The sequence below is a fragment of the Microtus oregoni genome, unplaced genomic scaffold, assembly GCF_018167655.1.
Source record: "Microtus oregoni isolate MIOR12 unplaced genomic scaffold, Mior012 000008F_ref0000371, whole genome shotgun sequence".
Lineage (NCBI taxonomy): Eukaryota > Metazoa > Chordata > Mammalia > Rodentia > Cricetidae > Microtus > Microtus oregoni.
This window is the reverse complement of record NW_024543067.1, coordinates 46,945,772-47,017,860: the sequence shown is the minus strand read 5'-3', so window position 1 is coordinate 47,017,860 and position 72,089 is coordinate 46,945,772. Positions and strand designations below refer to the sequence as shown.

At 43.4% G+C, this 72,089-nt stretch overlaps 1 pseudogene; it reads right to left on the bottom strand.

Annotated features, from left to right (window-relative positions):
- Positions 1 to 20,439: 20,439 nt before the first annotated feature.
- On the bottom strand, positions 20,440 to 44,325 carry LOC121451368 (annotated as a pseudogene).
- Positions 44,326 to 72,089: the final 27,764 nt, after the last annotated feature.

Below are 72,089 nucleotides of genomic sequence, written 5' to 3'. Positions count from 1 at the left end.
AGATCACTGGATTCAGAGTGCTACCCAGCATGCCACTGTAACAACACTAAACTGTGTTTTGCATTTTATTGCTGCTATATTTGTCTTCAGTGTTGTGGTGTTTTGAATAGGTGTGGCCCCCACAGACTCACATTTGAATGCTTGGCCTATAGGGAGGGGCACTATTAGGAGGTGCGGCCTTGTTGGAGGAAGTGTGTCACCATGAAGGTGGGCTTTGAGGTCTCATATATGCTCAAGCTACACCCAGTATAGGACAGTTCACTTCCTGCTGTCTGAGGATCAAGATGTAGAACTCTCAGCTCCTTCTCTATAACCATGTCTGCCTGTATGCCACCATGTTTCTTGTGATTCCAATAATGGACTAAACCTCTGAAACTATAACCCAGTTCCAATGAAATGCTTTCCTTTATAAGAATTGCTGTGATGGAGCTCAGCTACCACCCAGAGCCACAGCTGGGAATGGAGTTTGCCTGTCCTAACATCTACCCCATCTGGGACCTACTGGAGCTTGTGAAGGGACTGGTCCTGTAGAATGATACCTGCAGGATCTCCATGACTGGGAGTGGCCTTGGGATGTCCAAGAGGAGTCTCACTGAGGCTCCAGTGATGATGGAGTACCAGAAACTAGAGGCCTTGGACCAGACCAATGACTCCTTGCAATGAACACTTACTAGTAAAGCTGACTGGAAGGAAGGGTATATTATGTGACACACTGCAGCTCCCAGTGCAATCAGGATGAACGAAGAGGTGTGGAGAGCAGGAAAGGTGAAGGATCTCTTCATAGCAATAGAAACTCTAAGACAAGTGTGTCACAGCCTTCAGTCTTCAGCAGTAGCTGCAGTTCCCTTGGAAGTTCTTTCAGCAGGTCCTGCACGCTGGTGCTGTTGGAAGCCTCCCTGCTTCTATTTGTCTTCTACCTGTGATGGAGGAGTTACTTTCATTGGTTAATAAAGAAACTGCCTTGGCCCATTTGATAGGCCAGCCCTTAGGTGAGTGGAGTAGAAAGAACAGAATGCTGGGAGGAAGTGAAGCAATCGCCACGCCTCTCCTCTCTGGGGCAGATGCGAAGAAGCTCCGGCCCAAGATGGACGTAGGCTAGAATCCTTCCTGGTAAGCTACCATTTTGTGGTGCTACGCAGATTATTAGATATGGGTGAGTCAAGATGTGAGAATTAGCCAATAAGAGGCTGGAACTAATGGGCCAGGCAGTGTTATATGAATACAGTTTGTGTGTTGTTAGTTCAGAGCATAAGCTAGCCAGGAGGCCAGGAGCCAGGTGGCAGGAACTCAGCCCGCTGCTCCTCTCTACACACCTGCAGCATGCTCCTCACCTTTTATCAGGCTTGTGTTCTCTGTGGAGTGGTGGGACTGTTGGTTCCTTCTGCTCTCGTCTCAGTTTTGGGTCAACAATGCACCCAGGATTTGGACATGGGCTTTCCTTCTACCTTTCCTTCTGTCACAGCAGACTGACATGGAGACAGGAATCTGGGATGTTAAGTTTCCCACCTCTCTCTCTCTCACTCTCAGTGGGAGCTGACCTCTGCTCGTGACCAGTTTAGAACCTTCCAGGGCATACAGTATTTGCTCCCATTGCTCCTTCAGTGACAGGTAGCTTGGGTTATGGCCAGAGATGGAAGGGGACCTGTCTGCTTCTGTGACAGATGCTGCTGCTTGTTACTGGATACCAAGCTCATGGCAGATGCAGGGGGGGCACTTGCCCCCCTTTACTTCTCTTCCTTTCTCTGCAGCAGCTTCTCTTTGCTAGAATTTATGGGTGGGGAGGGCTTCTGGCCTCTTCCCAGAAGAACACGAGGCAAACTGCTCCAGCAGTATGGTGCTTAGGTTTCTTGCCTTCTTGCCTAGTCCTTCTTCCTTGTGATCATCCAGAGGAGGCTGTGGCAAAGCACTTGTGGCATTCCCTGGGATGAGAACTCTCAAGAATTCGTTTAAAACACGATTGAGTAATATTTTTCCTTTTTATAAATTATTTGTTCTTTTATCAAAAATAGTTTTTTTCATATATTATATTCTGAGTATGGTTTCCCTCCTTCTATTCTTTCCAGTTCCTCCCCACTTTCTTTCTCATAGGGATCTGTGCCCTTTCTGTCTCTTACTAGAAAACAAACAGTCTACTGAGGGATAAAATAAAATCTAATAAAATAAAGCAAAGCACACACACGGTAATAGGACAAAACAAACAAACAAGCAAAGGAGAAGAGCCCAAGAAAGCGCACAAGAAACAGATATATAGAGAGATCCATTTGTTCATGTACTTCTTGGAATCCCATAAAAACACAAAACCCAGGAGCCATAATATATGAACCTGTAGGATAAAAGAGAAAGTGAGAGAGAAAGGAGAGAGAAAATTTATTTTTAAAAAAGCCCTGACTTGGAATTGGCAAAGATGCCATTAAGTTTGTTTTTGTTGGCTGTCCACTGCTGGGCTTACAGCCTTCCCTTAATAATAGCTTGTTTCCCTGGTGAAACTCCTTTGAAAAAAAAAACAAAATTTTCATTTGTAAGTTTTTATCAACTGGAAGTAACTTCTGGGTTAGGGATGGGGGCTTGGGTCCACTTCTCCTTTCAGCTCTAGGCCTCACCCGGTGCAGACCTGTGCAGGCCCTGTGCACGCTGCCTCCTTTCTCTGCCACTTCGGTCCTGTTGTGCTTAGATGGCCTTGCTTCCTTGGTGGCCTCCAGTCCCCCTGTTTCTCACACTATAGTTGCCTCTTCCTCTGCAGGGTTCCCTGAGCCTCGAGGGAGAGATCTGACTGAGACATCCTGTTTAGGGCTGAGTGGCCCAAGTTCTCTCATTCTCTGGGTATCGTCTGGCTTTCGGCCTCCTTATTCGTTCTCATCCGCTGCAGAAGAAAATTGCTCTGATGATGAGTGAGGAAGGCACAGTCATTTAGTACAGCAGAGTTGACTTGAATACACGGATACTATCCACATACAAGTGAATATACCCAGTATTTGCTTTTTTAAGTCTGGGTTACCTCACTCAGGAGGATTTTCTCTAGTTCTATCCATTTACCTGTAAATTTCATGATTTCATTTTTTTTTTTAAAAAATAACAACTGAGAAAAAATACCTCATTGTGTAAATGTACCACATTTTATTTATTTATTCATTTGTTCAGGGGCATCTAGATTGTTTCCAATTATGGCTATTATGAATAGAGCAACAATGAACATGGCCCTACAACAAGGGCTCTTTAGGTAAATGCCCAAGAGTGGTGTAACTGGATCTTGGGGTAGATCAATTCTTCCTGAGGAACTACCACACTGATTATCACAGTGGTTGTACAAGTTTGCACTCCAACTAGCAATGGATGAGTGTTTCCCTTGCTCTACATCCTCACCAGCATGAGCCATCATTGGTGTTATTGATCTTTTGTTTTGTTTTATTATGGCAATTTTTGTGTATTGGATTGTCCTTTCAAATCCATTTCTCCTTTTTCTAAAGCAATCTTTTTTGTCTTTTTCATACTAATCCCAGTTTCCCCTCCCTCCTCTCTTCCCACTTCCCACATTCCCCCCATCAACTCCTCAGAGACAGTAAGGTCTCCCATGAGAAGTCAACAAAGTCTGGCACATCACACTGAGACAGGACCAAGGCCTTGCCCCCTGTATTCCTCCATCGGGAAATGGCTCCAAAAAGCCAGTTTATGCACTAGGGATAAATCTTGATCCCACTGCCTGTGCCCCACAAACTTCCCAAGCCTCACAAATTTGCAGGCAAATGGATGGAACTAGAAAAACCTGCCCTGAGTGAGGTAACCCAGATCCAGAAAGACAAACATGGTAGGTACTCACCTATAAGTGGATATTAGACATAAAGCAAAAGATAATCAGCCTACAGTCCATAATTCCAGAGAAGCTAGGTAGCAAGGAGTATCCTAAGAGAGACATACATGGATCCCCCCTGGGAAGGGGAAAGAGAAAAAAAAAATTCTGAGTAAATTGGGAAAATGGTAGGGGTGAGAGTGGAAGGGGAGAGAGAAGGAGAGCATGAGAAAACAGGATGGTCAAATTGGAGGAAGGACAGAGAGGGAGAACAAGGAGAGATTATCTTGATAGAGGGAACCATTATGGGATTAGCAAGAAACCTAACACTAGGGAAATCTCCAAGAATCCAAGAGGATGACCCCAGCTAAGACTCTAAGTGGTGGTGGAGAGGGTGCCTGAACTAACCTTTCTCTGTAATCAGATTGATGCCTACCTTAATTGTCATAGTAGAACCTTCATCCAGTAACTGGTGGAAGTAGATGCACAGATATACAGCTAAGCACTGGGCCAAGCTCCTGGAGCCAAGTAGAAGACAGGGAGAAGCAAAAATATGAGCATAGGAGTCAAGACTATGATGGGGAAACCCACAAAAATAGCTGACCTGAGCTAGTGGGAGTTCACTGACTCTGGACTGAGAGCTGCGGAACCTGCATAGGGCTGAGGTAGGCCTTCTGAATGTGGATGTGTTATTGATCTTAACTGTGGAGGCTGAAAACTGCAGGCCCATTTCCACCTTGTCTGACAGTCAGAGAGTTTGGAGACTGACAGGCAGAATCGCACCTCCTAACTCAGGAGGTGGTTGCCTGGCTCTTTTTTAAAAATTAAGATAGCTCAGTGCCATTCTGAAGGGTGGTCAGGATGTGCAAATGTACTTCTGCTTCTTCTATTGTCTAGGGAAGTGTAAGTGACTTAGAGCCCCTTGCTACCTAGAGGTCAGAATGCAAATGATTTGATGTCTCAGAGTGATAAAGCCATTGACTGTGTGAATTGTCCTTTTGTATCATGTTAATAAAGTCTTTTGTTACCTTCTCCCCACCCTCTTTACGCTGAATATAAAAGCTATGGAAAAATAAACAAACACAGGTGAATTTCAGGATTTCAGTCACTGGAATGCCTTCCTGATTCTTTCTATGTTTTCTGTCTTATTACTTTTATGCATCTTCATATTCTTTACTTATATTTCTTCAGTTAACATGCCCCTACCCTGGTAAAAAGTATTCTTATTGAGTCTGGTCCTCGACACTTAACCATTCTGATAGTTGTAAGATGAAATCTCAAAATATTTTAATTTCCTTTTCCTGATGGGTAAGGATGTTAAATATTTTTTATTTCTCAGCTATTTAAATTTCCTATTTTGAGAATTCTCTCTTTAGGTCTGTACCCCATTTCGAACTGGGTTATTTATTTTCTTTTTTTCACATTAAGATTTATTTTATTTCTTGAGTATGGATGGGTTTTTTTTTTTTTTTGCATGTATGTTAGTATACTTCATGTGTACTTGGTGAACTGGGAAGCCAGAAGATGATATTGTATCCCCTGGAACAGAATATTTTCTTGATATTTATCTTTTGGAATTCTTCATAGATTTTGAATATTATCCCTTCATTAGATGTGGAGTTGTTAAACAAACAAACAAACAAAACAAACTTTCCCCACTCTCTAGGCTGCCACTTTGTCAGAATGATGGTGTCCTTTGCTATCCCAAGCCTTTCAGTTTCATGAGGTCCCATTTATTAGTTGTTGATCTTGGTGTCTGTGCTGTGTTCAGAAAGCCCTTTCCTGTGTTAATGCATTCAATGCTACTCACCACTTTCTTCTCTGTCATCAGGTTCAGTGTGTCCGGTTTCACATTGAGGACTGTGATCTCTTCAGAGTTGAGTTTCATGCAGGGTGATAAATGTGGATTTATTTGCATTCTTCTGTATGCCAACATCGAGTTTGAGCATTTGCTGAATGTGCTATCTTTTTTCTGGTGTGTTTTTTTTATTTATTTATCAAAAATCAGGTGCCCATAGGTATGTAGACTTATGTATGGGTCTTTAACTCTATTCCATTGATCAAGGTGTCTGGTTTTGCACCAGTGTATGCCATTCTTATTACTATAGCTCTCAGTACAATTTGATTTAGGGAATGTTGATATCTTTCACAGTTTTTTATTTTTTAGAATTGCTTTTGGTTTTTTGTTTCCATATGAGGCCTTTTTCGGTATTGTGCTTTTCCTCTCTGTGAAGAATTGTTTTGGGATTTTCATCACATTGAAGGTGATTTCTAAATTGTTACAGCAGCCCAGATGTGGTGCTGGGGAAGTCACTGGTGCTCCAGCTCTTCTCTTTCTTTCTGCTGCAGTGACAACTGCGACAATGCGGAGGGGCCCTAGGGACTTGGTCTATTTTATTGTCTTACCTTCCAGATGTGCCCAAAAGAGTTGTGTTGGTTTTCCAGGTTTTTTTCTTGCTGGTAGAGTGTAAGGTGTGAGCTTTGGAGCTTTCTATATTGTGAACAGAAGCTGGATGCCCAGGACAGCTATTGCTGTCTGTGTGACCAGCACCATTTCCTACACAACATCCTGCATAGCTCTCTTAGGAAGTCATTTATCCTCCAAGGTTGACCAACATTACTCTTCTTTACATTTGAGATTTTAGCTTACAGAGCGTTTTCTCACATACTCTTTGTGACTCTCTTTCTTAGCATGCTTACTAAGAGCATTCAAATGGAAAGACCCTTGCTACTGTTCACCCTGGAGTATGCTGCTCAGAGCTGTCTGAAAAGAAATACCCCAGTGGTAAATAATCTCTATGCCTGTTCTCATGAGCTGCATTTGGGGGTCCAAATTGGAATCTTTGTTCTTTATGGTTTTGGTGTCTGAAAAGTCACATTATGTTGCCTGGGACACCACTTAGCCTCTGTGTTTTCCTCCCTCTGGCTCAGAAACCAATTAATAAATATAAGCTTTATATTGGCAACAGGTGGCTGCCTTAGTTTTATACATTATATTAGCATGCACTAACAAGAACATGACACATAAATTTTGTTTATGTAAATTTAACCCATATATCAAGATGAAAAGAAGATACAAAATCTAGGTAACTTAGTCAAGACCACTCAGGGTCCAAACTCAGACTGGATGGCTTCAGAGCCCGGGTGTGTAATGACTGGGCTTATGGTGTAAACCTTGTATTATTTGGTTAAATCTTTCAGAAGGGAGAGAAAGGTGAATCACCCAGCTAAATACTATAAACACTTTGTGCCACGTTACACTAGAAATATTAGCCCAAAGGAGGCTGTTGACATGAAGTACCTTTGATATTTTTGGCTATGTGTGTGAGCATGTAGAAGAAATGATAGCACACCATCCTCACTATCATTATTCGGCCTATTCAGTACTGGTTAGTGTACTTTATTTGAAACGTCTCTCATAAAGTTCTCTTGAAGGGAATGGCAACAGCAACAGAGGTCTCTTCTTAGACACTTTCTTAGTTTCAGAACTGGTGCGAATGGATAATAGCTGCTTGAACGTTCCTTTTCTGCCTCCCCCCATCCTCTTCAGAGAGACGCAAGACCATGCCACGTGTGCGGGCACTAGAGTTTTCTCAACTTTCAGAGTGCTGAGAAAAACAGATGGTTGTGAAACTCAACACTTATTTTTAAGAAGCAGATGTTTCTAGAGATAGAAAGGGCCCAAGAAAACAGCTGGGGTGTCTCAGTGTCTTCATGCTGGCCCATTTCCAAGAGCAGAAAGTCTCCTATCTATGGGTACTGCTGGTCTTTGGAGCCTCTTGGAAGGATTGTTTCTGAGTTTCTAAACTCTTCAAATCCCAGGGAATGGAGAAGTAGGAAAAGTATCAAAGGTCTAGGTGGACATAGTTCAGGATAAAAAGCTGGTAGCAAGGCAGAGTGGAGCCACTGGAGTAGAGATGACTGCCAACCATTCAATTCAATTGTCTAGCAACCTTCTTCTATACTCTACGATACAGATAAAGAAAAGAGAAGCATGTTGACTGATGCTTCTGTCCTGCCCGGTTCCCACAATCGTTAAGTCCCAAAGAAATCATACAGAGGTCTACATTAACTATAAACTGATTGGCCCATTATCTCAGGCTTCTTATTGACTCTTATAACTTATATTAGCCCATTATTCTAGTATATGTTAGTCACATGGCTCGGTATCTTTTTCAGTGGGGCAGTTACATCTTGCTTCTTCTGTGGCGGGCTCACAACTGCAGAAAGAGCTTCCTTCTTCCCAGAATTCTCCTGTTCTCATTGACCCACTTCTACTTCCTGTCTAGTTGTCCTGCCTATACTTCCTGCCTGGCTACTGACCGACCAATCAGCACTTATTTAAAATATAATTGACAGAATATAGACCATGGTCCCACATCAGAAACATAAAAATGGATGCAAGAGTAAAATGCCAGTTGGGAAACTGCCTCTATTTGATCCAGTAAAAGAAAAGAATCTTAAGAAAATATAGACTCTACTCCAAAGAGCAGAAGAGGAGAAGAGTGTTAGAAATTCAGAAAGACAATAAAAGGAAAAGTGAAAACTAAGGAGAAAAAGTCAAACCACTCATGGAAGTCATGGCTCCTTAAAACAGAAGGCGGGGTAGAAGACTCCCCTCAAAAGTCAGCCTGGTGGTCCTGGGGGAAGCCACTGGGAGTCTTCCCTGCATGAGACACCCACAGCCCCAGTAACCCTAAAAACAAGTTGTGGATTTTTGTGAATTGGTTCGGTGGAGGGATTGATCATCAGCGGACAGGAATCCAATTGTGTCACTCTTTATGGCTTAGAGAGAAGGGACAGGACATCTTGAAAGACAACCTATTATTTGAAGCTGAGGTACTCTGAGAAACTAGGGATGTTCAACAAACACATGGCAGAGACCCTGAATTTAATCTGCCACAGCCCTGGAGTAAGAGACAGCCTTGGGAAGCAGTTGTGCCCTGTCGCCCCACAGTGCAAATGGCAGAAGGGCCAGCTGAGAAACAGATGACTCACATAAGATCCCATGCTTTCTGTGTGCTTTGTGATTATTCTGTGCGAGACGCTGTTATTTTTCTTTCTTTCTCCTCCTCTTCCCTCTATTCTTTTTGATTTTGTGGATTTATTGGAAAGAGATAAAGAGCATGAAGTTGGGCAAGTAGGAAAGTAGAGAAGATCTTGGAGGAATTGGAGGAAGGGAAAGAATATGATCAATACGTATTGCATGAAAACCTATTTAAAAGAAGCCAATAAAAGAAGAGTAGGCTCAATAGGAAGATCCATAAATAAGTAAGAGATAAACAAACCAATAGATATGCAAATCATATCATAGAATCATAAGAAATATGAGAAAACAGGATGACATGACTCCTTCAAAAGATCATAACTTGTCCCAGGTGGCAAGGAAACAAACAAACAAACAAACAAACAAAAACACCCCCCCCCCAAAAAAAACCCCAAAACTGTGACCCTACTCAGCGCCATTAAGATTGAGCGAGAGAAGGAGACCCAAATGTCTCCCTGGACGGCCTGCCCTGGGCCTTGAAGAGAAAACACTGGCAGTTGGGCACGATTATGGTGAGCATACATATGGTGGGGTTCAGAAGAGAGAGAGGGAGAGAGAGAGAGAGAGAGAGAGAGAGAGAGAGAGAGAATGGTTCATGTCCTGTGCAGAGAGGCAGACCTAAAGAGGTAAAGGCAGAGAGGAGCCTGCTGAGGTAGGTGGCTTGCTTGCCACTGGGGCCATGGTGTTATTCCAGCTTGTTGGATTAGGGACCCACTCAACTCAGTGTGACCTCATCTTAACTAAGTCATCAATGATATATTTCCAAATAAAGTTATATTTAGAGATATTAAGGATTGAAGTGTATACATATAGATTTGGGGCATGCTATCTGCAATTATCATTTAGAAAAAAAGAATCTTAGAAACAATACAAAACATGGCATTGATTACTCATACTTGGAGTGGTTGGCATGGTTGGCAAAAATCTTCTTAGATTCCATAGAGAACTAGCCTAGAACATGACAATAGTTGGAAGGTGGTAGGAGTAAGGCATGCAGCTGGGGTAAGGTAATCAGTCAGTGGAACAAGCAGAGATACAGAGCCACGTGAAGGCTAGTGAGGAACACAGCCAGCTGGACTTGTGAGGACAGGCAGAGAACACATTGGAGGTCGTTTATGGCTGAAGGAAGGAGTTTACACTTCATACTCTTGGCAGGAAGAAGCCACTGAAGAATTATGACGCACACCACTGGGAGAAATAAGCAGTTCGAATTAGACCTGTAGTATGTAAATATTTGTTCAGCTATTGAGAACGACACTGGGGACCCGTGTGACTGGCACACCCACTTTAACGTCTTTTGCGGTGGTGAACTGGATAGCCACTCTGGTGCTCTTTGCACATATTTGGCCTCTTGGCCTTGGCTGTGGATAGTCTGTGATCAGATGTGAGCCAAGCGATCTGATTTATACGGGGATCAGACCAAATGAATGGAACACACAGTGTTCTCAGGACTGAAGGGATACACAACAGAGGCCTGGCAGACTGTGTTGGCTAGGAATAGGGAAGTCAGACAGGAGCAGGTGGCCCATGGAATAGAGACCTGATTAAAAAAAAAAAAAAGCTAATAGCAATCTCAAGAAGCTCGGGTTTCATGGCTTGACAGAGCACCCTATCCAGAGTGCTCATCCTCTTCCTAGTAGGAAGGTCACACGGGAACCAAAACTTCATGGAGAAGTAAAAACTTAGTCAGCCAGTCAATTACTCGGCCTGTGCGATGCCAACTCATTTCAAAGGAAACCCCTGTTTAAACTTAGTGGTTGGTTGCTGTGGCAGCAACTCAGCACAGTCCCAGTCACTCAGTGCAACAGCAACACCTGGCATCACACAACTCATGCGGGCAACCCCACCATCACCATAGACTATGTAGGATGATAATTAACTCGTCAGCACCCCCACCCCCAGCAATTTCTCTCTTCTTGGATGGCTTAGCTCAAGGTCTGAGCCACTGCAAAGAAAGGTTTCTAGTCCTGACTCCAGGATCCAGCAGTGACTTTTCTGGTGGGGGAGTTTGCTGAGATACCCATGTCCTCCACATGGGTAATTTTAGTTCTGCCAGCTTCAGATGAGAAAGGCTCCATTGTTATGGTTTGGAGATTGTTACTATGGAGAAGCTAAACTCAAAGCAAATGTAAATTGGCAACACCCTTCTAATACAGAAGTGTGTTCATATTGTGTGCACTTAGAGTGCTATTCACTGTAATTTGAAGGACACTGGTCCCCACCGGGACTGCTTCTCTAAGGTCTTCTATTCACTTCAGAACTGAAGAAGATACCCATTTCTTTTCTGGAATGCCCTGACCTGTCCCCAACATTGAAAAAACAAGTGTACAACTTGGCACTGGACATGTAGAAAGCACTTGGTAAATGGTAGATACAAATAATTATAATCTCTCTCTTATACGTCAAGTAACGAGCTGGGCATAGTGGTACACACCTTTAATCCCTGCACTTGGGAGAGAGAGGCAGGAGGATCTCTCTAAGTTCCAGGCCAGCCTAGTCTACAGAGTGAGTTCCAGGCCATCCAAGATTGTGAGAGATCCTATCTCACAAAAGACAACAAATAAACAAAAATTAAAAACAAACAAAACCAAGCATAACCAAAAAACAAAACAAAAAGCATGCAAGGACTGTCAATCTACCTTATGTTGACTTTTTCTGAGCACTCATGTATAAAGCACAGCACTGGCTGGAGTTGTCAGGAAAGGAAATGTATTGCCTGCTCTGATGAGGCCAGCAGTCAGGTATGGTCAGGATAAAACTGTTCTCCAAAAAGAGTATCTGTGCCTTCCCAACACGACAGGGATCAGTGACCTCTTCTGTTTTCCCTGTCAATTCTCAGCAATGCACTAGAAACTTTTAGTGCTGGGAGGGAGGTTTTTAGATAGTGATTGATTATTCCTCATTTCCCCCCATTAATGTATACAGTTAGAAAAATAAATATTCTACTTTTTGTTTTTGCTTTAGTGCCTTCCAATGCTTTAATGAGATAGAAAAGATGGGAGGCATAGTTCTCATGGTCAGAACTGTGTAACTTAGTTAAATAAAGAAGCTTGCATCTAAACTGGTCATCAAAGGTTGTGTGCTAGAGGCTTGGTTGCTACTGGGTGGGCTTTTGGGAGTGTTTGGATCATAAAGGCTCTGCCTTCATCAGTGGATTATTGGGAGGTGATAGACACACAGGAAGTCCCAGTTTAAGAGAGTAGATCTTTGGCAGCGTGACTTTGGGAACCATATCTTTTCCCTAACCACTCTCTGTTTCACCCTCTCTGCTTCTTGACTGCCACAGATGAGCAGCTTTGCTTTGCCACATCCTCCTTGCTGGTATGCGTAGAGTTGACATAGAACCACAGTGATGGGGCCACGTAGCCATGGACCAAAACAGCTGAAGCTATAAGCCGGTCAGTCAGTCTTCCATCCTTTTACATGCACATTTTAGTCACAGCTATAGGAAGCTGAATAGCAATACAGTTTTAGGGGAAAGCTCTCAACGCTTCCAGGAATTACTCAAAATGACCTACTTATCCAACACAATTGCTAGAAAAAGGCCAATGATTATTTAGGCAAAATTGAAGAAGCCATCTTAAAATTCATATGGAATTGTAAAGCATTCTGGAATAACTAAAATAATCTTGGAAAGGAATGAGTTGGAAGACTCACGCTTCTTTAGTCCAAAACTCACTACAAAGCTCCATTAATGAAAACAGTGTGCAACTGGCATAGGCACCACCTATAGGGAAACAGAAGAGAGAGCCCAGAGAGAAACTATTTGATGCAGTCAATGACTTTGAGCAAGGATGCCAAGACCACTCAATGGGAAAAGGACAGTCATGTCAACAAGTGTGTCTGGGAAGACTAGATACATATATAAAAAGAATGCAACTAGACCCTTACCTCACACTACATACAAAGTATAACTTAAAATGCATTGAAGACTTCCATGTGCCAGCTAAAACTATAAACTCTTAGAAGGACATAGGAGTCAAGAACTTCATGACTTCACACTTGGCACTGATGCTTGGGAGTATGATACCAAAAGCATAGGCAACAAGAAAACAAATAAATAGAATGTAATCAATATTTAAGGCATTTGTCCATGGGTATGGTGTTGTAGATAAAAGCTATAGCACTTGCAACCAACCAAACAAAATATTTGTCCATCCAAGGCTGTCATTAACACAGAAAATCCATGCCTTGCAGTGAGAGAGAATGCCAGCAAGTCATATATCTGAAAATGGAGGCAAACTCAGGACATATGAAGAATATAAATAGTATGTACATGGTCAACAAGTTCTCTCGTAACTCAACTTCCTGGAGCAGTTTTCATGAAGGTCGCCATTACTGTCTCAGTCAGTAAAGGTGGAGATACCTCTCTAAGCCAAAAGGTCTCAGGTGGGAGATAAACAAAACTTAAGATGGTGATGGGAGGCACACCGTGAGACTGGGACCACCACCCTGGTATTTCTAAAGTACAAAGAGGAGTTGCAAGGTCTGCAGAGAGGAAGACTATGCTCTTTTTAGAGAAAGTGTATGATGGCCCTTCTCTGCATGGTTGGCAATCAGTGGCAACTTCTCAGCATGGCTCCTCTTCATGAGTGGTCAGTTTTCTTGGATTAGGCTTGGTTAAGACAGTTTTCTTTCTTTTTCATTTTATTTTTTTAAAAAGAAACTATCTTTTTTATTTTACATATCAATCCCAGTTCCCACTCCCTCCCCTCCTCCCATTCCCTCCACCTTTTCCCCATTCCACTCCCAATCCACTCCTCAGAGAGGGTAAGGCACATTGCTTTGAGGAAAGACCAAGGCCCTCCCTACTATATCTAGGCTGAGCAAGGTATCCATCCAGAGAGTATGGGTTCCAAAAAGCCAGTACAAGCAGTAGGGATAAATCCTGGTGCCACTGCCAGTGGCCCGCAGTCTGCCCCAGCCATACAACTGTCACCCATATTCATAGGGTCTGGCTTGGTCCTATGATGGTTCCTTCCCTTTCTGGCCGGAGTTGATGAGCTCCCATTAGCTCAGGTAAGCTGTTTCAGTGGGTGTTCCATCATGATCTTGACCTCTTTGATCATATTCTCACTCCTCCCACTCTTCGACTGAACCCAGCTCTACTGTAGGTCTCTGCCTCTGTTTCTATCCATTGTTGGATAAAGGTTCTATGGTAAAACTTAAGATAGTCATCAATCTGACTACGGGGCAAGACCAGTTAGGGCACCCTCTCCACTATTTCTTAGAGTCTTACCTGGGGTGATTCCTGTGAATTCCTGGGAATTTCTTTAGTGCTAGGTTTCTTGCTAGGCCACTAATGGCTCCCTCAATCAAGATATCTCTTTCCTTGCTCTCTGTCTTTGTCTTTCTCCCATCTAGACTATCACATTCCCTCAAGTTCTCCTTCACCTTCCCCTTTTTTCCCCTCTGCCTCCCCTTCTCCCCCCAGCCCTATGCTCCCAATTTTTTCAGGAGATCTTGTCTATTTCCCCTTCCCAGGGGGAATCTATATATGTTTCTCTTAGGGTTCACCTTGTTAATTATCTTCTCTAGGGTTACAGACTGTAGGCTTATTATTTTTTGTTTTACAGTTAGTATCCACTTATGAGTGAATACATACCATGTTAGTCTTTCTGGGTCTGGGTTACCTCACTCAGGATAGTTTTTTTTTTCTATCCATTTGAATGAAAATTTCAAGATATCATTGTTTTTTACCACTGGGTAGTACTCCATTGTGGAAATTACCACATTTTCTTTATCCATTCTTCAGTTGAGGGGCATCTCAGTTGTTTCCAGGTTCTGACTATTACAAACAATGCTGCTATGAACATAGTTGAACAAATGTTCTTGTAGTATGATTGAGCATCCTTTGGGTATATGTCCAAGAGTGATATTGCTGAATCCTGAGGTAGGTTGATTCCCAGTTTTCTGAGAAACTGCCATACTGATTTCCAGAGTGATTCATTCCCATCAACAATGCAAGAGTGTTCCCCTTACTCTGCATCCTCTCCAACATAAGCTATCATTGGGGTTTTTGATCTTAGCCATCTGACTAGTGTAAAATGGAATCTCAGAGGTGTTTGGATTTGCATTTCCCTGATGACTAAGGATATTGAATATTTCCTTAAGTGTCTTTTGCCCATTTTATATTCTTCTGTTGAGAATTCTTTGTTTAGATCTGTACCTCATTTTCTTAATTGAATTATTTGGAATTTTGATGTCAAATTTCTTGAGTTCTTTATATATTTTGGAGATCAGTCCTCTGTCTGATGTAGGGTTGGTGAAGATCTTTTCCCATTCAGTAGGCTGCCTTTTTGTCTTATTGACTGTGTCCTTTGCTTACAGAGCTTCTCAGTTTCAGGAGATCCCACTTATATATTGTTGCTCTCAGTATCTGTGCTACTGGTGTTACATTTAGGAAGTGGTCTCCTGTGCCCATGCATTGAGGCTACTTCCCACTTTCTCTTCTATCAGGTTCAGTGGGGTCAGATTTATATTGAGATCTTTAATCCATTTGGACTTGAGTTTTGTGCTGGGATTAGATATGGATCTATTTGCACTCTTCTACAGGTTGACATCCAGTTATGCCAGCAGTATTTGTTGAAGATGCTTTCTTATTTCCATTGTATAATTTTAGATTCTTTGTCAAAAATCAGGTATTTATAGGTATGTGTATTAATATCCAGGTCTTCAATTCAATTCTATTAGTCAACCTGTCTGTTTTTATGTCAATACCAAGCTGTTTTCGTTACTGTAGCTCTAAAATAGAGCTTGAAGTCAGGGATTGTGATGCCTCTGGAAGTTCCTTTATTGTACAGGATTGTTTTGGCTATCCTGGGATTTTTGTTTTTCCATATGAAGTTGAGTATAGTTCTTTCAAGAAAACAGTTTTCCTAAAAATCCATAGGGTCAGAGAGTTCCTTGAGTGGGCACAGTTGACTAGTGCATTTCCCACTGTGATTTCTAGGTTTGTTTTGTTTGTTTGAGACAGGGCCTTGGTGGATAGCCCAAGATAATCTGGAACTCATGTACCCTAGCATGACCTAGAATTGAACGCTTTTTTTTTTCTCATCCTCCTGAGTGCTGAGATTATATGTGAGTGCTGCCATTCCTGGCTCTAGAGTCTATGCTGTCCTGACAAGGTTGAGTCTGCTTGACTGTGTGAGGAATGTGCAAAGGCCTGGTAGGAGCAATAGGCAAAGAAAGGACTTGGAGACCAAGACTGGGTGAACATGTGTGGTGGTGGTGGTGAACCTGTGGGAGGAGCTAGTAGCTGGGAGACAGCTGGGAAGGATGTTCCTTCCTGAGAAGGAACATCATGCTATGGAGAGGAGTGCTGCTGTGTTCTCAGAGTCATCTGGGATGAAAACCAGAGGAGAAATATGCAGGGCAAACCCTAGGATCCTACTGAGACCATGTTGAGGTCTTAGCACATAGAAGTTTGGAAACATTTGAATGGTGAATCTCTATGGTCCGACATGATTCTCACCTCTTTTTTGATTGGTGTCCTGCACAGTGGGGAGAGGAGAGTTGAAACAGTCCCACCATCCTCCATGTTCAGCTCTTCTGCATGGGCCTGGTGAGCCTCTCCCTTCTAAAACACGAGTGATATGTATGAGAGATAGGTGGGAGGATTTTTCTGTAAGAATTTCTCCAGTGGGCCTTGTGTGCAGATGAGAGAACTGTGGCTCTTTCTTGCTTTTCAACATGGTGACTCATGCCTTCAGTAACAGTTTCTCAGACCTCACTTTGCACTAGGCCCTGCGTGAGGTGAACTCAACAGTGAGCAAGACGACAGGCACCCGCGGTCACGTGGCTGCCTCTCCTTAGCGTATGTCATTCCGAGTTAAATGAGCACACAGATGCCAGAGTGTCTGCCTTATTACCTGGCATAGGCAGGATGCTGAAAACGGCATGATTGCTGCTTCTCATGGCTCCAGGTCCCCTGTTAGCGTCATCCTTCATCACACTGTCACTTCTCATGTGCACTATTTGCGCACACACCTTTCCCCCTCCTCTCTCCGTTCTGGCTATTATAAACCTAATCCAGATCACCCACAGCACAACCATGAGCTCACCAGGCGTGAAGCACGATTGACGTTGCTTAGCAACCATGAAAATAGCTAAGCCGGCCCCACAGGGGGCTGGACAGCCTCATCCTCGGGGCATGTGGGAACGGAAGAACTTTAGTTGAGATGAAGACACAAACAGACTGAACTGGTCCCCAAACATCACGTTTCTTGTTGCCTGACACTCTAGGGGATTGTTTTGTTTGTATCCCGCCTATCCGCTTTCTCAAGCGCCAACATGTACCTAGAATGGTCAGATATGATGGGATAAAAATAATTAGTCATAAAATCTATAATTCTTTTTTTTTTTTACTGCACAAAGATCCACATGAATGCACACTGATATGTGGACTGGATCCAGATGCAGAGGCAGTTTGGTTTGATGTCCTATTCTATGTTAAATCAGGGTTGGAGGCGGCATGTCAGAGCCCATTAGCCATTCTTGGTGATTAGATCAGTGAACGAGGACAGAGCTTGGTTCAGAGATGTTATGCAGCTAATACAATGAATGCCTGCCCTCATTCTTGGTCCTTCTGCATTGACACACTTTGTCATAAATGGGAAGGTTTAAATGGGGACATCAGTCAGACCAAACAGTTAGGAAGAATTAGGCATTAAAGAACTGCTTCTGGGAGTGGCTGTGGCTCTGGACTCCTGTGAAGGATGGAATCAAAGAAACAAGAAGAGCATTTGCAGGTAGGGAGCTCAGAAGGAGCATTTTCTGTTAGATCAGGGGCTGGGCAAAGTTGAGTGACTCAATGACTGGATGTGGATTGCCCAACTTCATTGATATAGGTGATCGGACGAGGCAGGATGTGCCTTCTCGCCTGAAGAACACATATCTCTATCCCAAAGTGATAACTTGTCATACCTCATCAGGTATGAAGTTGGTTGGGCACATATATTACAGAGTCACACTCTAATCTAGGATAAACTATGATAAAGAATAATGTTTCATCGATGGAATGTAAAAAATACCAAGGCTGATATCCAAACTGTTAAAACCCAGGCTCTGGAGCCACAGCGACTTCTCTTATGCAGTGCGAGAATTCCTGTGGGTTTCTCATTCTCTGGACTGCAAACAAGCTTGCCTGGAGTCACGTGTCACTGGCCCTCCTGCTCGTCGGTCTCTTGTCTTGACTGTTTAATTTTTGTTCCACCACTTTTTAAATTGGCTATCTTGCTTCCCCTTGCCTTGCTCGGCTCTCTTGGCATCAAAATATCTATTTTTATGACCCTGAAGTCAAGTTCTAGCTTATTGGAAGAGTATCATTCTCCAAGGTTACATACAACAAAAATAAAATAATACCACAACGTTTTTTTTCTTAAATGTTGACCCAATTCTTAGTAGCTTCATCCTAGTGGCGCTACTTCTTTGCGCATTATTTTAGTCTTGGGACTAGATTGAAGCTAGGCATTTGGTTTCAAGTTTCCGACACTTCCTCTGGTGGAACTGAGATGGGAATTAAGGTGAGTGGATTGTGAGATAAATGTATACTGAGATAGATAAGCATAAAAATGAAAGGGGAAGTAGAGATGCTGAGTCTAGACCCTGTGTGTGCCGTTCCCTCTCGTCTGACTCCCATCCTCACTCACTTATTGAAGTGGCTTTTACCAAAGCCCGTCGTACGTTCTTCTATCCATGGACACTGCACAGCCCGAGTCACTGTGTTTGTTCTGAGTAATTTCGTGTCAAGATGACACAAGCTGGAGTCATTTGGGAAGCTGGCACCTCAATTGAGAAAACACCCTCACCAGATTGGCCAGTGGGCAATCTTGTGGTACATTTTCTCGATTGATGAATGATATGGAGGGCTCAGCTCACTGGGGGTGGTCTTAATCCTGGGCAGGCAGTTCTAGCTGCGATAACAAAGCATGCTGAGTAAGCCAGGAGCCTAAGGCAGGAAACAGCACTCCTCCACGGCCTGTGCGCCAGTTCCGGCCTCCAGGTTCCAGCCCTGCATGAGTTCCTGCCCTGACTTCTCTGGGTGATGAACTGCTACCTGCAAGTGTGAGTGAAAAAGACCATTTCTCTCGCAAGTTATTTCTTGGTGATAATGTTTCAGCACAGCAATAGAAACCTTAACTAAGACATTATTATAATGCAAACATGTCTATCTAGACACAGCAGAGAACATCAAATTCTTCTAATCTTCTGCAGTCAATGCCCGGAGGGAAAAATAGACTGAAATCAAAAAGGAAATGGTCTCACCCATTAGCTCATCTTCAGGAAGACTAGAATCTCTAGAAGGCATTAAAATGAAAAGAAGTTAGATACAATTTAATTTTTGAAACAAGGCATCCCTATTCAAGTTGGTCAGGAACCCCAGGCTTCCTGCCATTGCCTGCTAAGTTGGGATCATAGACTTGTGATACTATGGTTAACATACTTATTGAAGATAACCACTTGACATGAGATTTACTCTCCTGACAAAGTTTTACTTGTGCCATTCAGTATTGACAACCATAAACCAATGTTGTACCACACACCTGGAGCTTGTCTTCCACACTGACCGGTGAAGTTCTTTGAGCAGTACTTCCCATTTTGGCTAAATGTAGCCATATTATACTTGACATCCTCTTTTTTATTGTTTTACTTCTTTTTTATTACTTTTTAGTTGTATGTGTGCATAAACATTTGTGTTGGGATATGTGCATCTGAGTGCGTGTGACTGTGGATGTCAGAGGTAGCAGATAAGCCACCCTCCTGGGAACTTGGATCCTCTGTAAAGAGTAGTATGTGCTCTTATTGCTAGGCTGTCTCTCCACCCCTGGCATCTGGTTTTAAAATGGAAGCATGCATATTACAAAAATTTGTGAGATATGGGAATATATAAAAGTAAAGACATCTAGAACCCTACTAGTCAAAATAAAGTTTATTTATTTTTATCTACCCCAGTCTTTTTCTGATAATTTAAAGATTATAATATACAAGACTTTAAAGCATAATTAACAAAAGTTTGGATAGGTGACAAAGACGGATGTGGTGACAGTATTTTTGTCACTCAAATTATCCATAAGTTTTTAAAGAGTCAGACAACAGCCATTCAAATTCTCTGTTCCCAGTTCTAAAGCTTATACTTTCTTTCTAGTAAGTGGATTACCGTGGGCTTTGGTTTGTTTTGCACCCTTGTGGATCAACGTCACTTGCATAAGAACACCCCACATTAAACTTTTAGGCACATTCCTCAAGGAAAGAACGGATAACAGCTAAGTCTGATGAAAAGATTCCATATGTCATGAGAAAATATCTAATATGCTTTAAAAATTATGCATACTTAAGTTTATATATAAGAGAGTTGGCAGGAAAATAAGGCCTGGTTGACAATGGCTCAAGGAGATTCTGAGTGGTACAACAAATTTCTTCTTACATTATTAAGCTTCAAGAATTTATTATCAAAATTAAAAATGAAGCTTCAGTTGTATATAAAGTCATGCTCCTGTTCAATAGTTGTTGTGGAGTGTTGGGGGAACTCCACACACAGCACTGAAGGCAGGGAGGAAGCAAGGGCCGGCTCCAGTAGGAATGTTGAGTTTATTCAGACAGCTTTGACTTAGATGGTTATAAAACACTGAATGAAATCATCGTATGAGAAATGCACCCTTCCTTGATAACCAGGATCCTAACTTTGAATGCTCTCTGTGAGGGTCCTCGGTTTGAGCAGAAGGCCAGGCGGTCCTCAAAGGTGATCTTCCCACTGGCGCTGTGTTGCTTTGTAATGAAATTCACAGTTTAGGGGCTCAACCTGAATCCTATTGTCAAAAGCTCTTCTGCAGTTTCTGGGGGCCCACTGTTTCCCTCCTATCGCCATGGAAACTGATGAAGTGTTGTCACCAGCTGCTCAGCAGAGCCGAGAGCTCTTTACGTTCGCTGACTCCCATTGTGACAGACATCTCTTTGTTCAACATTGAAATCATAAGGTAAAAAGTCTCCAGATGAAAAAGTTTATATCTTCCCACAATGCCAGACTGCGCTAGACTTCTGCAACCTGTCAGCATCAATTTGTCCATTCTGTTCAGTCACAGCAGCTAAGGGCTTAACTTCACAGTTAATCCTGAGTTTGTCCACGGAACACAGGCCGTCCAGGAGCCCACCATGCCTGCCCGGGTAGTACCTGCTGCCAGCGCAGGGATGCCCGAGCTATGCCACGGTGCAGACTGCGCCTCCGCCTTGCACCCCTTGACATATTCTTTGAACATGAAACTTGCACTAATTTCTTTTCTTGTGACTAAACACCTAACAAGAAGCAAGCTTGGGGAGCGAGGGTTTGTTGTTGTTCACAGTCTCCTGGCTGGGGATCCATGGCAACACAATATTCACCACTGTGGTGGTGGGTTCTTGTTGACATCTGTAGCTAATTAGGAAGCTGAGCAAAGGGCGTGCCAGTGGTCAAACTCATGTCTCCAGATGAGTCTAGATAAGCCAAACTTTTGGTAATTTTCCACAAAAGAGCACTTTTGAGCTCTGTGTTCGCACATGCAGTTCATGTCTCTTCTCCCCATCCCCTGAATTCTACTCACGTTTCTTTCTTCTCAGCCTTCTAGTGTCTCTTCATGGGGCAACTGGGAAAGCCTCCTTGGGGCCTCTGCCTGCACTGTGATGGCATCTGCCTTTAGCATCGAAAGTGTCTACTTATCATCACAAATCACATCATGTAAAATTTCTCAGTGATGTCTCCTTATTCTTAGAATCGAGTCCAATCTACCAGGTCTGAACAATCCAATTCGTACTCATTTCATCAGTCTTCTGATTTCTTTTTTTAGTTTCTTGAATTTCCAAAGCTTCCTAGCATCTTGGAAACCCCTCTCATTTCATGTCCTCTCTGGACAAGCCTCCTTGATCCCCTACTATGGTACTGGGTACTTTACCTTTGTGGCACCTAACATACTTTTTACCAAAAAATATTTGTGAAATAATTTGCATATTATTTCTCTCCTATTAAAACCCTCCCTCTATTCTCCCTTTCCATTTCTTCTCTCTCTCTTTTAAGAAACAGATGCTTATTGTTTAGCCCAGACTGGCTTTATATTTATGGTAATTCTCCTGTCTCAACCTCTCAATAACAAGTTCTTCGGGCTTAGTTGGGATTACACACGTCCTCTATGAAGCCCAGTTTGAAATTCTTCTAAATATTTTATCTCTGAACTAGGTATACTTTTATTTGATTCAATAAACACTTGAGTGACTGAGTAAACCAGAGAGGGACTACACACTGAGCCTTAGTGGGAACCTTGGAAGTGGTTGCTCAGTTTGGTTCCTGTGGATAAAAGTGATGCTCAGTTTTCTTCTAGATTCAGATGTTAGATTCCCATCCTGCAAGTATCAAGGCCCCCCGGGAGCTTCCAGGACAGAGCCATGTGAATGAGACCGATGACCTGTCTGGGTTTCCAAAGGGCCAAGATTGTCTTAGTTGTGTGAGAGAGAAACCTGACACTGTCTTGCTTTGGCAAGTAGCGAGTTGGTAACACAGTCCTATAAATGAGCACAGTCCGGGTTCAAGCAACAAATAACCTTGGACTTGAACCCTGAATCAGCACACAGCAGCTTGCGAAGCAAGCAGAACTGTGTCTTTGAGACTATCTCACAAGTGCTGGGGAATGCAATAACCTAATGCACGTGACTTTGCCAGTGCTGGGCATGTCAGAAGAGCTGCCTAACTGTGCTGTTGTGGTTTCCAGTTGTCTTTGTCATTTAATAGCAATCTGCTTGGCCTTGGTTGGCTGGCTTCCTTCAGTTTTAAGATCATCATCATTCTTTTTTTCTTTTTCTTTTTTGACACTCTGACCTCTGCTTTCTCCAGCTCCAGAATGCAATGATCAAGGGACTCTAGGTTCCATCTACTGTGGGATTCACTAAAACATTTCCATGGGAAGAACAAGAGTCACTTCTCTTTGCAGCCAGGCTCAGTCGGACTTGTCCTGGAAGATAAGCAACGATGACACACAGGAGGGGAGAGTCCAGTGCAGTCTGGCCTGGCCCTTCCTGGAATCTCGCACTTTTGGGTGGGACTGGATGTTCCCTGAGTGCCACATCACGTACATCAGACCTTATGAGAAGGATGGCAGGAGAGGAGCCAGGGGAGCAGGGTGACTTGGACTTTCTTTCTTGGAAAGGCGATATTGTTGGCAAGACTTAGGTCTTGCTTCATAGATGGACAGAGAGGAGGACTGGGCAGGGGGAACTGGGGTTGAGCTGCACCCTCTCTGGAAGTTGGGTCTGAGAACATTGACTCTCGAATGATGGTTCTAACTTCAGCCTGCACTTGCCTTCTCTGAGGTTGTGGATGGTCCTCCTGATGTTTGGAGATCTGTCATTAATCTGATACATGTGCAAACTGAATCCATTTGGGTGTGAGAGAAAGTTGAAGATGCAAGAAAGTAGGAGAGATGAGGACAAAGAGTAGGGGTGCCTTGGGCAGTAGAATTCTATCCAGAGGAGCAACAGAACCCCTCAGATAACAGTGTTTAAGTAAAGGTTTATTTGTCTCTCATGTAAAGTGTTGGAGAAGGAGACCAAGGTTGTGATGATGGCATCACAACTCATCAGTGAGTACATTTCTATAGGACACCTCTGTCATCCTCAATATCTCCTTCTTGTAGTTCATAAAGGTGACTCGTGTGTGTGTGTGTGTGTGTGTGTGTGTGTGTGTGTGTGTGGTCAAATATACATTCCAGCCAACTAGAAAAAGAGAGGAAGGAAGAAAGAAACAAGTTTTCTCTTTTAGAACATTTTCTAGAAATTGAACACTTTGCTTCAGTGCATATCCCATGAACCAATATTTGGGTATCTGGCTACAGGCAGCCACAGAGGAACTGGAAAGTGTGTCCTTATTCCAAGTGAAACATGACCAACTAACTTTTGTGTGTAATGAAAGGAGAAATGGTGGTTGGGAGAAGTATGGGAGGGCACACACCACTTCCTACCACACCCAGAAAACAAGGATAGACACTATAGACTTATGTTACTAGAGTAGCTTGGGGCATTTTTGTCTTGAGGCTTGAGTGAGCCACTCCAACCTGCTTGGCATCTTAATCTCGCCAGAGGCCAGCTGTGCAACGCTGGGCACATTGTTTAGTCTCTCTGAACGCACACCAGTTTCCCCTTCTGTAAGTAATAAAAACAATAACTGCCTCAGACAATTGTCCATAGAAGCAAAAGAGAGGTCCCCTTGCGCAGTTGTGGGCTCCTACACATGCCAGTGATCACTCTGCTGGCTGGATCAGAGCCTCCCAATGACGTCCTTTTCCTTTGGCTCACTTTGAAATGGGATTTCTAGCCATCATTATTCTGTGGGCATTACCCACGCCCTTCAGAAAGGTCATCATTTTCTCCTTGGATTAATCTCTTGCTTCAATTTTGAGTACTTCTGAAAGCCAAAATTTCCTGGATGGAAAGGAGCCCTGATGTTTCTAAAGAAATAACACACACAATAGAAAATATTATTGCATTCTCTTTGCAGGATTGCTTAATTCTCTCAAATACACATTTAATTTAGGCTCGCTGAAATAGTTATTGTCCATTCACCAGTAAGTACTTATGAAACGCATGTTGGTAGGGCATGGTACAGCCAAGGAGTGCCAAGAGCAGCTAGCCCCCACTCACTTTCTCTTCCACCTAATGACTCATGCTGGTACCACTCCAAAAGGATTGTAGGAACTGCTATTTGCCTGAGGGAGGGAGGATGCCTAACGTTAGTCTGTCTATCAGGTACCCCAGCCTGTGACTTTAAAACCGAAGCATTGCAGGCAATTCGGATCACATTCTCCTGCAGGTTGTGGACTCTGGTCATGGGTTGTAAATATTGCCAAGTTTAAGTTGGGCCAAACTCTGTGCGTTTCTGCACAGTGGCAGAAGTAGTGCGTGTGATGTCTGATGAAATGGGAGGCCACCTTGTCACGCTTTTACACTTATGCAGTTCGGTAATCATGACACACTTGCTTGTATCCATAGGGAGATAATATCAACAACAGTGAGTATTTTAGGAATTACATACATCCTAGTTTTTCCTTCGTTTCTCACCCAGCATTGCTGGAACTATTATCTGTCTGTTTTATAGGAGAATAAACGGAAGTCGAGAAAGTGGCCTTTCAAAGACAGAAGCTCAAGGAGGTAAATTTTAAACAGGCAAACTTGGATTTCATGTCCTTTTTTTTCTTTCTTTCTTGAATCCATTGTAACTTTTTGGCTTTTAAGGATGCTAAGTAGATGAGAGATGAGGAACAGATCTGGAAAGCCCTGTCACCTGGAAGAAAATGTGTCAGGATTACAGCTGAATGGTTCCTGAAGGGACAGTCTCAGTGTCTAGAGGGCTGAATGGCTCCTGGAGGGACAGCCTAGGGGTGGGTCTGGAGGACATGAGCAACTATCTCAGTCACTTGCTTTCTTGCAAGCCCTGTTCTGAGCAAGGCGGAAGGGTGGGAAGCTGCTCTTGTGGCTTGCTGATGAAGATGGGCTACAGAGAGAGGCTCTCTTCCGCCCCTTCAAGTAGAACAGTCCCACAGCTCGTGATTGGCAGGTTAGGCTGGGTTTTGAGTTGAGAACTTCGCAAATCCCATTTTACTGAATCTTCACAGCAATTTGAAGGCCACATATTATCTGCTTTTAAAATGAGGAAACCGAGGCTCTGAAAGGCCAATGTTCCCAAAGCATGGCTGAGTATTAGTAGATCGAATATTTTCCTTTGGGCAAATCGTTTGGTTCTTCCCCTGTGCTTGATTACCATATAAAATGCGAGTAAGTGCCCAGCACAGGGAATTACTTGGGAAAAATAGTAGAGCCGGGAATGCAGTGAGTACCTGGTAACTAGAAATCCTATCTGGTTAACAGGACTTGAACCTCTCGGCAGCAGGAAGAGGTCTCTTCACCGGTGTCTTCGTCTCCACATGGGATGGAATTGGAAAGCCTTGCTACTCAGTTATCCATGATGACTTCAGAAGTATGAACATTGGTAGCAAAGGGTCAGTGTAAGTAACTCAGCACAGCACATAGCCTGAGAAGTGGACATGTTTGGTGGCCCACAAATGACAGCTCACTTCTCCCAGAGGAGCCTGTCTGGCTGGACTTCAAGTCCCAGGCTGGGGTTAAAGAGCCTGGGAAAAACTGTCATGAGGACCAACAGGGTCTTTACCAGCTGCAGAAGTACTAAAATTTGGTTTCTAGAGAAATAACGAGGATACGGGTTAATGAGTTTCAGAACTTCAAATAAGCAAAAGGATTCTTCTAATTCCAGCTACTGGTGGCTCTGCCGTGAGTGAGGAAGAGGCAGGAGGGAGGAACGAGAGTTGAACACTGGGGTGGAGGTGGGGACAGTGGCCCCAAAGTACGCTGTCTTAACTGTGCTCTCAACCACTGCAAGAAAAAACCATGGGAACCAAGAGAAACCGATCCCGCATGCCCTGAGCGAGACTCTTCCAGCCCTGGTAGCACTTCCTGGGCAGCGCTGTCTCCTCTTTCTGCAGTGTGTCCCCAAGCAGTGGCGCTTGGTTCTGTGCCCAACCTTACACTGTCCTATGTGTCTTGGCCACTTTACTCTTCATCTGAAGGAGACACCGACAAAGACAGCACGATCTGTTTGCCAGATCGCCACTGGGTCGAGACCGCTTTTGTTCTGGAGTATGTGGGCATCAGGTGACGTTAGGAAACAAGGGTAATCTTAAAGCACCCATCGTAATGACCAAGGCACCTAGGCAAACCCCGGGTGGGGTGTGGGCAGCCATCTAGAAAAGGTTTATTTGCGTTTGTTAATGGGCCTCCTCCTGTCTTTACATGCTAGCAGCCAAAGAGAACTCCAAGGAACCCCAAAAGTGGTATTTTGGATGCTTTTGAGAGCTCCCCCTTACTCTGCTTTCCTTTTTAGACTGTTCTGCATAAGGGGCCAGCCTCCTGCCAAAGGCCTCGTAATGCCACTCTCAGGAGACCGAATTTATCCACTCAGCTGTCCCTTGTAAATTTATTCCTGTGTGAGACTTTCCCCAAACCATTCATTCCTCCGCTTAGCTCAGGCAGCTGGAATGCAGGGGGGAAAATACATTTTTTTTTTCCTTTTCAAGAATGTGTCTTTTGTGTGCCGGGAGGGGTTGGGCTAAAGAGAAAAAATTCAGACCTGTCTCTCACACACAAACACGCATATATGTATGTTTACACAAACATACACTCTGTCTCTAACAGCCCCACTGAGGCAGGGAGGCAGCCCTGGGTTGGAGAGGGATATTAGGGGGCTCCTTGCATACCAAGCAGTGAATATTTTGCAGTGTGGGCTGTGGGTCCTCAGTCTGGGACTGAGCCAGAGAAACACCTCACTGGTTGTTTCCATGGCAACATCACAGTTTCCCTGGAATGGAAAGGTCTGTGATGGGTTAGAGCCAGAATGGGCTTTCTGGCTGCACGTGTGTGCGGTGAGGGGCTTTGGGAGGAGAAGGCACTGGGAAGTTTGACTTAATTTTTCCTTGACTGATTGGGGTCTCCAAGAATCAGGTGACGCTGAGGGAGGGACTCGAAGGTGACCTATGTGCTTAAGGAATGTGGCTGTCTTTGGGGCAGGCAGAGCCACCCTATAAACAAGATAGATGGGAAGGGATGTTGGGTGGCAATCATGTGCATATATTGATGGGGCAATACTGTGGTCTTTCTCCTCCTGGTACCCAAAGATGGCAGAAGAGTGAAAGAAGAGTTTGTCCCATTTTCTGCAAGACTTATGGGCCATGAAACAGTCTCAGGAAGGGCTTCTGGGGTAAAATGGCGGAAATAGTGATGATCTTTCCTGTGCTTCTACAACGAAGAAGAGTCAAAAGGCAACAAAAAAGATATATCCTGACAGATGCAAAACCAAAGACGAAGTGACAAGAAATTAATAAGCGTGAGAGTTGCGGGTGGAAGAGCTGCAATGCGGAAGTCTAGAAGTCCTGCCTGATAGTCCAGCCACAGTCAGAGCAGGAGAATGAGGCCAGCACCTGGGCTCAGGTCGATGTCACAGTGTTTGCTGAAGGTTTCTGTCCTGAGGTCCTCCCGACTGAGAACCCTGCCCTCTCATTGCAGGCAAATAAGGTTTAGAATCAACGCACCCACACCCACTGTTTTCTGCCTGTCTTATGAATATACTTTGCAAGTGGAAGCATCACTTTTATCCACACATTGTAAGCATGTCTGGGAAGCTTGCTGTGGCTGTTCTGACTTTTCACACAGTCCCAAGGGTGTGCCACAGGCCTGGAGGCCCCAGGCTATTGTATAACATAAAGGTTTTAGGAGAGGGTCCTGTTTGTTCTTATAAATTGGGTTGACAGGGCTCAGATGACTGTATGCCATGCCCAGTAAGGGATTAAAGAGTAAAGGGGAAGAGGCCCTGCCAGGAGATTGACTATGCTGTTTCAATTACAAGGGTGACTGGCAAATCCTAGTCATTCTCATGCCTCTGCCCCACCGTGGGTTATTTGTGGGCATTCTTAGCTTTTTATGTAGGTACCGGGTATTGAACTCAGGTCCTCATGCTTGTGCAAGAACTCTTACCCCATAAGCGACTTTCCCACCTCCAAGCCCCTGCCTTTCTAGTGTGCCCCTAGATGTTGCTAATGCTATGGATCCACAAACCACCTTTGAGTACTAAGGGATTTTTCTTTACACTGTGTAGAATGGAAGAATATTTCTATTATTAATCTCCTGCTATTGTCCTTGGGCAAGACAGTCATTTCTGCTTTGTAAGGCTCTTGCTCCAGGGCTCATCTTACTACAAACACTAAGCAGTTGAAACACTGTTGTCACTGCCATCGGGTCACCCCCTGCAAAGGACATGCTTGAGGTCATCAGTCGTGTGTTTCTGCAACTGAAGGTCTCAAAGTATCTGACAGCAGGGAGACCTGTATTTGGATCTTTGCTTGCTCAGTTGTAGAGCTATGCAGGATTGGAAGAATTACCTATAAACATGGTTTCATCAGCTATGCAGGCAAATAAGGGCAGCAATTAGTTAATATTAATTATGGTGTGATTGGTTATGAAAAAGCTGAGATATCAGAATCCACGAGGTGCATGCTCGTAGGTGTGAACTTTCTCTCCCCTAGAAGGGTTTTGTCTGCCTAAACAGTGTTTAAATAATACTGAGATAGTTACCAACCTCTAAGAATAGTTAAATTGCTCATAAAACTCCCAATTTCAGACTTATATTGAAAAGTCATTATCTTGGGCAAACTTGGCCTGGAGTCCAAGCATGGTTAACAGCGGTGGGACTAACCAGGGCTGGTGGCATTTATGGGCTCTGCCTCCCCAGTCTAGCATAACCAAGTCCTCTTCCTTTGCACCATACTCTTGGGTTTCCACACTTAGGTTTCTTGTGACTCTAGAATTCTAGTTATTTTGGCTCACGTATGTGTAGCAAGGGCTTCTGGGACTCAGTGAGTGGCTTCCAGGATTGCCTTTTCAACAACATGTCTACAGCCCAAGTGAAGAGAATCTGCTCACCTCTTCTTGACATCAACAGAGTCATTGTCTTTATTGCTCTCAACAGTTTCCCTGGGGACCAGAAAGTGCTGACTCTAGAAGAGTCCTTCCTTCTCAATGACCACGAGTCATCTCAGTAGCTGTCTTTCTTGCTCCCCCCCTGAAGTGTAAGATAGATTCTCATGACCTTGTCCTTGAAGCTTGGGTAGGTGCATCCCATGCCCCAGGGTGCTGACATCCACGTGATTTAAGACTATTGGTACCTTTCTATTGGACTCTTGCAGTTTTCAGTCTCCAGAGCTGTCTGAGCCTAGTGCCCAGGAACTGTGCTTTGTGAGTTAATAAAGATGCTGGACACATGCTGCTGGCTGCTTCCCAAGGTCCTGCTGTGTATAAGGGCCACGATGGGAAGGATGAGCGGCTTCCTTCCCTTCCTCTCGTTACTCTCTTTCATCTCCACCTTTCACGCTTAGTTCACTTTACTCACAACTGCAATACAGAGAGGAGACATAGCACGAGGACAGAATCTCAAAGACCCCATTCTCTGCTTCACAGGTCCTCGGTGGATACGTGACCTTACAGGTGTTGTGTGGACACTCCCTATCTGCCATAGATGGGTCTCCACAGGTGAGTGAGCCCTAGAGCATGGGATCCCTGTGCGGTAAGAGAGTTTGCACTGCAGGTAGATCAGTCTCTTGGATCCATATTGCTGTGTGTGAATTCTGTCCCATTCCTCTACCCTCTTCCTCTAGGGTAAGTTTCTCAGGAGGTTGGTGGTCATGTGGACAGTGAAAAGAAGTGGGATGCTCTCGGAACACGTGACTTCGAAGAATCTCTATGTGTGTGTCAAACTGGCCAACATCAAAGAGAAATGCACTGCAAAGTTTTGGTTTTGATGGTTTGTGACTTAAAAAACTTTGAGATTCCTGCCATGCCCCCTAGGCCTTGGGAGAGGCACGGCAGGGAATTCTCAGCAGATCAGAAGAATGCACGCTTCTACGCGAAATTAAACTTGCTGTTCCTTAAATTCTTTGCACAACCCAATAGGGGAGCAGGGAACAGTCAAACTTACCTTTCACTTTCTGGAAGATGGACAGCCTGAGCCAATGCATTCACATGCTCACTAATTTAAAGTCCAAGGTTTCCTTCTCCTGGAAGTTGTGTCTGTGCATTCCGTCTGAGTTGTATACAGCTGTTTGGCATGTTGTCGTCGGGCCCTTCCAATGACTGGCTTCATGTTGATCTCAGAGGCTGGAGGCCGACAGGTGAAGAGTCTGTGCAGATTCTCCGATGTCTCTCATGGCCTCAAGAAGCTGGTGAAGGGAAGGCTCTGGCGTCCGGCTAAGCCCTGTCCCTGCAGAGTGCAGGCTCCTTCACGCCAGCACGTGTTGCTTCTCACCTCTGATCTGCACCAGGATCACTGGAAGCCTGTCAAGATGGATTCTCAGGGGCTGCCCAGATTCCCAAGGCAGAGGTCTGGAAGAGAGCCAGAGGTGACACTTTGAACAGGCTCCCCAGGTGAGTGTGCTTAACAACCCATCATCTCAAGCATGCGCTTTAAAAACTCGTGAGGAGAACATTTCTCTTTGCCCAGTTTTAAAACCCCCTTTAATAGTCTCATTGATCATAGTGGAGACATTCCAGAGAGAGAACTCCACACCAGGGACCCTCCAGGGCTTGGCCTGGAGGAGACTGGATATGGGCTTCATAATCCTCTTGCTGTTTCTTACTCATCAGGCAGGTGAGCAAGGGCCTCATTACCTGGGCTGCCCACTGGGAAGGAGCCCCTGCAGCCTCCTAGTGATGGCCCAGCTAAGCTTGAGTAGGTTGTTTTTAAAGGCTTGACCCGAGCATGCCTTGATTCCAGGTGGAACCCATTTCCACTTAAAACCATCAAATACGGGCCCTGAAGGGAATTCAGAGATCTATTCCAGAACTCTCATTATATATATGGAATTAAAGGGTAGAAACAGACAGAAAAATGCAAGGATGATAAATTCCTGAGTTCACCTGGAAGGATCTTCGTGGAGCAGGAGCAAAGTCACTTTCTCCTAAACCGGGGTAAAGCAGGCAGAAGTATCTGAGTATCTTTCCAGAGACAGGGAATCTGCCATGCAAGATTTGCATGTCTGCCCCACCGCCCCCACCACCCCAACCACCTTCAAGGAGAGTTTGCCTCATTTCAGCTGCCACATCTCAGCAGGATGCTTCTAGCCTCTCCACCCAGAAACATCCTGGCCCCTAATTTGCATGTAGTGGGATTTAGCCCATAAGTCTTTAGGGCCAGTACCATGCTAGACTCTGGGAGATATCACTAGCAAGAGAGATGGGAGTGGCTGCCCCAAAGATTACTCGAAACTTCTAAACTTAGTAAGTTTACTTCTGCATTTTTTTAAAGTTGTTCTCTCATAACTTCTGTAAAGCAAAGAACACTGTCGCTAAGACACAAAGGCAACCTACTGACTGGGAGAAGATCTTCACCAACCCCGCAACAGACAAAGGTCTGATTTCCAAAATATATAAAGAACTCAAGAAACTAGACTTTAAAATGCTAATTAACCCAATTAACAAATGGGGCACTGAACTGAAAAGAGAATTCTCAACAGAAGAAGTTCAAATGGCCAAAAGACACTTAAGGTCATGCTCAACCTCCTTAGCAATCAGGGAAATGCAAATCAAAACAACTTTGAGATATCATCTTATACCTGTCAGAATGGCTAAAATCAAAAACACCAATGATAGCCTTTGCTGGAGAGACTGTGGAGGAAGGGGTACCCTCATCCATTGCTGGTGGGAATGCAATCTTGTGCAACCACTTTGGAAATCTGTGTTTCGGTTTCTCAGGAAATTCGGGATCAACCTACCCCTGGACCCAGCAATACCACTCTTGGGAATATACCCAAGAGATGCCCTATCATATGACAAGAGCATTTGTTCAACTATGTTCATAGCAGTATTATTTGTAATAGCCAGAACCTGGAAACAACCTAGATGCCCTTCAATGGAAGAATGGATGAAGAAAGTGTGGAATATATACACATTAGAGTACTATGCTGAGGTAAAAAACAATGACTTCTCGAATTTTGCATGCAAATGGATGGAAATAGAAAACACTATCCTGAGTGAGGTAACCCAGACCCAAAAAGATGAACATGGGATGTACTCACTCATAATTGGTTTCTAGCCATAAATAAAGGTCACGGAGTCTATAATTGGTGAACCTAAAGAAGCTAAATAAGAAAGTGAACCCAAGGAAAAACATAGAGTTATCCTCTTGGCTATGGGAAGTAGACAAAATTGCCGGGGAGAAAATTGGGATCTTGGGGGTGGGGTGGGATGGGGGTAAGGGGAGATGGGGAGAGAAGAGTGAGAAGGGGAGGATGGGGGGAACTTGGGGAAACAGGATGATTGGGATAAAGGAAGGTTGGATAGGGGAGCACGGAAGCACAATTCTTAGATAAGGGAGCCACCTTAGGGTTGGCAAGAGACTTGAACCTAGAGTGGCTCCCAGGAGCCCAAGGCAATGTCCCCAGTTAGTTTCTTGGGCAGCTGAGGATAGGGAATCTGAAATGACCCAATCCTATGGCAATACTGATGAATATCTTGCATATCACCATAGAACCTTCATCTGGTGATGGATGGAGATAGAGACAGAGACCCACACTGGAGCACTGGACTGAGCTCCCAAGGTCCCAATGAGGAGCGGAAGGAGGGAGAAGATGAGCAAGGAAGTCAGGACCATGAGGGGTGCACCCACCCACTGAGACAATGGGGCTGATCTATTGGGAGCTCATCAAGGCCAGCTGGACTGTGACTGAAAAAGCATGGGATAAAACCAGACTCTCTGAACATGGTGAACAATGAGGGCTGATGAGAACTCAAGAACAATGGCAATGGGTTTTTGATCCTACTGCACGTACTGGCTTTGTGGGAGCCTAGCCAGTTTGGATGTTCACCTTTCTAGACCTGGATGGAGGGGGGAGGACCTTGGACTTTCCACAGGACAGGGAACCCTGACTGCTCTTTGGACTGGAGAGGGAGGGGGAGAGGAGTCGGGGTAGGGGGAGAGGAGTGGGAGGAGGGGGAGGGAAATGGGAGGCTGGGAGGAGGCGGAAACTTTTTTTTCCTTCTCTCAATAAAAAAAAAATAAAAAAAAATTGTTCTCTCATACACTATATCCTGACCACAGCCTCCTTCCCTCCACTCCTCCTAGTCACACACCAGATCTACTCCTCCTCCATTTCCTTTCAGAAAAGAGCAGGCCTCCCAGGGATATCAACCAAACACAGCATAACAAGATGCAACAAGACTCAGCATAAAACCTTGAATCAATCAAGGCTGAACAAGACAACCCAGTAGGAGGAAAAGGGACCCAAGAGCAGACAAAAAACCCAGAGATACCTCCACTTCCACTATTAGGAGTCCCACAAAATGATTCTGTATGTTTAATTTCCTGATTGGGGCCGTGAGAGAAACATTGTGATTTGGAAAGTGGTAGATGACACATTTGAAGTGACAATTGAAGGATAAAAGAACATCTTGAGAGAAATGGGGCATGAAATAGCACATGTAAGGCCCTAAGTCAGGAAGAAATTTGGTTCAGGCTCAGGAATCCAAGGAAAGTGCAGTGGGGGGGGGGTGCTTAAACCGTGGGGAGATGATCTGATTTATGAGTTTAAAATGCCTTCTGGTGTATAGAAGAGAATAGACATGGGGGGGATGGATAGCACTTAGGAGGCTACAGAGTCACGCAGGCTGAAATGGCAGGTGCTAGAGCCCCAAGACTGCATGGGGTCTTGGAGAGCACCTAAAGGTTTAAGAACTGAGAGTGTCTTCCATGAGAAGTTTGAAAAGTATGAAATATGGAAGGGAGGGTCAGCCATTTTCTAGACAAGCTTCAGAAGGATGGGAGTTACACACATTGTATGTGCTCTTGCGCACATTGTATGTGCCTGTATGCCATTTGGGAGCAGAGGTTCAGAACAGACGCACAGGGAACCGTGACACACAAGTTAATGATACTGCCAGTCAGTGCCGCTGTTTCCATATTAAGACCAAGTTTTCAAAAGCAAAGACACATAAGTGTTCTGTGGCGTGCGTTTCGCTTTCAGGGGCCAGTTTTGTCCTGCTCTGGCTTTACAGTTCAAACTGTTTCCCCGCTTTTGCCCAAATCCCAGACTACACAATCTGCAGAAGAGGACCAGCCCATGGTACAGCCTTTGAAGTTTCTGCTGCTTAGCATCAGTGCAACATTGTGATTCACAAGCCAACAGAGCATCCTCAGATTTCCATACCTGCATCCCATGGGATGAAGGCAAAGTGGCCATGAAGGGTTCCCCAGTTAGCTATTAATGTGATCTGGACTACAGATTACGAGAGAGAAACAGGCTAAAGAGGTCCTTGAATTGTCTCAGCAGGCCAAAGAGACAAGGAAGGACCCAAACCAGCCAGCCAGGGGTTGGAGCAGGCTGGAGAAAAATTACTCAGCGTTGGCCCTGGGCATGTGAGACCTGGGTGTTCTTTAAGTTGGTGCCTGTTTGCTCCTTTGGTGGATTTTCTGCTGCCTTGCCTAGTTTACAGTTATGTGAGGGGTAGGGGACAGCTTGTAGATTTCCTTGTCCTGTAGAGATATAAATAATTTCTGTCTTGTGGGAAAAGAAGCCTCAAAGTTAATGGTATATGACCCTGGACGACATTAGTCAGTTTAGATTTTGATCTGTGATCTTGTCCTAACTTCTTTTGATTGAGCTGCTGATGATAATCAAACTTTGGAATTTTCTTCAGAAGCAACTCTAACATTTTACTGTTTCTCTCGTTTATGCATCAGATAAAATCGATGACATGGTTCTCCTCTAAAAGTTATGTTTTGCGTAGTGGCTTTTCAATCAATAATGGATTAACTATATGGTGGAACATACCAGAAAGCCGAGGTATGTACCAGGCGCTACCATTTAGATCCGGTATACTCTCTAATGTTTGTACAATAATGAAGTCACAGATGAGGCTCAGAGCAAACGGCCCCACTGTTCCCAGACTCCTAGCTGTATCGTGTGTACAAGATTTGACCTCTTTGAAAATGACCTTGGGCCTCCCTCTCTCTGAGACTGTACCGTCTCTTTCCCTTACCAGACTCCTCTTTCCGGGGACTCAGAAAGTCATCTCCAGCCGGCTTCCCAGCTCTGCAGAGAAAGGGTTTCCTCTTGCCCTACAGTTGGGTTCTGGAACAACTGGGAGTCCCCTCTGTTCATGGGCAAGCAGGTGGTATTTAAAGTATGGATACAAGCATGGGACCTAAAAAATCCCTTCAGTTTTCCATTTGCCAGGTTGTTCCAGAGGCCAGAGTTGTCAGCTTCTGAGCCAGAGACCCAGGCTGAATGGAAATACTTGTACAGCAAGCGCAACTCTGCTTCTTTCCACCCCTGACTGGGCTGCAGTTGTCCAACCAGCTTGGCACCTTTGTTCAAGTCTTTAATGCAGTCCTGGGAATCTAGAGCTGTATCCTCAGGGCTTTCCTGAAACATTAGCCCTTGGAGCCTTGCGGAGCTGCCAGGTGGGATGGAAGGCAAACAAAGGTGGTTCTTGAGGCACTGAGATCTGACTTTAAACCCTGACACACCTGGAGTGTGAAAAGGTCTGAAGGGATAGCTGAGCTGAGGTGAAGGTGTAGCAATCTGCCACTCAGGAAAGGGGCGAGCCTAGGGCGATTTTCTGGTCTTGGGCAGCCTGCAGCTGCACAGACTGCTTGTAAAATAGCACTGCATGTCAGTGTCTGCAAGGTGGGTGATCACAGGGGAGATGGGAGTAACCCCACACACGAGAGGGTTCTGTAAGCAGTAGAGGTGACTGGCAGTTTGGAAGGTGTAGCAGCCACATTCAGGAGCCGAACCAGGAGGGTTTAGCTAGTTCCTCAAGATTTGCTGACCTTCTGTTGTGTTTTGCAGGGACCTCAGTTTGAACAGTTGGGATGGCGATGAAAATGCTACTATGTATATATAACTCATGTCGTCTCCATAGCTACGTAGATGTTATCATTGTCACCACAGAAAAGAGCCCCAGGGAGGTTAAACTATTAGCCTAAGGTCACATAGATGGCAAGGGAAAGGGGTAGGACTTGGATTCTGGTCTGTTTGACTCCCAAACACTTTATTGCTTTATTAAACCTATGCGGCCAGGTAAAGCTGTGAGCCTGGCTGTATGGAAATGCTTTAATAACACAAAAGAGAGACTGCCAAGTGTTTCCCTCCAGCAGGATCAATTTTGCAGTAGACTAAATGAGAGCAGAATCTCGGACCTTACACACCTTTATGTGCCCCGAAGACCCCAGAAGTGACAGATATGGGGGACAATGAAGGTATTGCGGCTGTGAGCTTCCCTTAGGAAATTCTGTTATGTGTTTGGAATGAATCCATCATCTCAAGGGGCTACATAATGCTCAAAACAGCTTTCGAAATCCTCCCTGAAAATTGCTTTCTGAACCCCAGGCACAGAAGCATATACATACAATGTCTATCCTCGATCATGGCAGGCCTCAGTCCTTCCAGGGTATGCTGGAATGACATCGAATTCCAACCATAGTATTTGGTAGAGGAGGTAAATTGCCAACTCTAACTCTTTGGTTTTCTTCAACAACAAGTTGGCACTGATGAGGAGCAAAACTGCTGAGGGATTTGCATAGTTTGTGACTCCACAAAGCAGACCATTCTATGAGGATTTTATTTTTTTATGTTTTTGCTATAATAGGAAGTGAATCTAGGGCCTTAAGCAGTTGCGCAAATTCTCTGCTGTTCAGATATATATTCCCAGCACCTTCTCCTCCTCTTTTTTCAACTTTTTATTTGAGGACAGGGTCTTGCTAAGTTACCCAAGTTGGCCTTGAACTTGTAATATTTTTATCTCAATTTCCTGAGTAGCTAAGATTACACATCTGTGCCACTAGGCCTAGCTAGAGGGATTTTTAACAAGATTTTGAGTAAGAGCCCTGGCCAGCTTTTCCAGTCTTAATCACGCTTCCCAAGCTCTCGCCCAATCATGTCTCCTGGTGGAACCATGGCACAAATACCTGTCTCTGCTTTCTTCGGTCTACCTTATCATTCAGGTCCCAGTCAAGTGTTACTTCCATAGAGACTGGGCATCTTGCCTAGCATTCCCTCCATAGTACCCTTGTCTTTTTCTTTATAGACGTAATAACATATACTAGGCATTTTCCTAAGCCACACCGAGCTCTAGGCCAACTGCCAGCTCCATGGTTCCATTTCTCTTTTAATTACGGCTCTTCCTTCAACATAGAGAAAAATGGAAACTACACTGTGAATACGTTCCCCAAAAGCCCTGTGTTAGAAACTCATTCCATAAATTCACATGTTAATGGTATTTAGAGTTGGGGTCTTTGGATGATAATTAGGATGAAATCAGGTTGTGAGACTAGGGCTTCCACATGGCCTTTGTGGCTTCGTAAGAAGAGGAAGAGAGCACTGAGCTTGGACACTGGACGTCTCATCATATGGTATCCTACTTATGTCATGATGAAGGTCAAAGGTCATCGCCTGAGGTCCGTACTATGTCCTTGCACTTATAGAACTGTGAGTAAAATAAACATGATGAACTATTTCTTCTCAGGTGCTTTATTGTAGCGACAGTGATTTGCCAAAGATAGTAGGTGCTCCATTTGTCTAAGTTATTGGTCTGCATCCTCTGGAGGATCACACTCTTCTCTGAAGTCCGTTCTGGCTTCCCAGACTTCACTCGGACGGAACCCTACCTCACCTCTGCCTTCCTGTAGTCCACGTCAACAGTCTACTTTACCTTCTTGCTTCTCCTTAGGTTCTGTTCTTAGCCGTACTTTCTTTGTACACCAAATTTTACCTTCAGCCCCTGCAAAGAGTTTGAGCCAGTGTGTCTAGGGACCAATTGGTGATTTCTATACATTTGTTCCCTGGGTACCTGAAGTTCATCTCAATGGCCAGAGTCACGCTTCCCTCCATTCTTTTTAAACATTTTTTTTCTCCTAAAGAGTCTCAAATTCCACAGTTTCTTTTTTAAGACTATTGATATAGGCAATAAACACATCATGGGTAATAAAAAACTTAAAATTTATTCTGAATATTATATGGCATGGCCTCATCTCATCTATCTATCTATCTATCTATCTATCTATCTATCTATCTATCTCTATCTCTATCTCTCTATCTATCATCTATCATCTATCATCTATCTACCATCTATCATCTATCTATCATCTATCTATCTATCTATCTATCTATCTCTATCTATTATCTATCTCTCTATCTATCATCTATCATCTATCTACCATCTCTCTATCATCTATCATCTATCTACCATCTATCTATCTATCTCTATCTATTATCTATCTCTCTATCTATCATCTATCTACCATCTATCTACCATCTATCTATCTATCTATCTATCTATCTATCTATCTATCTCTTATACAGCAATGAGTATAGTCTCTAAGTCCATTTCCTGATACACAACCCCAGCATAGAACCCATCACTGTATCATATGACATCAGTGGGTCTCTCATTCTCTCTTTCTCCCACACTCCCTCCTAGGATCTCACTAGCCTAGGCTGTGGTCTTTTTGTCTCATGCTTACCAGTACTAGGATTGTAGGTATGTGTTACTGCACCCCTCTGACTTTTCTTGCTCAAATTCCACAGTTTCTTTCTTTTTTTTAAATTTTTTTTTTTCGGTTTTTCAAGACAGGGTTTCTCTGTGGCTTTGGAGCCTATCCTGGAACTAGCTCTTGTAGACCAGGCTGGTCTCGAACTCACAGAGATCCGCCTGCCTCTGCCTCCCGAGTGCTGGGATTAAAGGCGTGCGTCACCACCGCCCGGCCACAGTTTCTTAAGAAGAAACTAAAGTATCCTTTTATTCTCAACTTGTCACAAAGGGAAATTAATTGTGCTTCTGTGAGGTCACCTCTGTCTTTAATGTCCTCCGTAGACCAAGGAGACGATCCCAGAGAGATGTGCAATTCTCAGTTCCATGGTTGAAACAAATTCAGACAAACCCCCCTCCTGCCACACCACTGGTCCCTCCAAGTTACAATTTACTCATCAGATTTTTAAGCATATGAAATAGCAGCCTCCATTGTTTGAGTTCCATATACCATTTTTAGCTCATTTGTTTTGAATATATGGTCCATAGAATACGTAAGAAATACAGATTCTTGGGTCTTAACCTTGACTTCCTGAGTCAAGATCTGTGGTGTCGGGCCAGCTGTCTCTATGCTAATAGCTCACCAGGTGACATAATCTAGCTAAGAGCCTTAGAATTCCCAGACCCAGTGATGGCAGGTGCGTCAGGAAAGTACAATATATCTATGCTTCAAAGACTGGGCTCATGCTTTTCATCTTAGGGGAACCACTTGCTTCCATCTTCTGTCTCCTCCTTTCCACACTTCACTCCCCAAGTTTTTATTCTTTACTCAGGGTCCTACCCAGAAATTAGGACTCTGTAAATGGAGACTGCACTTTGGTTTCCCAGCTGCCCAGACCAAAATAATCACACAGAATTGCTTGGCCAACAGTTTAGGCATATTCCTACCTAGCTTGTATATCTTAAATTTACCCCTTTCTGCATCTTTCTCCTTTAGCAGCTACATGGTGTCTCTCTGAGTCCACCTTCTTTCCTCCTCTATCTCTGCTTGGATTTCCCACCTTGCTATATTCTGCCCTGCCATAGGCCAAAGCAGCTTCTTTATTAACCAATGGCAATAAAACATATCCACAGCATACAGAGGGGAATCCCACATCAGTTCTCCATGGCAACCACAATTCTTCCAACCAGAAAGACTAGATCTCACCTTTAAGCTTTCCCTAGCAAACATCCTTGTGTTTCTTCTGTCTGTCTTGTTGAGCGTTTTTGTGTCTTTACCACCAGACTTAGTTCCCTGGGACTCAGAGTTTTCATTCCCAAATCCATGGCTTCACACAGAAAAATCACTTGCTGAACTGACTTGAATGAAGGGTTATTTTCGATGAATTAACAGAAAATGGAGGGGTATGTTTTAGAGGGGGTCAGATGTCCTATTGCAGGTGGACAGTATATACCTCCCCTCAGCAACTGGGTCGTACAACGTCAGAGAGCTTGACTTTGGAGACAAACTCAGAGTAACAAGAACTCTCAACTTCTTTCTAAGGTAGAATGTTAAGGAAGAACAGAAAACATATCATCAGAAAAGCAATGAGAAGAAAAACTCAACAACTTTCTTGCTCCATCTGCTGAAACTGACAAAGCGGAGACCGGCACCCCGAACTTCCGAAGCGAGGAAAGACAGGTCACTTTACCCGTCCTCCTGTCCTCATTCCCATTTATACAGTCTTCATTTTCCACTAACTGGAAAAAATAAAAATAACAACAGAGTAAACACAGAGGTGTAATATCTTATTGGATAATACAGAAGCAGCAACCTGGCATATTTGATTTCCATGGAAACAGGTCTTCCCTTAGAAATCATGGTTCCCTTACTTGTGTTCCTTTAAAGGTCCTAAAATACACCAGCCTCTATGCTGTGGGACAATGGTCTGTACCCTGTCACTTGTATTTTAAATAAACACTGATTGGCCAGTAGCCAGGCAGGAATTATAGGCAGGGCAATGAGAATTCTGGGAAGAGGGAAGTTTCAGTCTGCAGTCATCACCCAGACCAGAGCAAGCAAGACATGACTGCCTCAATGAAGAAGGTACCAAGCCACGTGGCTAACATAGACAAGAATAATGTGTTACTATAAGATGTAAGAATTAATTAATAAGAAGCCTGAGCTCCTAGGCTAACCAGTTTATTATTAATGTAGACCTCTGTGTATTTCTTTGGGACTGAATGATTGAGAGACTGGGTGGGAAAGAAACTTCGGTCAACACCTCTAAATATACAAATGTGCTCACAATCACCCTTCCCTATCTAGTTCTGGACTTTCACCTAGTCAAAGGATGAAAGAGTTTAAATGCATTCAGCTTTCCCTCACTCAATTTAGGGGATCATTTCCCACTCTTGTCTCTTGTATCCTTCGTCTACCCTGGAAAATCAAGAGCCAGGGAATCATCTCAGAGAGGAAAACATTCTTGCTTTTAGTTCAGTTCTTTCGGTGATTTCTGGAATAGATATGGTGCATTGCAGAAACTGGAAGAACCACACAATACAAATAGAAAACTTTGAGAAAGAAGCAAACATGCAACCCAAGTGAAATCTAATTTTTATTTTTGCAAATTAATAATTTATTCTGGTGCATCCTAGATATGGAGATTTCATACTGCCTTACTGTAGTAGACTAGAGCAACCAGTCAAACAATAGTGATGAGGATAATTATGATAATTTCAAGGTGCATTCTATATGATTTTATCATATATAGATGTTTATGAAAATTTCAAAGTATGAACCTTACTACTTTTCTTTTACAGAACAGGATAAATGAATACTAGAGAAGATAAAAGATTTTCCCGGGTCATGCTTAACCAATAAATATCACCGAAGAAAATTTACTCTTCCTCGGCAGCAATTGAATGCCAGTAGCTCCTAGGTTAGTGGTAGGATTTTGTGTGCACCTTCTCCCCTGCACTGAGTCTTTGGCTGACTGCGGTTTACATGGGTTCCTATGAGATAAAGACCATACTTGTCTCTATTATAGAGTCCAAGAACTTGTGACTAGATAGGCTATATAGTCCTAGGGGAGAAGCCAATCCTATCATTCTGCTGCTGTGATTTTTAAGTCCCGTCTTCTACTGTGATTGGCTCCTGTGAACCTTGAGGCTACAGAAGGTGTAAGTCGTCAATGCTTTACGCTTTCAGGATGCCAAGCCAAAACCATCCTCAGGAGAAAACCAGCAACACACCAGGGACCCATCTAGACGTCATTCTGAAGCTAGCCTGCAGAGTTGGGCCATGCTCCTTGGTGTTTCCTTGTCTTCCACACACTGTAGGCTACTTCTCAGACACAGCCTCAGTTCCCCCTTGGAGGGGGACTTCTGGTACCTCACCCACTGCCTGTTTTTGCCCCAGTGGACTGCCCATTCTGCTAGCCTCTTTGCCTCTATGATTCTTTGAAAACATGATATTGTGACAAATATTTTCCCTCCAGCTGCTGCTGCTGTGTGTGTGTGGGGGGGGAGGGCATACTAAATCTCAGTTAGAGCCAAACTCTAAAACCTGAAGGGAACTCTATTTTTTTTTAATCAGCAGCAAGGAAAAACCCAGAATAATATTTTTGCTAATATTTTATTATAAAAATTTGCAAACATACAGGAAAGTGAAAAGAGGTTTATGGCGAATTGCCCACCCACCCAGCTGTGTTCAGCAGCGTGGACAAAAACATAACTCTCTCACTTGTGTTCACTGATTGCTTTGGTATGCGTGTTCCCACCGTCAACATGACTTAGGAAAGATCCATGCCAAATCAGCTCCTGGGAGCCTATGTGAGCAGGCCCAGACACACACCTCATTCAACTACGACTTAGATTCTACCGGACTACTTTACTGTAAATGTTGGGTCACGTGTTTATTCAGTATTCTACCTGTGACTAGTCCATCTTATTTTTTGATATATTTCAATATAAATTTAAAGTGTATGCACAATTCTCTTTGAGAGATCCAGCGTGCATGTTGACTAGAATTCACTGTTTGGAGTATATTTTTTGTTGTAAAAATGAAATTTCAGTCAATTGTATATGTGCTAAATTTTGACAAATCCATACATTTGTGTAATTTTTTTTATATTTTTGTAATTTAATGAGATGTGAAAGAGTAGACCACAGAAATCTCTCTTAAAGTTTAGCTAATGAACACCTTTAGGGTTTCTAGATACAAGCAATTGCTAAAACAAGGCTCATACGTTTTTTCCCTTTTTATTTATTTTTCAAAACAATCTTTTTTCATTTTACATACCAATCCAAGTTCCCTCTCCTTGCCCTGCTCCTGCTCCCCCTACCTTCCCATGGGGAGCCAACAAAGTCTGGCACATCATTTTGAGGCAGGACCAAAGTCCTCCCCCACTATATTTAGGCTAAACAGGGTATCCCTCCATAGGGAATAGGCTCCAAAAAGCTAGTTCAAACACTAGGGATAAACCCTGGTCCCACTGACAAGGCTCATATTTGATGGCATATGCTACCTCAAATGTGTGCTGTTACGCTAACAGTTTAGACTCACCGTCATGAATGATCAGAAATCTGTTAACAGATAGCTTTGAAATAGATGCAGGGCCAGAACTGAGAGCTCCAGGACCCAAAGTTTACACCCATGTTGAGTCATGGTCCAAAGCATCAGGACCTTCAAACATGAACTAAGCCCGCAGTCCCCAGGAAGCGGAGGGCTGAACAAGCAGCCTCGCTCTGCTCCCCGCTGACTGCCTCCAGCTCCAGCTTCCATACAAAATATATGTGAATCATTCTGATAATATCCTATGACATAGTTGTCATCCCAAAGATCAAGCTTTTCCCACCTCCCACCCTGGCTGGTTCTGACCGCATTTGACTTGGCAATATGTGCATTTGGCTTCCACCTGTTATAACTCAAGGAAAAAATATCAGTCTACAGTGAAAAACAAAATCCAGAAAAAAAAAAAAACGGCAAGAAAAGAGAGAAAAGAGTCATTTGCCTTCAATTACGGGGCAATTTTAGACTCAAGTATTGAGAAGCACTGGACAGTGTTTCCAGGGCTAAACCACAAAGCTGTATTCCAGATGAAGAAGAGCAAATGAGAACCTTTCACCCAGAGGGCTGGAGTGGGGACCGTTTTCAGAATCATTTGATATATGTGGGATATTAAGCATGACGGTGAGGGGCCATGATGGCTGCACTTTATTATTTGAGAACTACTAAGATCATAATATTTTGCACATGTAACATAGTTTTGGGAGTTTTTGTTCTGATTACCTCACTTTCCAGACCTGGTGCAGAGTAAATGGAGGTTACCAGCAGGCAGGTTTCTGTAGCAACTGGAGCTGTGTAATGGAGTTTCATGACTTCATGACCATCTGACTCTCCTCCAGTGGCCATATTTTCCCAACTGATTTTGGGTTATTCTTTTGTCAAGTAGAAGTATGGTACCCGTGGATAAAAGAACATGCCACAGTCTGTTATTGCTGTTTGGATCTTTGAAGAGACGTATATATTTTCTTTCTATCCCTATGTTATAATCTACACAGTGATGCCTTTTAGACTAGCAGTGTGTGAATAACACATATCCCATTACTCTTACCCACCGTTGCACATTTTCCCATATGGTGAATATTGTTGCAGGCAGCATCAGAGCACAGTTGAGTTATTATGTTGAGTTGTTGTGCATAGATTGAGGGACATAAACCTTGGTGGTACCCTGAGCAATGAAATAAAATCTCCTTCCACAAAGGTTGTATCAGTTTACAAGCCTGTGAAAAAGTGCACCCATGTCTACTTCACTGCACCCTTACCAGTCTCCAGTGACACAATATATTGAGCGTTTCAAATTGGGGTCATCTGTGGGGAGTCAGGCTGGCCATGTTGCCATACCAACTTGGACAAGGTTATAAAACAGGCCTCGATCTGTTAATCTTAGCTGGATGAACTTTAAAGCCTTGCCTAAGCTTCTGCGATTATATTTATAATTAATTTTAATTATACAGCCAGTTCTATCCTGATTGATTGTATGATAAAATAATTACTTCTTACAAACAGTATTGTAAATGCATAGGAAAAGTATGGATAAGTTCACATGAGAGATGCTAATTTAATCTTTTGTCGTTAAAGATTTTAGACTCTAACATGGTCCTGCTTAAAGTTCATTCATCTTAAGATGCACATTATTTGCATGTATATATTTTATTTCTACACACGCATTATATATATATATATATATATAATAACCACTTAAATTGTCTTTAACTACATAAGTGCATTTTGTACACTTTAACTACATAAGTGCATTTTGTACATTTTGGAGGCTGGTCATCCATTATCAGGGTGTCACCCCTGGTTGGGGAAGGCTCTGCTCTCTTGTGTCCTGACATGGTGACTCCACTGTGTCATAACGAAACACACAGAGAGCGGATGGGGAAAGAGTCTTTCTCTTTTCACAAGGTTACAATACTGCTAGACACTACTTCATCCTTATGACCCCATTAACCCCAATTACCTCCTAAAGGTCTCATCACTATAGTCTCATTCTTAGTCAAGGCTTCACCATGAATTGTGAGGAAAAACACAGTTCAATCCATGCAAATCTCTCTTTCTGCTATGCTGCTTTATGGAAAGCATACAGAATAACACTGAAAGATTTAAGTTTAAAACATTGGGTTGGTTTTCAGTTTCTTGCTTTGATTTGTCTCTCTCTGACCACTAGTCCCGTTTCTATCAATAACTCTGAAAAAGATGGATGCTAACTGTACTCTCCAAATAGAAAGAGATAAGCAATGCTAGAATTCTCTTTCAGAGATCTAGCAGCCTTATCCCCTTTAGACTAAGTATTAATGCTAAGACCCACTTGGTTGACGGATGACTCACAAACTGCCAATCATTAGTGGCTGCAAACAACAATCACTTCATTAGCAACAATCAGAATATTACCTGTCATGGTTTCTGGGACTTGGAGGATGAGGAGTGGCTGGCTAGGTGATTTGGGCTTGAGATCTTTGTCTAACTGGACAGTGGTTAACAATGGAACAGAGGAGTGACAGAACTGAGTGGAACTGGCCAAACACATCTTTGTCTTTGCATCTGGCCTCAGAGCTTCTTACTTTTTGCACGGTGGCCCCAAGGCAGCAGACACTTTGTTTGACGGCTTAGTGCTCCTGCAATCAAGCGCATCCCTCCTAGTACCTAGCCTTCTAAAATAATACGTACTCCTCATATTCTGTCAACTACAAGAGAGGCACAAGCCCTGCTAGTCCCAAGGGAGGGAGAATTGAACTCAGTCATTTCATGGGAGCACAGCAAGAACCTCAAAGGGCAGATGGATGATATCATTTCATGTGTCTTTGGAAGACACAATCTGCTACATTTCCCCTCTTTGAGGACCCATATCAAGAAGAGAATGCTTCCCACCAAAGTCCCTGTGGACAGCCCCAAACCTGAGATGTAGTATAGTCTGGACACCTCTGGAAGTCGAGTTATGTAGGAGGATGTGAAAGTTCATCCAAGGGCATTGATCATAGTAGCTTGCTTCATTTTTCCTGGAGAAGAGATGTAAGAGAAGGCTTGGTTGCTGTCCCAGCACATTTGAAGGACTATCATGTAGGAAAAAGTGTTTTGTCCTTAGCTGTTCCACAGAGGTTTCAAGGGCGTCAAGTGTTTCAACCCGAAACTCAGCTTCCTTGGCAGACAACTTTGCCCCTGCCTTTCATTGTTATTGGAAAATAAACAACAAATGAATCTTTTATATTCATGGTACCCTTGGGGGTAGTTTGATATAAGTATGAATTATAAAATGTTAGCTACATTCTAGCTAATTAATGTAATTCTTACTCTCTCTCTGTGTGTGTGTGTGTGTGTGTGTGTGTGTGTGTGTGTGAGAGAGAGAGAGAGAGAGAGAGAGAAAGAGATGAAAATACTTGACACTCAATCTTTTAGCAAATTTCCAAATGTATAGTATTTCACCAATTACTAATCACAGGTGCCCTTTTGAAAAGAAGATCCCATCCTTATATGTCTCTGGTTTCTAGGCTCTGCCTGTTGGTAACCAACAACTATCTAATTGGACTGAAGAAGACCTACTTAACAAGAGGGAAACCATGCCTGGTGCTGGAAACCTAGGCAACTGCCCAGGGCTAGTGAAGCCATGGGTCTCGGAGGAGAAACTATAGCTGCCATTTTACTAAACTCGTATAATCCCTAACTACGTTCTAGATATTTGTCCTTGTTCCCACAAAAAAATGAGTCCTCATCCCTCACCAAGGAAATTTCTCTTTGCAATGAAGGGAGACTTTTAACAGAAAACCACAGCCAATCAAACTGCAGAGTTCTGGGGCTCAGTCCCAACTGCTACATCCACAATGCAACTCCTATACCTAAGGCTCAGGGATCATTGTGGAAGTGGTGATGGGAAGATTGTGAGAGCCAGAGAATTGAGGAGTTTGCTGTGAAATTGAGCCTTCTAATGACGTCAAAAGCTACGCTCATGAAAACTCATCAACATGACCGCTTAAACACGAGCTGAACAAAGACACACCAACAATAGACATTATAACATATAGAGGGTAGGAAGAGCCCAAGTGGCCTCAAGCTTACGCAAAGAACTAGAGGCAACTAAAAAATGCTGAGAGCAGGAGAAATAGTCTTACCCAGGGAAGAACACACCAATGCCAAAAGGTCAGCTGTAGGCATCTCTTTGACTTCGCCTACTTTTTCTCTATATCTCGGTTTGCATTTCCTGGCTGGGTTTACTCTATTAAGCCATTGGCTGAAACAGCTTCTATAATAACCCATGCTAATAAACATATTCATAGCATGCAACAGGGAATCCCACATCAGTCAGCCCTGAAAATATACACAAACAAACATTATAAATACTGAGAAGTTTGTAGTTATATATTTAGGAATATATTATATATTTTATTGTATATGTAACAACAATTAATAAAAAAAGAGGCTATTAATTTGAAAGAGCACAGGAGGGTTCTACTCTAGAGTTCAGACGGAGGAGAGAGAAGGGGGAAATTGTAGAGTTATATTATCAGTTCAAAAAGTAAAAGAAATATTTATTTTTTAAAATACCAGGCATGGTGGAGTGCATTCATTTGTAATCCTTATGTCTAGAAGGCAGAGACAGGCAGACCGCTAGAGATTGCTGACCATCCAGTCTATTCTATTTAATGAGGTTTAGCCCCAGACTGGTAAGGGATTCTGTTTCAAAAAATATGAACGATGCCTGAGGAATTACAGCCGAAGTTGTCACTTGGCCTCCAAATTACCATTTATACACATATTTGAACATAGACACATATGCATGTATATTCATGCGGACACACACAAATCCACTACTTACCATCTTTGAAACATACCATTATGCTTATTCAGATAAATGAATGTGTCAAATTTGAATGAAGTAACATTTTTTTCAATTGCAAAAATAAACTAGACTTATGCTTCTTTAAGTAGGAGTGTCCCTAGGGTTACTAGAAGATGTAAGATATAGTACATTGTTAACAATAACAAATTTGTAATGTTTGCAACAAAATAGTATTTTTTAGGCAGCTGGATATAATATTCACATTTTTCTTTTCATTTGTATGTATATGGTGTGCATTGAGTATGTGTCTCCACATGTGTGTATACATGTGTGCAGGTCTGAAGTTGAGATTGGGAATCTTCCTTATTGCTTTTCCACCTTATTCTTTGAGACAAGGTCTTAAACGTCGAGCTCATCTATAGGGCTTCTCTCCCTAGCTAGCTTGCTCCAGGGATCCTCTGCTTCTATGTCCTGAGGCTGGAATTATATATGTGGGCTGCCATGACCACTCAGAAGTTGTGTGGGTTCTAGGATAGGAACTCTGGTCATCTAGCATACAGAGAAAATGTTTTAACTGCTCAACAATCTCTCCAGTTCCATTTGCATGTGTTTGAACTCAGAATCTCTGAGAGAATTTCCAGATGATGATAGCTGATACCATTATACAACTGAGGGATATGGTACAGAGAAGTTTGGGTTGACACATTGAAGAAAGAACAAAGACTGAAGAGCCATGGTGCCTGAGCCCCAATCATACTCCATCATTTACTGGTTATGGAGTCCTGGTCACTTATTTAACCTTCTGTACCATGGTTTTCTCTTCTTTACAACAAAGATAAGAATAACAATACCCCACAGAGTGACAGTAAGGCAAAAATGTGTAATTAAACACTCCCCAATTTACAGTGGCATGACTTAAATTTTTTTTTAAACTTTATGATGGTGTGAAAGCAATAGAAAACACTCCAAATTTTTGAGTTAAAAAAGTGTGTGTGTGTGGGTGTGTATGTGTGTGAGTGTGTATGTATATAGGCGTGTGTGTGAGAGAGAGACAGAGAGAGAGGGAGAGTCATGTTTATACCTTGTGCATGTAAACATTCGTGTGAAGGGCAGAGGTCGATAGCACTCTTCACATTATTTTTGAAATAAGGTCTCTCTTATCAAACCTCAGGCTTGGCATTTCATCTAGACCAACTGTCCAACAAGCTCTAGATCTTTCTATCCCCATGCTACACCCCTAGAACTGATATTACATACACATCACCTCACCCAGCCTTCATATGGCTACCGGGGAATACAAATTCAGGCCCTTGTACTTGTACAGAAGGCATGTTGCCAATGAAGCACACAATTTTGAATTTTGATTTTTTTTCCCCAGCATAGCAATTTGGAGTGTGGCGCTCATTTGCAGTGCTGAAGTCAGCTACGTAGAACCAAGTCAGTGAGAGGATTATGAGGTAAAATTGCAAAGACAGTAGAGTGTGTGGTGTCACTAACATTTTCAGATACTACGTTTTGTGTTTTTACATGCCATCATGGCTATGGAATGTCCCTCTTTGTATGCGAGTGATATTTCTAGTACTTTATCACAAAGTATGGTTGTATTAGGTGATTTTACCCAACAGTAGACTAATTTGCATATTCTGAGCACTTTTAATGGAATCTAGGCTAAGTTGTGAGGATCAGTAGTTAGATGTATTTAATAATAAGTCTGGGGAGAGGATTCAGTGGTTACATCGGCTAGTTTCATGTCAACATGACACAAACTAGAGTCCTTGGGAAGACAGGAACTCAAGTGAGAAAATAGCCTGAGCATATTGGCCTGTGGGCGGTTTCTTGACTGATGACTGATGTGGTAGAGTCCAGCTCACTGTAGGCAGAGCCATCCCTGGGCAGATGGTCCTGGGTTGTACAAGAAAACAAGGCTGTGCAAGCTGGAAGAGCAAGTCAATAAGTAGCACGCTTTCATGGCCTCTGCTTCAGTTCCTGTTTTCAGGTTCCTCACTTGAGTTCCTGACTTGACTTCCCTGGATGATGGATAACAAGATGAAATAAACCCTTTACCCTCCAGGTTTCCTTTAGTCGTGGTAATTTATCATAGCAGTAGAAAGCCTAATTAAGACAGAAATTGGTACCAGTTCCTAGAGTATTGTACTAGACATGACTGTGTTTTGGGGAGGATTTGGGTGACCTTTAAACACAGGTCTGGAAAAATTGCTGAGTTCTCAGAGCTTAAAGAGCTCAGAGTTCTTGGAGGAACTAAGAAGATAAACCTGGGAGCAGAGAAGGCAGTGGGGACCTGGTTTGTGAAGATCAGAGCCTCTTAAAAACTCCAACAGAGTGATTTATGTGATATTTTGAATTAAAAATCTGTGGTTCTGGTCAATTGTGGTTAACAAGAGACCAGCTCTGCTGGAGAGAGACCTTTGCATCACTGGGATAATTGATACTGGTTAGATGGAGTTGAGACATTAGTGGTGATTAAGAAAAGACAAGCCTTATTGAGGACTAAATCTGGGAGGATTTACTCAGGGTCAGCACACAGAAGCTGTGGTCCAGAGGGACTGAGGCTGTCTCTCAGGCAGGCATCTAGACTCGGTAAATTGTGAGGGTTTTCTGGGTGATGCTGGCATCAAGGGGTCATGGGAAGCAGCTGAGTCTTGACACTGAGCAAGACCACTGGTGAATGTGCAGCCTCAGTTTCAGTAAAAACCTCAGGACTGGAGAGGCCATGGACAGAAGTTAAAGCTTGGTACAATATGGCATGATCAGAGTTCCTGAAGAGAGCCCAGGAGAAGCTACTGGTGAAAGTGTAGCCCAGTTGAAGCAGGAGACCCCAACATTTTGGCATTGTCACTACTGTGGGATGACTGCCATAGACAGCTACAGACAGGGAGTGGAGCTGGCCCGAGCCTGTGAGACAAGCTGTGTGCGTTGTGGATGGCAGAGCCCGAGAAGTAGTGGTTGCTGCTGAAGACCAGAAAAGCAAAGCAGCTGGCCACTGGCTCTGACCTCGACCTTAATCAGAAATGGCGATCCTGCCTCCAGGAATCTCAAAATGAGACCAAGACTGAGAGCTGTCTCCTCCTGTTTTGTAATCCTCTTTAGTTCTGGGATTAAGGGCATGCACCACTACCGCCTGGTTTCTATGACAAGTTAGTATGGCTACTGGGATTAAAGGTGTGTATCATTGTTGTCCGGTCTGTAAGGCAGCCAGTGTGATTGTTTTACTTTTCTGATCCTCAGGCAAGCCTTATTTATTAAAATAAGAATGAAATGCCACTACAAATATCATTTTCTTTGCATTAATGAGGATTGAAATAGTAGGCAAATACTAGGCAAACATTTTGCTACTGAGTTATATCCCACCTCTTTAAGTGCATTTTGGACTTTTTGGCTTATAGCATTTTCAATTTGCAGTGTTATGACTGAGCATATACTATTTAAAGTAGTACCTGGTATATAGAAGGTACCATGTGTTTATCAAATAAACAAAAGTTGAGAACTATGAAGGTGCCTCCATAAAAACTGATAATAAGACACTCAGCCCCGGGGACCGAGGAGCAGTGACTGGGAGTGGCTGAAAGGATTACTCATGGGGTGGGCAATGGGCCGCTCCTCCAGAGAATGCTCAGGTGGTGTTGGCTTTAGTGGTCTAGGCTAGGGCTGAGAAAGTCTTTCCGCAAAGAGATAAATGGTACTTTAGAACTTATGGGCCATCCTTCGTGAGAATTATTCATCTCGGCTATTGAAAACATCAACAGACAGGACAGGATCTGAATTAAATAAGCTGTCTAGGCAGGACTGGGACCATACTCCATAGCTCACTGATCTTTGTCTGGATTATGTTGGGCCTGAGCAAGAAGCCTGGAAATTAGGTGGTTGTTGAGAGACATTAAGAGCAAAAGGAAGCTGAAAAGAAGACAATGAGATAGTCCTGCTAAAATGTCACGTTGTGTGTTACTGGGGTAAACTCATCTGAACTTCGAACAAGTTCTCTGTTAGGTGGCAAGGCCACGAGAAGTTTTGTATCAGCAGAGACATAGAGAAGCCACATAAGGAGTGGCCATACACCAGCCATTCATGCTTATTTCCATACATTTCATCATTACAGTGCAAGTTATTTGAAAAGAAAGTTGGGCTTTTATTTTCCCTCAGATCAGCTCTAAACTCTTGGAACAATGTTGTCTATCCTGCGGGTGCCCCGTGAGCTCTTGCTGGCTGTCTTTATTTCTTCACCTGCATTAAGATCTCTGTGGGCCCATATGGAAATGTAAAAGTTCATAAGGGACTAATTCAATGAGATCCATCCAGGGGAAGTGCAGACCCCGAGGGAAGTGATTACACACTCATGGAATTTTTGCACATGGGATAGAAAGATGATCTTTGCCTCTTGGCTGTGTCACAGTAATAAGTGGGAGACCGATGATTTCGAAGACTTCAGCTCTTCCCAGCGCTGATAAGAATGGAACGCAGGCTACCATGGAGATTCAGGTCACTAATTAGTCCCAGAAGCCTCTATGCCTCCAGTCGTTGTTATATTAATTATGCACCAAATTAGAATGTTTGCAAAGGCAAAGCGCCAACTGTACAGCAGAGCCCAGTGACAACACGGAGAGATCAAGGGGTGTCCCACCCAGTTACTGCAGGGACCAGCGGAAGGAAACCGTGTGTCCTGACTGAGCATGTGGTGACCTGGCCTGATCTCTAGGCCAGCTGTAGGAACCTCCCACCAAAGAGCCTCTTATCAGCACTGAGCGGACAGAAGGATAGAAGAACGGAAGGTCGGCTGGGATGGTGTCTCTTCCATCCCCTCAATCCAGGTTCTGCTGCAGTGGCACCAGCTCCAGAAAGATACAAAACATACCTCTGAGACTTTATTGCAAATGGAATATGCTTCCAGACGCTTTCTGTCATGGAGACAGTATGTCTGGTCTGTTGTCCACCATTCAGTTTTTAGAGCTGGGTGGACACAAGGTACCCCATCTCCTTCTCCTTCATCTTCTTTTCTTTCTTGTGTTCTTTGTGAGCCCGAAGTCAAAATATACTTGATTCTTGGTTGTAAAATAAACAGATGCTAAACAATATCTCTGTGACTTCGGGGTTATAGTTCCACCGAGGGCCTGGGTTGAAGCCATAAACTATGGGAAGTGAAGCGTGACCCACAAATAGCCTTCAAGATGGAATTACAACCCCATAATTCAGAGTAGACTGTTTAAAAAAAAATCATCTTTCAAGCTAGCTTTAATTGAGTGACAGGGGCAAACTGTAACATCTTTTGATCAGTCCATCAGTGCAAAAGGCATCTCTGTGTTAATCTGATGTATTGCTGTGTGCATGGGCCCCCAGTCTGCTCTGTAAAGGGGCCAAGCTACAAGGCCCCAAACAGAATGAAAGCAAAGAATGCTGGGTTTCTCAGCAAGGAAGTCTTTGTCACAGGAGAAACGAAATGAGCATGAAGCAAGGAGATGCTTTTGTTAGGACTGAGGGAAGGCGAGTTCCTCACGACAGGGGGCCAGTAGTCTCTTTCTTTGGCTGTTCTCACTGTTCCCTTCCTCCTCTTATGAGGGATGGTCTTTGGTGGCTGGTTTGAGCTTTGTGGAGAGGACCAGACAGCCCCAAGTTCCATCCCTGCTGTATGTCTGGATGTGTTTGTTTGAGGTTTTCCAACCCTGTTCTGCTTGATCTCATAACTCATTAAGGCAAGTTGATCTCATATGGCCCAAGAAGCCTTTTCATGACGTTTTCTTGCATGATAAATATTCACACATCACAGAGAAAATAAACCAAATCCAGCAATTCTCTAGGAGGTGGATGTTTAAAGGCAGCTTCTTGTAGTCATAAATTACACCATCAAAATCCCCTAAAGTTTCTCTGCAGTGTTGGTATTAAGTGAAATAACATATGAGCGCAGGCTGGCAGCATGTGAAACAGTGTGTGTTACAGAACTGAGGGTATGAAGGCAGGAAAACAGCACAAAGAACAATTTAAGACTATCAGTTCAAAATGAGCAAAAATTATTATTATTTTTTAAATTACACACATGTCTATAGCTATGTATTGGCACATGCATGTGAGGGTAGGTGCCCACACAGGTCAGAAGAGGCTGTCGGGACCCCTGGAGCTGGAGTTATGGGCAGCTGTAACAGCCTGGTGCAAGTGCTGGGAGCTGAACTGGGGTTCTCTTTAAGAGCAATGCATGCACTTAGCCACTGAGCCAGCTCTCTGGCCTATACAAAACTTGCATCAGACTTGTTCAGGTATATTTTACCCATCACCTTTGTCATTTCTCTTCCAGTTCCTTAAAGAGGAAATAAATAATTGATTTGAGGACATATTCTTCTAACAAAACAATGTAAAGTTATGAATTTCCCTGTAAGCGCTACATGAGCGGCAGAATATTTTCTTTGTTGTGTTACATTTTTCCCTTCCATTGGTTCAATTTATTTTTTTTCATTTCTCTTGGATTGGGTTTGGGCTCATGTGTTATGGTCACTTCTGAATTTTTTTTTTCAGAAATCTTTCTATTGTTGTCCATTTTAATTATTTTGTGATCAAAGAAACATACTTTGTATGATTTATGATCTTGGTGAGTGCTGTTGTGTATATTAAGAAGAACTTATATTCAATTCTTATGGGAAAGTATTCTATAATAGTTAATTGATAGGTTTGTAGCAATGTTCCATACTTTTCTGGTCACTTGTATATCAATTACTGAGGAAGAGAGATTGAAATTGAATCTATGTCCTTCGGGAGGCTCTAGCATTTTGTGTTTGCTTTCATATCAGGCTGTAGTTACATTAAGTATACTTCCAGCAGCAGATGTGGTTATAGTTAAGGACATTTTATCTCCAAAGAGTTGATTTCTTATCATTATAAAATTTCTTTCTTTATTCTGGAAAATATTATTTGTTCTGAAGTCTTTCTTGGTATTGATTGCAGCTTTTTTAAAAAATGTATTATTTAATTAATTGCAGGTATTAATTGTTTTTCATTAATTTTAAAAAATCCATTATCTTCCTTGTAGACAAAACAATTTTACTTTCAGCTAAGATCCCACATGGCAATCTAGTTTTTAATTAACATCTAAAGAATTTCCTTAAATAGTTCAGGTCTGCACTTGATGGGAGCCCTCAGCTTTTGTTTGTATGAACTATTTATTTTTATCTTGAATTTATGAATCTATTTTCTATTGCCCTCCATTTTTGAAAGACAATTTTTCTGGGAACACAGTTATATGATTATATGATGACAAGTGCCACTGTCAGTATTTTAAAGTATTTGTCTAGTTTTTCTTTTTGATTTGCCCATATTTCCCCCCAGAAGTCTGCTATTTTGCTTATATTTCTTACTTTATAGGTAAGATCTCTGACTCTTTGTCTATGTGTCTGTCATCTGTGTGCGTGTGTGTGTGTGTACATGTGTATTCATGTATGTGGAAGCCAGATGTTAGTGTCAGATATCTTCCTCTATTACTAGGTTTTTGAGACAAGGTCTCTTGCTGAACCTTGAAGTCACCAATTTAGTTAGTTTAGCTGGCCAGAACCCCAGGGATCCCTTGTGCTGGGATTACTGGCACATGCTGCCATACTTGGCTTTCATGTGGGTGATGGGAAGACAAACTCAAGTGTCCATGCTGGCACCGCAAATGCTTTACCCCCCGAGCCATCTTTCCAGCCTTGCCTGTGGCTCCCTACTTTTAAGATTTTTACTTTTGTTTCTGCTTCTCAGCAATGTGAATATGTTGCTTGATATTTGTTCTGCTTGGGTCTCATTGAACTTTTTTAACATCTGGGTTTAGCAATCTCATTAAATTTGAATAATATTGTAGCTATTGCTTCTTCAAGCATCTCTATTCTCCTTTTCAAAACTGTCTTAAGGTGTGCTATTCCACAGGGATTGGATATTACTTTTGTTTTTGTCCGTCTTTTTTCATGCCATTTAATTATAATTCCTTTCTGTTGTTACATCTTTAGAGCTGCGTTTCAGCCTCTCTCTGCCCAATCTGCCTTCCTTTTCTTCGTGTTTCTGTTTAACCACATTAAGCAGATTTGAGTAGTTGTTTTAAAGCTCTTCTTTTGCAGAATTTCTTTAAATCTTGTCATGTCTGGTTTTGTTTCTAGTTATGGCCTTCTCATGGTATGAACTATTATTTCTTCAAATTCAAAGCCAGGCTGGGCGACACGAAACTCTGACTCAAAACCCCTTTCTCCCAAACATATTGTATGTGTGTGTATGTGGACATAGATGCACATATATGTTACATATGGTTGTAACATATGTATGTATGTATATATAATATGAAAATTCTCCTTAGTGTATTCTTCAGGAGCCAGCAGGGAAAACTGGTCTGTGTTAATATCAGTTCTGTCTCTGTCAGGGGCTGTTAACACATACATGCATACATACATACATACATACATTCATTAAAGTAAATAGAACCTAAATAGAATTTTGTAAAGCATGATCATCAAGTGAAAACAGAAAGTATTCACATGAGTCACACTGGATAGTTCCTTTGGGTCTTGAGGTAACTTCTAATACCCTTAAACTTAGATGTACTATTTGATGTTTATCTTGGGGAATACAAAGGAAATGGTAAGAGCTGACAATTTATATGATGAATGTGAAATTGGTAAATATAAACAGGACATTGTTAAAGTCTAAAGTTCTATTTTCAGGAAGAATTTATGTTCCCCGTTAAGCGGGGGTTACAAAGCTCAAGAAGGAGCTCAACACGGGCTAGGAAGCAACCAGCATAGACATGGTCCAACGTTTTCCTGAGCAACATTTAACCTAAGCAACTTTAATGTAATAACAGTCGCTTTCTACTAAGCTTGGAGACGTTATGGCATAGACAGAATACAAGTGCTACGTGAATGTTTAATATTAAAGATGAGAATAAAAGCAGCCTTGTACTGAGACAAGAGACAACTAAGATGCAGAGGGAAGATGTCTTTCATTCCTCCAGCATTCAGACAGAAGTCTGGCAAGTGGACATCTGAGACCGTGGACATTGTGTCAGGTCTGCAGCCACCACTGGGTCAGTGCCACCAGAGTGCTGTGTTTACCCAGACAGCTGCTGTATTTGTTTAGCTTTAGTCTGTGAGAGAAGATTTTTTTTTTCACTCTGCATGAGGTACTGCCCTCAGAAATGCTGATCTGTTCATTGTACACCTTCGCTGGATGGGTTTGCATGAAAGATGTGTTCCCCTGAACTCAACCAAGGCCAAACACAGTCAGCAGCCTGGATGCGCCTGCCTCCTGGCAGAGCCTGCTCTTTCCTGCTGGCTTCTGAGGGCCGCACTGAGAAGAATTTGCATTGCGATTTAGGGGTTTGCCCACCATACGCTGGCGCGGTGCTTAAAGCGCAGTCTGTTGGGAAAGAAGAGCAGTGGATCTTGAGGGCCAGTACTGTGAGAGACCAGGGTGAACCCCCCTTATAAGCCCTTCGTAAATACCTACTAGGTTTACTCAGTCGTGATTTAAAATATGACCTTAAACTCTAACACTTTTCCAATCCAACAGGAGCATTGCATTTTTCTTTACCGTGTGTCCCTTTTCACAAACATAATTAGGCCTGCAGACTAGGGTGGGAAACACAACAAGACTTCCGCTCCGAGAGCTCTCTCTCACTCTCAATCATGCAAAATGCTGGAGCCAAGAGGAAAATGGAAGAAAGTCAGTTACTCTGGGGCCATCCAGGAAAGGTCTTATAGGAAACAAGGAAAAGGAGGCTTGAGGGGTCTGCTCTTTGAGCTCTCAGCTCCTGGAGCCTCTGGCCCACCCACAAGCAGGTGAGGGAGGGGCTTTGAGATGGTTCCAGTCTTCAAGTTACTTCAGTCTCATGGATTTTCAGCAGAAGCGGGGCAGAGATGGCGGCCCTGTTAAGTCCTGAGGAAAGCAAGTATTGCTATGATTAGGCCATCACGTTTTGGGTGGTTTGTTAGGTAGCCCCTAGCCAGTGGCTGGATTTTTTCCTCTTGCTTAGCTGAGAAAAGGAGGCGTAAGATAAGGAAGTTTGCATTGCAGGTGATGGGAGACGGCAGGGGGTGTTTAGCATCTCAGCGTATTAAAAGAAAGGATGTAGAGATGTGGAAACAGAATTACTTTCAGAGATATTATTTGCACCGAGTGTTCAAACAGAATGTCGTAAGTTTTCAATTAGGATCTTGGATACCATCACACAAAAATTATTATTATTATTATTATTATTATTATTATTATTATTATTATTATTATTTTTAAAAAGTGGAGTTCAAACAGTTAACTCTTGGGCAGGATTCCAGAACCAGAATACAACCCAAGTATCTAAACTTCACTAACTATAGTATCTCTTTTCTTGAGGTAACAAGAAAACTCATTCATTTGGCAAACAAACAGAACTGAAGACAACAACAAAACAGAACAAGAACAAAGCCAATCTTTTAAAAAGGAGCAGCAACAATAAATGCTAGATAACCCACCTGTTTATTTCTTAGAGCAGTGTCCTGGTGATGCCTGATTCTGTCTCCTGTCTCCTGCCTTCAGGCCCTTGACAGTAAGGGAATGAACGGAAAATGGCAGACCTTGCTCTCCAGACCTCTAGGCAGGGAAGACAGTGAGTCTCAGACAGCTTGAGGGTTTCTCAAGCAAGCAAGGCTGCATCTGTGGAGGACAGTTCAGTGACGTCAGCCTGTTGGCACAGGACTGTAATCCCACTTAGCAGGATTGCAACAGTGTGTTCAAGGCTAGCATGGATCCATTAGTGAGAGCTTGCCTCAAAATAATAATAAATTTTCAAAAGGGGGATTGGGGATATAGCTCAGTGGGAGAGCACTTACCTAGCATGTATGAGAGTTAGGCTCAATACTACACATATATATGTATATATATGTGTGTGTGTATATATGTGTATATATATATATATATTTCAATATGTTTTGACAGAAGTATAGGCCTCTGAGAGCACTATTATAATCACCGTGTAGAACGTTTTCAATCCTTTCTTCCAAGAAAGTTTCTTTATGTTCTTTGTCGATTACCGTTCACTCCTCATGGCCCCATAACCTCTGAATTTATTCAACTATAGGTAGTTCTGTCTGCTTTATAGTTTCATGTAATTAGAATGTAAGCCTTTGTGTCTAACTTAGGTTTACTTGGCACAGAGTGTTTCAGATTCATCTATATAATTATACGTGCCAACAGTTCATTGAGTTATTTTACTTTGTCTAGATATACCTTAACTTCTTTCTGTAGATATACTAGTTTCTCCACAGATTTGCCAATCTACTAAGTGTGTATGCTACCTCAAAGAGGTGTTAATTTGCCTTTTTCTGATGCCTAATGGTGTCAAGTAAATGTTTGTGTATTTATTTGCTCTGTATATACTATGATGGTGGAGTTTGGTTTTTTTCCAAACACATTCTTCATTTTAAAACTGAATTACTTTCCCTTTTATTATTGAATGAAGTATTCTTTATATATTCTAAGTTCATGTCCTTTGTTATATATATTTTTGATAAATATAAGTGCATACCTGGCCTTGCAAAATTCTGTCGCCTGACTTTTTATTTTGTTAGCGCTGGTTTTCAAAAGGCAGGAATTTTGTTTTCTGTGAAAAGATCTAATTGGTTTCCTTTTATGGATAGTGCTTTCTGTTTCCTGTTATTTTAAAAACTTAAAGCTGGGGCTGTGGAGATGGCTCTGTGGTTAAGAGCTCTGCCTGCTCTTCCAAAGGTCCTGAGTTCAATTCCCAGCATCCACATGGTGGCTCACAACCATCTGTAATGAGATTTGGTGCCCTCTTCTGGCCTGCAGAAATACATGTGAGCAGAGCACTGTATACATAATAAATAAATAAAATTTATAAAAAAAAAAACTTAAAGCTGAACTGTTGAGAGTGACAAGAAAAAGAGTCTCTAAGGCCTCCGTAAGAGTACAGGACCTCAGTCCTGGCTATACACTGGACTCACCAGGTGAAATTCATGTCATGATGATTTAGCTGGACTGTCAGCTTGCTGGGGTGGAGAGTCACCCTGGGAACAAATCCCTGAGTGTGTTTGTGAGGAATGAAGTCCTACTTTAAAGGAATCTGCTTTATGGCCTGAGTTCTCACGATGCGTAAGAGGGAGAAAGTGATCACCACAGTCAGTCATGGCTCTCTGCCTCTTGATTGTGGATGAATGAGCCCCGAACTTCCCGCTGTAGTGGATGCCTGCAGTAGATAGACCCCTGCTCCCTTAAGTTGCTTCTGTCAGATATTTTGCCGCAGCATTGAGACATCTAATTAACACACCCCCACCTAGAGAAATTCTTTTGTGGTCTGCATACAGTAGAATCTAAAAGTTGGCAGCTTTTAGAGACTCCTCCGGTGTTTCTGAAATGTGCCAAGGTGTGAAAATTGCTTTTAAAAATAGGGCTTTATTTGGTAGATTTACAGTTTTAACAAAATTACGGGTTGAAGTTATAACTGAAATGGCACACAGAAATCATCTATATTCATGGTGTTTGGGGACAGCAAAGGCAAGAAAATAGTAAATGCTTCATGCCCCATGTTCTAGACACCACAGTCTCGCAGTGTGTTCTGTGTGAATGTGGAGAGGCAAGGAAAGGTCCCATGAGGAGGAGCTGGGCATGCCGCTCAGTGGACGGTGCTTATCCCTGAATTTGACCCACAAGAATAAGGGGAGAGGGCTCCAGAAGAGACAGAAATTGCTAGCCAGCCTGCTTCCATGATCATCCGAGGAGGCATGATCGTTAGAGGAAAGAGGGAATGAAAAGGCAAAATGGAACAAAAGTCTGTTTCATTGGGAAGTTTACACAGGAAGTTTACAGGAACCATGATAGACAGTAACAAGCAGGGCAAATAAACAGTGAGCCATGATGCGTGCTGAAGCATGTGTTATCCGCAGGTCCTCTGCGTTATAGCAGAGGACAGAGTCTAGCAAACCCTTCTCCCTTAAAAAGACAAGCAACAAACTGGGAAAACTAGGAAAAAATAATCGTTTCAGGAAATCAATCTCCGAAAACCAACCAGAGGCAAACAAGTTGAGAAATGTTTATTCCTAAAAAAAAGTGCCTGGAACACTGGGTAAAAAATAGCAGGGCCTCTTCTTGCCTGGGAATGAATCTTCCCAAGCCCTGAGAACACATCTTCCATGCATAAACTTTTCTAAGGCAGGACAGCTCGCAATTAAGTCCGGTTCCAAGGAAGCCAACACTCTCTTCTGGCCTCTAAAGGCACTACAGTGTGAACACACACACATACACACATACACACACCAAATACATGTATCAGAGAGAGCTGACTGTCTATGAATTGGAAAGCCAAAACCCAACCGTGGAAGCATTGTAAGTACAAACATTAGCATAGGACATGAGTGGGAGTTTCTGTGAAGTAAAGCCCTGTGTATTCTGAAGTAAAATTTGCATATTGTATACATGCAACCCCATCTTCTCTTTTAGCTCTGCTAGCTTGAGTTTTCAATCCCAGTTTCAGCAAGCGACAAGAGTAGTCAAAAACCCAGGAAGGAATTCCTGGAAGTGTGCCATGAAGAGGCTAAATACACTATGATCCCAGGCTGACTGAACTAGAGATGACGACAGAATTTGTTACGCGTTGTCCAGCAGGCTGCTTCTCTCCGCCTGGGAAGCAGGCTCTGTTAGGATCTCGAAGGGCTTCTTCCTAGTTGCCTATCTTGCAGATTAAATGGAAGTTTCGAGAAGCAGGAAGTGTGTCTTTTGCTTGTTTGTCGTTTAACCCTGAGCTCCTGCATCAGAAGTGCTGCAGGTTCTCAGAGAACCTTCCTTCTCAGGAAGCAGGCAGAGGCTGAGTACCCAGAGCAACCAGCTGTGACCTAGAATAAATGAGAGCCTATCTCAGCTTTCTCAGGTTGCTGTGAGACTCTGTTCCCCCTCAAACAGACTGCATGCATCTCTTATGGTATTAAACCAGTGGTTCTCAAATTCCCTAATGCAGCAACCCTTTAATACAGGTCCTTTTAATATGGTGACCCCAACCATAAACTTATGTTTGTTGCTACTTCATAACTGTAATTTTGCTACTGCTATGAATCATAATGTAAATGTCTGTGATTTTTGATGGTTTTAAGCGACCCCTGTGAAAGAACCATTCGACCCCCAAAGGGGTCATGACCCACAGTGGTGTGGGAGAATTGTCTGTATTCTGTCAATCATGTTTTAAATAAACACTGATTGGCCAGGCAGGAAGTATAGGCGGGAAAACCAAACAGGAAGTAGAAATGATGCAAGAAGAACAGAATTCTGGGAAGGAGGAAGCTGATTCCTCCCACTCCTGCCCAGACCACCGAGGAAGCAGGATGTGACGTGAAAGGTACTGAGTCATGTGGCTAACGTAGATAAAAACAATGGGTTAATATAAGTCATAAGAGCTAATAAGAAACCTGCGCTAATGGGCCAATCAACTTATAACTTATGGAGACCTCTGTGTGATTTTCTTTGGGGCTAAACAGCTGTGGGATACCAGGCAGGACAGAAACCCCAACAAACAAGCCAGCCCTCCATGTTATACCACAGTTTCAGACCTGCTTAATTAAACTCTTTCTAGAGCCCAGCAAGGACTTTAAACACCGAATTAAGTACTTGGCTACACTGGGTAGAGAGATTGGGGTTTTTCCACTTGGCTCTCCATTCGGGTTTTAAATTCCCCGAGACAAAGGCCCCAGAAAGGCTGCAGGTGATAACTGCTCTGTAATGTAGGTCTCTTTCTCTGCTTTCACCTGTGCAGGACGGCCAGCAACAAAGGACTCTTGAGTGTCTCTGCTCTCCTGCCACCAGGCCCCTGGCTTCCTTTGGAAAGAGGTGCTTTCTAAGGCTTGGTTCCTGAAATAGACACCTAGCAGGAGGCAGCAGGGGCTATCTCTGAGTTCTCTCCCTTGATCCCTGCTGCTCTTTCTTCCCTGTGTCCCAGTTGCTATTCTTAGCTGCCCCCAGGTCATGCTGCTTTGCATTTCTATGCCTTATCTGAACTGACCCTAGTCAGTTTCTCCTGTTCCCTCACCTCTGAGTCTCCTTTTCTACCTTCCCTCAACGTCTTCTCTCCAACACAATTGGCTCGCAGAGGTCCCTCAGGTTATTCTATGGATGAGCCAAAAGGCAAAGGGAGTTGAGTGGCTGTCTGGGGTAAAAGGCCAGGCTATGAGGGCAGAGCACGAGGAAGCCTTTTGTAGGTCAAGCCCAGCTTCAGAGTGGACACAGGCGTGGAGGGTGTCTGTTGATGTAATACCCCACCTACGTTTACCTCCATCGCTGTTTTGTTTGTTTGTTTGTTTGTTTTTTTCCAGGACATTCCTGGAAAGCCATTGGATCCCACAGGGAGAATTAATAGGATTCCTTAAGGAGAGAACAGCAAAGGAGATGGTCACTGGGAAACAGGTGGACCGTGAGTCACATGAATTTGAGAGCATGAAGATGGGCGTCCCCCGATTCCCTCTCAAATTCACAATCACTTCTTTAATGATTGCTGTTGCACATATACATGTGTGTGTGTGTGTGTATAAATATAACCCGATGAGTCTATTAAGTGTTGCTCAGATGTGTATGCACTTAGGGACAACCGTTTGGGATGCATCTGGGCAACACCAAATGGACTCAAGCCCATCTTCTGCAGTGGTCCCTGAGCCTTAGGGGTAGGGGTTATGACGTAGGTGTGCCAGACCACACACTCAGTTGTGCTCTGCATTTTGAAGTTGGGAATATCTGCAATGGTCTTCGTCTGCTGCAAAAAGAAATTTCTCTGATGAGTGGTGAGGGCCTCACTTATTTGTGGGCATAAGGCTAGGTATTTAGAATGGAGTTAGAAACTCACTGGATTAGGGAAAGTGGCAGTATTCAGGTCTCTTCTGGGCTCCATGACCTTGCCAGCCACAGGTATTGTCTAGGTTTACAAAGTCAGCATTAAATCCCTCCCGCTGAGAGGGCTGTAAGTTCAATTAGACAGCTATTGGCTTTCTCCAAGACCTCAGTGCCACTATTACACACATGGGGACATCGTGCTATGCTGGTCACTGTTGTGGTTGATAGACTTTACAGCTGGATAGGACTATGGATTGCGTTTCTTCCTAGGCAGTTTGCATGGTCCCTTCGTGTATTATGAAATCTAGGCCTCAGGCAGGAGGCTCCCACCTCAATTCTGGCTTGATTCCCCTAACGCCTATATCCCAAGTCTGAGGCATCTTCAGCAATAGGGTCTTACTTTCAGGTTCCGGGTCAGCAACCAAGGCACCTTGGTCTTCCTTGACCAACAACAGCTCAAGTGGGGGTTCCCCGTGCCTGGCACTAAAGTTCCATTAGTCTATGGCTCTCCGGGGGAGAGTTATCACGCCAAGTAACATGACTTCATTTAAAAATATAAGTGTGTATGTGTACACATATACAATATATATGTGTATATGTGTACACATAAAAAATATACATATACATGCATTTTAAGTAACATAAAATGTTTCCCCCAGTTTTTTAAATGTCTTTCGTGTTACTTGTCTCTCTTCATCCCTCCCCAGTTAGACTCTCCCCGCTATTTTTCCCATTCCCCTTCATAGAATGGTGTCCTGTTATCTCCCTCACTAAAGCACCTTCTTTAATCTCTCACCATGTGTCCTTTTTACTGTCCTGGCTTCTGTGGTTACACACATCCGAGGACTCAGAGCTAGTAAGATCCACAGCTAAGAAAGAACGTCCAACATTTGTCTGTCTGGGTGACCTCACTCTATAACATTTTCTAGTCCCATCCATTTACCTCCAAATTTTGTTTGTCTTTAAATCCTGTAGTGTGGATGTACCACATTTTCATCTTCCACTGATCAGCTGAAAATATTTAGGGCATTTTCATGTCCTTGCTGCTGTGAATAGAGCAGCAGTGAGCGTAGCTGAGCAGAGATCTGTGGAGCAGGACGTCAGGACCTCTATGTGTCTGACAAAGAGTGAGTGGTACAGCTGGCTCATAGGGGAGATTTACATTTAGCTTTCCGAGAACTCTCCACACTGATAACCACAATGGCTGGACCAATGTGCAGTCCCAGCAACAGCGAATGAGGTCCTGTTTCCTCCACACCCCTTTCACCCTTTCAGCAATTGTTGTTGGCTGTTTCCTTGATCTTAGCCTCTCTGACTGTGATAAAATGGAGAATGATGAACAATTCTAGAGAGGGAAAAAAACAGTTATTTTTATAACTGTATGGGACTATTAGAACAGGGAATGGTGACTTTAAAAAAAGATTTAATAATTCATTTTTCTATTTTTTGTATTTCTGTGTGTTTAAACATGAGTATATGCACATGAGTGCAAGTGTCCACAGTGGCCAGGGGAGGGTGTCAGATACCAGGGAGCAGGAATTACAGTCGGGTGTGGTGCTCCACGGGTGTGGTGCTCCACAGGCATGGTGCTCCACAGGTGTGGTACTCAGAACCAAACTTGGGTCTTCTGTAAGAACAGAATGTGCTCTTAACCACTGAGCCATCTCTGAAGCCCCCAACTTAGTGCTTGAGACCTGCCAGCAACAAAGAACATATAGATCTGTGATCCAAGGGGACAGACAGTTCTCATGTATGTGTGTCAGGAGCTCTTAAATACACAGGACATTCCCTGAGTGCAAGTAGCTAGCACGTATGTCTGTACTGCTGAAAAACCTGCAGCACCCTACCAAGGATGCCCAAAGGCATGGGGCTGGAAAACAAACACAAATACAGTGCAGAATACAAATCTGAGAGGCTGTTGTTTTGGGGTAGGTTCTTGCCCTGGACCCAGCAGACCGTTCTCAACATCAAAACGGAGTCACTCATGCTACGTTTCCATATAAATAAGCTGGAACTAACTACTGATTTGACTTTTAAAAAAATTTAGAAAACAGCCACATTTCTCAAACAGGCTAGTCTTAATTGAAATCATGTGAAGCCTCCTCTTGGTCCTCTCTTTCAAAGATAACAACCTGATTTTAATGAATCAGGTTTTCCCCCCCTATTGTTTCCCCTATTGTCAAGTTTGCTGTTTGTTTTTAGCTTCTGAGTTCTTTGACCATCTTCTGTCTAGAAACCCAACCTTTTGTGCTTGGTTCAGCAAAACACTCTCTCTGTTTTATGGAGTGAAGTATTGCCCAATTCTAGAATTGAAAATAAAGTCAATTAAGATGTTGAAATTAGTTTTGTCCTTAGACAACAACTTTTCATTGCCAAAAAATGTCACCAAAAATATTCCACGGACCACGCACATGAGTGATTAGCAGGAAGTCATTGTACCATCCAGAAATATCCAAATGGGGACGTTTGACCAGGCATAACATACATGTGCAAAAACACATGCTTGGGTTATGGTTGGCTGCTGTTCACACTCTCAAACCTAGCATGAGAATTTGGAGGCGTTCTGACTGGTAGAGTCATCCAGATGGGTGTTAATGGAGAAAATGGGCAGAAGGAGGCAAACCTGACCCCTCAGGACTCCCACACAGCAAGTATGGCCTGTCCTTCCTCAAGCACAAGTCCACAGAGCTGAAATGACAGCAGAATGAGTTAAAAAACTGTCACCTTTGGGGGCAGGGGAGTTAACTCAGTCAGTAAATTGCTTGCTATGTAAAACAGAGGACCTGAGTTTGGTCCCCAGAACCCATGTAAAATATCTGAGCATGGTGGTGTGTGCTGTAATCTCACGACAGAGACAGTTGGATCCTTGGGGCTCACTGACCAGTAAGCCAGACTAACTGATCTGGTTAGCCCAAGCCCATGAGAGAGCCTACCTCAGAGACACGGTGCAGAGCACATGAAGAATGATGCCAAAGGTTGTACACACACACACACACACACACACACACACACACACACACACTCCCCAAACACAGGGGGTGAGACAAAGCCTGAGTCTTAGCTCTTTTGGGTTTGAGTACACACATTTTAAGGAACTATTCCCATTTATGAATAGGGCTAGTAAAGAGTTCCATCTAGTTCAGGAAGATAATCAATGGCAAAAATTAAATTAAAAGGTACAGAAGTATCAGGAGCATATAATTCCCTGATATCCTTTGACTTACAGAGGGTCTGAGGCCAATCAAGAATCTCAGCTGGTCCCTTGTTTGTCTCAGCACTGCAGTAATTAACACCCCTGTACTCCAGGACCACCGGGCTCTACAAGAACAGATTCAATGAAGAGCCCTGACAGGGTTTCTATTTTCTTTCCTCTGAGATCTCTCCTCTCCAAGGCAACAGCACACACAATGTCAGTTCGAGATTTATTTTCACTTTGCTATGAAGACCCTTCCCTCTTGGTTCTGGCTCGGCTTCCATGGCCCGGCTATATTAGTCTTGGATGGCTATGGGCTGTTTCGGCCTCAGACCTGGCATGGCCTTGTTATGCCAGCTGGGGAAGGACAACACACCTGTGGGTGTGCTAGGCTGGGCCTGGGAGGTTGCTGGGCAAGGGTCCTAATTACGGGAGAGTGACACAAAACTTGCCAGCATGACCTCATCCATTTCCTTTCTTCCAGGCTCTCTGAGCTCTGGGGAGGGGCTAGGGTGTTTATTCAGCTGCCCAGCCCCTGTGGGGAGGACCAATCTTACCTGTGGATCACCACCTCCAGGTGGACATCTGTGCTGGAGCACAGGCCACTCTCAGCTATCAGACTTGAAGGTTATTCACGTTGCTCTCTCTTTCTTCTTATTGCTTGCAAAGGGTGCTATTTTAAACAAGAAAACTCAAAAACAGATGGGCTGTGGTTTCCAGAGCCACATCTCCAAGACCATGATAGAAACCAGGAGTCAATCCATGTGAGTCTTTGGGACAAGATTTGGCATTTTTGACATTGGAAAGGTTGTACTGAAGTAGGGAAGCTGTCAACTGAGGGGCAGCCACAGCTTCCTGCTAGAAGCGTGCCTCCTTCTTGCTGCTATTGTCGCTGCAGAGGAGGATCTGGCATGCAGGCTGAGTAAGCCTCATGTGCTGTCTGCCAGAGAAGATGCTGACCCACTGTCTGGAATATGTCCTCGGTTGTTTTGCTGGGGGTGGCAGCGGAAGTACTAAATCAGCAGGGGCCTTTTGCTCGGCACCCTAGAAGGGAGCCCAGGGCTCTTCTTGGGAATTGGGGAGGGGGGGATAGGGTGGGGTGGGAGATCTTTGAAACACATCTTTCTCTGAGCAAAGTGGCCTTTCCAGGGAGTAGGTCCATGTCTCAAACCCCTTTGCTTCCCTTAGAGAAGGATGAAGTGTTCCCCCAGAGGCCCATCAACTAAGTGTGATGTAAACCAACATGCCAACTAGCACCAGGACAGAACCCAAAAGACCAAACCCTTCTTCCGTGTCATGTCCAAACATGAGATCTGGATAGGAAGTTAGGTCTTGTGACCACAAGAAAAAAATATTTGTAGAAAACATAATGAATATTAGTCATGGACATTTTCATCATAAGGAAAACTTTTCAAAGCAGTGGGATTGCCAAGGGCTGGGATTGTCTGGAATCACTTGAGGGCTCTCTCGTTATTGTTGTTGCATGAAGCAGGCAGAAAAGTGAATTCAGGAGTAAGGGGGACCCGGCTCTGTGTTCCCTGAGCACTTGCAAATCATTTTTATATAGAAAGTAAAGTTATAAATGCCTGGTGTGGGAGAATGCTCTGTATTCTGTCAATTATATTTTAAATAAATGCTGATTGGCCAGTAGCCAGGCAGGAAGTATAGGTGGGACAACCAGATAGGAAGTAGAGGTGGTCAATGAGAACAGGAAAATTCTGGAAAGGAGGAAGCCCATTCCTCTGCAATCCTGCCCAGACACAGAAGAAGGAAGATGTGACTGCCTCACTGAAAAAGGTACCAAGCCATGTGGCTTACATAGATAAGAATGATGGGTTAATATAAGTTATAAAAGTTAATAAGAAGCCTGAGCTAATAGACCAATAAGTTTATGATTAATGTAGGCCTCTGTGTGATTTCTTTGGGACTTAACAATTGTGGGAATCGGGCAGGACAGAAAACCACAGTCAACAAATGCCACATTTTCTGATTGCAGATTCACACCAGACATTAGACTGTAAGAGCAGAAGTCAAGTAAAGCTTTTAACTCAATTTACTCCTGTGTTCCTATTCTACTCAGCTTTGTATTACTTTATGTTTGTATTAAAAAAAAAAAAACCACAGAGGCAGCTAACTTACACAGGCAAAATTTCATTTGCTTAGTTCATGGTTTGTGAGGTTAAATGATGTGATGCCCGCATGGGTCCAGTTCCCAACTATGTCACATCCACTAGGGCAGAAGCAAATAATCACATCTCAAGTTAGGAGTGAAGACAGAGGATGGGTGGACCCACGTTTGCTCCTTGCATAACCCTCTCGGGAGAGCTACTGAAAGCGTCACACATCATCCCCCTCTCAAGTGTCCCACCCGCTTCCTGCAGCACCATTTTGGCAAAGGATGCTTAAAACACAATATTTAAGCTATTGGCTTCCCAAAGTTATTTGAAAATGGAACATGCCAATTGTATGTGAAGTTCTGTTTGGGGCAAGGCCCCTTCATAGAAGATATTGCTTGTGCTATGTCTTCAACTTACAGTGTCTTCTCCTTGGGCTTAGAAATGGCAGTTCTTCCGGGATGATAAACTTGGTGCATTTTAATGGATGACTGTTTTATGCATGCAAGTCTGAGTTTGTAGGCTTCCTTCTCGATAGAACTTTAATGCTGTAGAAGCCTTGAGAGGGATGGGGGAGGAGGAGAGTCATTGTCCATAAAAATCAATTCTCATATTAATGGTGAAAACTTTAAAAATAATTAAGGGTTTATTTTTATTTATGTGTATCAATATATGTGCATGCAGGTGCTCACAGAGGCCAGAAGAAGATAACCCAATGAAAGTATTTTAATCATAACTTAATGCCCTGAGATTATCACAGCAGTGAGGCATGGGCTGGAGATGTGGCTCACACTGCTGTCTGTAGAAGCCTGGGGCGTTCTCTTCAGAAAGCCCCACTCAAGCAAAGGGAAGTTTCTTCCTTTTTTCAAGATATAATTATAATTTAATTGTTAGTGTGTGTGTGTGTGTGTGTGTGTGTGTGCGCGCGCGCGCGCACGTGCAGGTGACTTTGGAGGGCAAAGGTATTGGCACTCCCTGGCTGGAGCTAGAGTTACAGGCGAATGTGAGCCACTCAATGTGGGGGGCTGGAAACCTAACTCAAGTCTTGGACACAGGAGCACACCCTCTTCCCTGTGAGTCATTGCTCCAACCCTGCAGGGAGCTGGAAAGGATCGCCATTACAAGATGGCACTGACATCCTGTCTTGTTAGAAACAAACAACTCCATATTTGGCTATGCCTTTGGGAGCTGCGTGTCGTGTCCCCCGCTTCCCGCATGCATGGTGGTTTAGAGTCCTTGGGCCTATCCCGATGCAGTCTGGTGTCAGCTGATGGTGGCAGCCAATCACAGGGCGACCTGTGTGCCTACTCCCTATATAAGCAGCAGCTTTAGTGCTCATGGGGCCCCTCGCTTCCTGCTCCCCATCAACCATTAACTCCATTAAAGTGTGATCTGAGAAGAATCCTCGTGTGGTGGGTGTTCTTTCTCGCTGGTCGAGAAGTTCGCCGCAGCTGGTGCCGAAACCCCGGGAACCTTTGGTCGCCAGGCGAGGGGCCGAAGAGGATTCAGAACTCAACTCGAGGAGTGGTGACGTCTGTAAGTTTCTCTATGCTGATTTCAGTCTCCCCAAGTATGCTGTTTGCGGGAGTTGATCCTTGGGTGTTTGGTCTCGTGTTCTTGGCATTTGTGGTGTTTGTCCTAGCCTGCTGTTTCTGGTTGCACTGCCATCAGTCCGGCCACGGCCTCAGGGAGGAAAACAATATGGACGTTCCGAGAGAGGGGCGGAGAGCCCTCATTAAACACCAGGACAGTCTTTCAGAATCAGATTCTAAGGGAGAAAACTTGGATAAGCCTAAAAGAAAACGGGAAAAGGTAAAAACAAAAGAAAAGGAGAAGGTAGAAGAAAAGGATCCTGATGCAGTCCTCCCTAAAGGGGAGGCAAATGAGAAGAGGGGAGTCCAGTGCTTGAGGAATTTGCAGGCCTGGATCAGTCTGAGGAGGAGTTAGACCCTCAGGAGGAGGAAGAACTGGAGGAAGCCGCCACTGGCTATGAGGAGGAAAGATATGGGTGGAGGCCCCCCCCCCCCCCCGCACATAATGCATCAGCAGGGGTGGGTATGGGCCCATTGGCGCCTCGGGAACCACACCCGTCCCCCTGTGCCTCCATCCTATTCACAAGTGGGAGGGGGATGCCATTTTATTAAAAGAGATACATGGGCGTGTCTAGCGTCCACGGTTCCAGTTTTTGAGGACCTGCAGACTAATGAGAGACATTATGAGCCTGTATCTTATAAACAGTTAAAGGATTTAGTGGAAGCAGTTCGAACCTATGGAGTTACAGCTAATTATACCATAGCCTTGCTGCGTAGAATCGCCACCACGGCCATGACTCCGACAGATTGGTTTGAGACTGCTAAGGCTTGCTTAAGTATGGGACAATTTTTGGATTTTAAATCCATTGTTACGGATAAAGCTCATGTCCAAGCTAGAGTGAATGCCCAGAATAATCGTCCCCAATAAACAGCGGATATGCTTTTGGGGCAAGGGCAAAGGGCTAACTAATGATTATTCAGAGGCTAGTAAAAGTATGATGAAAAGACAAGGTTTTGTTGCTTCTAAGGGCCTGGGGAAGAATCTTCAGGGTTGTCACAGGCCTATAGAGTCTATGAAAAAACAGGATAGAAGGGACCTGGGTTTTTCCTAGGGGCCACTGAAGAATTGGCTTCCAATAACAGTCTTGTGCCCATACCCTGGGAGTCCAATAAGCCGGTGTGGG